The sequence below is a fragment of the Heterodontus francisci genome, chromosome 24 (genome assembly GCF_036365525.1).
Source record: "Heterodontus francisci isolate sHetFra1 chromosome 24, sHetFra1.hap1, whole genome shotgun sequence".
In the NCBI taxonomy this organism is placed as follows: domain Eukaryota; kingdom Metazoa; phylum Chordata; class Chondrichthyes; order Heterodontiformes; family Heterodontidae; genus Heterodontus; species Heterodontus francisci.
The window spans coordinates 5512635-5584723 of record NC_090394.1 but is presented as its reverse complement, the minus strand read 5'-3'; positions in this window follow the sequence as shown (position 1 = coordinate 5584723).

The window sequence follows — 72089 nt, the reverse complement described above, 5'->3', positions numbered from 1 at the left end:
GAAAACTCTTCCCCCAACACTGAAACACATCCCCACACACAGAAACCCCTTCCCCACGGACTGAAACACCTTCCCCATACACTGAAACACCTTCCCAACACACGGAAACCCCTTCCGCACACACTGAAACACCTTCCCCACACACTGAAGCACATCCCCACACACGGAAACCCCTTCCCCACACAATGAAACCCCTTCCGCACAAACTGAAACACCTTCCCCACACACTGAAACCCCTTCCCCACACACTGAAACACATCCCCACACACTGAAACCCCTTCCCCACACACTGAAACCTCTTCCGCACACACTGAAACACCTTCCGCACACACTGAAACCCCTTCCCCACACACTTAAACCCCTTCTGCACACACTGAAACCCCTTCCGCACACACTGATACTCCTCCCCCACACACTGAAACCCCTTCCCCACACACTGAAACCCCTTCCACACACACTGAAACACCTTCCCCACACACTGAGACCCCTTCCCCACAAACCGAAACCCCTTCCGCATACAGTGAAACCCATCCCCACACACTGAAACACCTTTCCTACACACTGAAAATCAACCCCACATACTGAAAACCCTTCCGCACACACTAAAACACCTCCCCACACACTGAAACCCCATCCCCACGCCGAGAAACACCTTCCCCACAAACTGAAACACCTTCCCCACACACTGAAACCCCTTGCCCACACAGTGATACCCCTTCCCCACACACTGAAACGCCTTCCGCACACACTGAAACCCCTTCCACACACACTGAAACCCCTACCACACACACTGAAACACCTTCCCCACACACAGAATTCCCTTCCCCAAAGACTGAAACCCCTTCCGCACACACTGAAACACCTTCCCCACACACTGAAACCCCTTCCGCACACAGTGAAACCCATCCCCACACACTGAAACACCTTTCCTACACACTGAAACACAACCCCACATACTGAAAACCCTTCTGCGCACACTGAAACACATCCCCACACACTGAAACCCCATCCCCACACACTAAAACACCTTCCCCACACAATGAAACCCCTTGCCCACACAGTGAAACCCCTTCCCCACATACAAAAACGCCATCCGCACACACTGAAACCCCTTCCGCACAAACTGAAACACGTTCCCCACAAACTGAAACCCGTTCCCCACACACTGAAACCCCTAACGCACATACTGAAACACCTTCCCCATACACTGAAAACCCTTCCCCACACACTGAAACCCCTTCCGCACACAGTGAAACCCTTCCCCACACACTGAAACTCCTTCCCCATAGACTAAAACACATCCCACACACTGAAACCCCTTCCCCCAACACTGAAACACATCCCCACACACAGAAACCCCTTCCCCACAGACTGAAACACCTTCACCGCATACTGAAACCCCTTGCCCACAAAGTGAAACACCTTCCCAACATACAAAAACGCCTTCCGCACACAATGAATCCCTTTCAACACAAACTGAAATACCTTCCCTACAAACTGAAACCCTTTCCCCACACACTGATACCCCTTCCGCACATACTGAAACACCTTCCCCATACACTGAAACCCCTGCCCCACACACTGAAATCCCTTCCGCACACAGTGAAACCCTTCCCCACATACTGAAACACCTTCCCCATAGACTGAAAAACATCCCCACACACTGAAAACTCTTCCCCCAACACTGAAACACATCCCCACACACAGAAACCCCTTCCCCACGGACTGAAACACCTTCCCCATACACTGAAACACCTTCCCAACACACGGAAACCCCTTCCGCACACACTGAAACACCTTCCCCACACACTGAAGCACATCCCCACACACGGAAACCCCTTCCCCACACAATGAAACCCCTTCCGCACAAACTGAAACACCTTCCCCACACACTGAAACCCCTTCCCCACACACTGAAACACATCCCCACACACTGAAACCCCTTCCCCACACACTGAAACCTCTTCCGCACACACTGAAACACCTTCCGCACACACTGAAACCCCTTCCCCACACACTTAAACCCCTTCTGCACACACAGAAACCCCTTCCGCACACACTGATACTCCTCCCCCACACACTGAAACCCCTTCCCCACACACTGAAACCCCTTCCACACACACTGAAACACCTTCCCCACACACTGAGACCCCTTCCCCACAAACCGAAACCCCTTCCGCACACAGTTAAACAATTCCCCACACACTGCAACACCTTCCCCACACACTGAAACCCCTTCCTCACACACTGAAACTCATCCCCACACACTGAAACACCTTCCCCACATACTGAAACACCGTCCCCACAATGAAAACACCACCCCCCGCATGGAAACCCTTCCCCACACTCTGAAACCCCTTCCCCACGCACTGAAACACCTTCCCCACACACTGAAACCCTTACCCACACTCTGAAACCCCATCCCCACACAGTGAAACACCTTCCCCACACACTGAACCCCCTTTCCCACAAACTGAAAAACCTTCCCCACACACTGAAACACCTTCCCCACACACTGAAACCCCTTCCGCACACACTGAAACCCATCCCCACACAGTGAAACCCATCCACACACAATGAAACCCCTTCCCCCCACACATTTAAATCCCTTCCCCACACACTGAAACACATCCCCACACACGGAAACACATTCCCCACACACTGAAACCCCTTCCGCACACACTGAAACCCATCCCCACACACTGAAACTGAATCCCACACCCTGAAACCCATCCCCACATATTGAAACAGCTTTCCCACACACTGAAAACCTTCCCCACACACTGAAACAGATCCCCATACACTGAACCACATCCCCACACACTGAAACACCTTCCCCACACACTGAAACCCCTTCCCCACACACTGAAATACCTTCCCCACACACTGAAACCCATCCCAACACACTGAAACTCATTCCCCACACACTAAAACCTTTCCCCATACACTGAAACACATCCCCACACACTGAAGCACATCCCACGCACTGAAACACCTTCCCCACACACTGAGACCCCATCCCCACACACTGACACACCTTCCCCACACTCTGAGATCCCTCCCCCACACTCTGAAACACCTTCCCCACACACAGAAACACATTCCCCACACACTGAAACCGTTCTCCGCACAGTGAAACCCCTGCCCCACACACCTAAACCCTTCCCCAAAACTGAAACCCCTTCCCCACACCCTTAAACACCTTCACCGCACACTGAAACACCTTCCCCACACACTGAAACCCCTTCCCCACACACTGAAACACCTTCCCCACACACCGAAACACCTTCCGCACACACTGAAAACCTTCCGCCCACACTGAAACACCTTCCCCACACACTGAAACTGCTTCCCCACACATTGAAACCCCTTCTCCACACAGTGAAACACCTTCCCCACACACGGAAACACCTTCCCCACTCAATGAAACACCTTCCCCACACACTGAAACCCCTTCCGCACACAGTGAAACACCTTCCCCACACACTGAAACCCTTAGCCACACACTGAAACCCCTTCCCCACACACTGAAACCCTTCCCCACACACTGAAACCCCTTCCCCTCACACTGAAACACCTTCCCCACACACTGAAACACCTTCCCCACACACTGAAACCCCTTCCGCACACACTGAAACACCTTCCCCACACACTGCAACACATCCCCACACACTGAAACTCATTCCCCACACACTGAAACCCCTTCCCCACACACTGAAACACCTTCCCCACTCACTGAGAACAATTCCCCCCACACGGAAACCCTTCCCCACACTCTGAAACCCCTTTCCCACACACTCAAACCCCTTCCCCACACACTGAATCACCTTCCCCACACACTGAAACCCCTTCCACACACACTGAAACCCATCCCCACACACTGAAACCCATCCCCACACACTGAAACCCCTTCCCCACACACTGAAATCCCTTCCCCACACACTGAAACACATCCCCAAACACATAAACACCTTCCCCACACACTGAAAGACCTTCCACACACACTGAAACCCATCCCCACACACTGAAACTGATCCCCACACCTTGAAACCCATCCCCACACAATGCAACACATCCCCACACACTGAAACACATACCCACACACTGCGACCCCATCGCCACACACTGAAACACCTTCCCCACACACTGAAATCCCATCCACAAACACTGACACACTTCCCCACACTCTGAGACCCCTTCCCCACACACTGAAACACCTTCCCCACACACTGAAACACCTTCCCCACACAGTGAAACACCTTCTCCACACACTGAAACACTTTCCCCACACACTGAAACCCCTTCCGACACACTGAAACACATTCCCCACACACTGAAACCCTTCTCCAAAGACTGAAACCCCTTCCCCACACACCTAAACACTTCCCCACACACTGAAACCGCTTCCCCTCACCCCGAAACACCTTCACCACAAACTGAAACACCTTCCCCTCACACCGAAACAACTTCCCCACATACTGAAACACCTTCTCCACACAGTGAAACACCTTCCCCACACAGTGAAACACATCCGCACACACTGAAGCACATCCCCACGCACTGAAACACCATCCCCACACACTGAAATCCCATCCCCACACACTGAAACACCTACCCCACCCAGTGAAACACTTTCCCCACACACTGAAACCCCTTACCCACGCACTGACACACCTTCCCCACACACTGAAACCGTTCTCCCCACACTGAATCCCCTTCCCCACAGACCTAAACACTTTCCCAAACACTGAAACCCCTTCCCAAAAACCTGAAACACCATCACCACACAATGAAATCCCTTCCCCACACACTGAAACACATCCCAACACACTGAAACTCATTCCCCACACACTAAAACCCTTCCCCAAACACTGAAACACATCCCCACACACTGAAGCCCATCCCCACGCACTCAAACACCTTCCCCACACACTGAGATCCCAACCCCACACACTGAAACACCTTCCCCACACACTGAAATCCCATTCCCACACACTGACACACTTCCCCACACTCTGAGACCCCTTCCCCACTCTATGAAACACCTTCCCCACACACTGAAACACCTTCCCCACACACTGAAATCCCATTCCCACACACTGACACACTTCCCCACACTCTGAGACCCCTTCCCCACTCTATGAAACACCTTCCCCACACACTGAAACACCTTCCCCACATTGTGAAACACTTTCCCCACACACTGAAACCCCTTCCCCACACACTGAAACACCTTCAGCAAGCACTGAAACACCTTCCCCACACACAGAAACCCTTCCGCACACACTGAAACTGCTTCCCCACACACTGAAACCCCTTCTCGACACAGTGAAACACCTTCCCCACACACTGAAACACCTTCCCCACACAAAGAAACACCTTCCCCACAAACTGAAACCCCTTCCGCACACGGTGAAATGCCTTTGCCACACACTGAAACCCTTACCCACACACAGAAACCCCTTCCCCACACATTGAAACCCTTCCCCACACACTGAAACCCCTTCCCCACACAATGAAACACCTTCCCCACACACTGAAACACACCTTCCCCACACACTGAAACCCCTTCCACACACACTGAAACACCTTCCCCACACACTGCAACACATCCCCACACAATGAAACTCATCCCCACACACTGAAACCCCTTCCCCAAACACTGAAACACCTTCACCACACACCTAACACCTTCCCCACGCACTGAAACCCCTTCGCCACACATTGAAACACCTACCCCACACACCGAAACAACTTCTCACATACTGAAACCCCTTCCGCACATACTGAAACACCTTCCGCACACACAGAAACAGCTTCCCCACACACTGAAACCCCTTCCGCACACACTGAAACCCCTTCCCCACACACTGAAACGCCATCCGCACACACTGAAACCCCTTCCGCACACACTGAATCACCTTCCCCACACACTGAAATCCCTTCCCCACACACAGAAACAACTTCCGCACAGAGAGAATCAACCTTCCCCAAACACTGAAACCCCTTCTGCAAACACTGAAACCCTTCTCCACACACTGAAACCCCTTCCCCACACACCTAAACCCTTCCCCACACACTGAAACCCCTTCCCCACACCCTGAAACACCTTCACTACACACTGAGACACCTTCCCCACACAATGAAACCCCTTCCCCACTCACTGAAACCCATTCCCCACACACCGAAACACAATCCCCACACACTGAAACCCCTTCCACACACACTGAAAAACCTTCCCCACACACTGAAACTGCTTCCCCACACACTGAAACCCCTTCTCCACACAGTGAAACACCTTCCCACACACTGAAACACCTTACCCACACAATGAAACACGTTCCCCACACACTGAAACACTTATCCACACACTGAAACCCATTTTCCACACACTGAAACCCTTCCCCACACACTGATACCACTTCCCCACAAACTGAAACACCTTCCCCACTCATTGAAACACCTTCCCCACACACTGAAACCCCTTCCCACACACTGAAACCACTTCCCCACACACTGAAACGCCTTCAGCACACACTGAAACCCCTTCCGCACACACTGAATCACCTTCCCCACACACTGAAAACCCTTCCCCACACACTGAAACCCCTTCCGCACAGACAGAAACACCTTCCCCAAACACTGAAACCCCTTCCGCAAATACTGAAACCCTTCTCCACACACTGAAACACCTTCCCCACACACCTAAACCCTTCCCCACACACTGAAACCCCTTCCCCACACCCTGAAACACCTTCACTACACACTGAAACACCTTCCCCACACAATGAAACCACTTCCCCACTCACTGAAGCACCTTCCCCACACACCGAAACACATTCCCCACACACTGAAACCCCTTCCGCACACGCTGAAAAACCTTCCCCACACACTGAAACTGCTTCCCCACACACTGAAACCCCTTCTCCACACAGTGAAACACCTTCCCCACACACTGAAACACCTTACCCACACAATGAAACACCTTCCCCACACACTGAAACCCTTACCCACACACTGAAACCCATTCCCCACACATTGAAACCCTTCCCCACAAACTGATAGCCCTTCCCCACAAACTGAAACACCTTCCCCACTCATTGAAACACCTTCCCCACACACTGACACACCTTCCCCACACACTGAAACACCTTCCGCACACACTGAAACCCATCCCCACACACTGAAATTGATCCCCAAACCCTGAAACCCATCTCCACATACTGAAACACCTCCCCACACACTGAAACCATTCCCCACACACTGCAACACATCCGGACACACTGAAACACATTCCCACAAACTGCGACCCCATCCACACACACGGAAACACCTTCCCCACACACTGAAATCCCATCCGCACACACTGACACACTTCCCCACACTCTGAGACCCCTTCCCCACACACTGAAACACCTTCCCCACACACTGAAACACATTTCCCACACACTGAAACAACTTCCCCACACACTGAAACACTTTCCCCACACACTGAAACCCCTTCCCCACACACTGAAACACCTTCCCCACACACTGAAACCCTTCTCCACACACTGGAACGCCTTCCCCACACACCTAAACACTTCCCCACACACTGAAACCGCTTCCCCACACCCTGAGGCACCTTCACCACAAACTGAAACACCTTCACCACACACTGAAACCCCTTCGCCACACACTGAAACACCTTCCCCACACACCGAAACACCTTCCCCACACACTGAAACACCTTCCTCACACACTGAAACACCTTCCCCACATACTGAACCTGCTTTCCCACACAGTGAAACCCCTTCTCCACACAATGAAACACCTTCCCCTCACATTGAAACCCCTTCCGCACACACTGAAACACATTCCCCACACATGGAACCCTTACCCACACACTGATACCCGTTTCCCACACACAAAAATCATTCCCCACACACTGAAACCCCTTCCCACACACTGAAACCACTTCCCCACACACTGAAACGCCTTCCGCACACACTGAAACCCCTTCCACACACACTGAATCACCTTCCCCACACACTGAAACCCCTTCCCCACTCACTGAAACCCCTTCCGCACAGACAGAAACACCTTCCCCAAACACTGAAACCCCTTCCACAAACACTGAAACCCTTCTCCACACACTGAAACACCTTCCCCACACACCAAAACCCTTCCCCACACACTGAAACCCCTTCCCCACACCCTGAAACACCTTCACTACGCACTGAAACACCTTCCCCACACAATGAAACCACTTCCCCACTCACTGAAGCACCTTCCCAACACACCGAAACACATTCCCCACACACTGAAACCCCTTCCGCACACGCTGAAAAACCTTCCCCACACACTGAAACTGCTTCACCACACACTGAAACCCCTTCTCCACACAGTGAAACACCTTCCCCACACACTGAAACACCTTACCCACACAATGAAACACCTTCCCCACACAATGAAACCCTTACCCACACACTGAAACCCATTCCCCACACACTGAAACCCTTCCCCACAAACTGATAGCCCTTCCCCACAAACTGAAACACCTTCCACAATCATTGAAACACCTTCCCCACACACTGACACACCTTCCACACACACTGAAACACCTTCCCCACACACTGCAACACATCCCCATACACTGAAACACCTTCCCCACACACTGAAACCCCTTCCCCACACAGTGAAACCCCTTCTGCACATACTGAAACACCTTCCCCACGCACAGAAACCCCTTCCCCACACACTGAAACCCCTTCCGCACACAGTGAAACCCTTCCCCACACACTGATACACCTTCCCCACACACTGAAACACATCCCCACACACTGAAACCCCTTCCCCACACACTGAAACACATCCCCACACACTGAAACCCCTTCCCCACACTCTGAAACACCTTCCCCACATACCGAAACACCTTCCCCACACGCTGAAACCCTTTCCGCACACAGTGAAACTCTTCCCCACACACTGAAACCCCTTCCCCACACACTGAAACCCATTCCGCACACAATGAAACACCTTCCCCACACACTGAAACCCCTTCCCTACACACTGAAACCAATTCTGCAAACACTGAAACCCCTTTCGCACACACTGTAACACCTTCCCCACACCCTGAAACGCCTTCGTCACACACTGACACAGCTTCCACACACACTGAAACACCTTCCCCACACACTGAAATCCCATCCACACAAACTGAAACCCTTCCCCTAACACTGAAAACCCTTCCCCACACACTGAAACCCTTCCCCACACACTGAAACCCCTTCCCCACGCAAAGAAACACTTCCCAACACACTGAAACCCCTTCCCGACACACTGAAACACCTTCACCACACACCTAAACACCTTCCCCACCCACTGAAACCCCTTCGCCACACATTGAAACACCCACCTCACACACTGAAACAACTTCCCCACACACTGAAACCCCTTCCGCACACATTGAAACACCTTCCCCACACACAGAAACAGCTTCCCCACACACAGAAACCCCTTCCGCACACACTGAACCCCCTTCCCCACACACTGAAACGCCTTCCGCACACACTGAAACCACTTCCGCACACACTGAATCACCTTCCCCACACACTGAAATCCCTTCCCCACACACAGAAACCCCTTCCGCACAGACAGAATCACCTTCCCCAAACACTGAAACCCCTTCTGCAAACACTGAAACCCTTCTCCACACACTGAAACCCCTTCCCCACACTCCTAAACCCTTCCCCACACACTGAAACCCCTTCCCCACACCCTGAAACACCTTCACTACACACTGAAACACCTTCCCCACACAATGAAACCCCTTCCCCACTCACTGAAACCCATTCCCCACACACCGAAACACAATCCCCACACACTGAAACCCCTTCCACACACACTGAAAAACCTTCCCCACACACTGAAACTGCTTCCCCACACACTGAAACCCCTTCTCCACACAGTGAAACACCTTCCCACACACTGAAACACCTTACCCATACAATGAAACACCTTCCCCACACACTGAAACCCTTATCCACACACTGAAACCCATTCCCCACACACTGAAACCCTTCCCCACACACTAATACCACTTCCCCACAAACTGAAACACCTTCCCCACTCATTGAAACACCTTCCCCACACACTGAAACCCCTTCCCACACACTGAAACCACTGCCCCACACACTGAAACGCCTTCCGCACACACTGAAACCCCTTCCGCACACACTGAATCACCTTCCCCACACACTGAAACCCCTTCCCCACACACTGATACCCCTTCCGCACAGACAGAAACACCTTCCCCAAACACTGAAACCCCTTCCGCAAACACTGAAACCCTTTTCCACACACTGAAACACCTTCCCCACACAACTAAACCCTTCCCCACACACTGAAACCCCTTCCCCACACCCTGAAACACCTTCACTACACACTGAAACACCTTCCCCACACAATGAAACCACTTCCCCACTAACTGAAGCACCTTCCCCACACACCGAAACACATTCCCCACACACTGAAACCCCTTCCGCACACGCTGAAAAACCTTCCCCACACACTGAAACTGCTTCCCCACACACTGAAACCCCTTCTCCACACAGTGAAACACATTCCCCACACACTGAAACACCTTACCCACACAATGAAACACCTTCCCCACACACTGAAACCCTTACCCACACACTGAAACCCATTCCCCACACATTGAAACCCTTCCCCACAAACTGAAACACATTCCACACACACTGAAACACCTTCCCCACACACTGAAACCCCTTCCCCACACACTGAAACCAATTCTGCAAACACTGAAACCCCTTTCGCACACAATGAAACACCTTCCCCACACCCTGAAACCCCTTCGTCACACACTGAAACAGCTTCCACACACACTGAAACACCTTCCCCACACACTGAAATCCCATCCACTCAAACTGAAACCCTTCCCCTAACACTGAAACCCCTTCCCCACACACTGAAACCCTTCCCCACACACTGAAACCCCTTCCGCACACACTGAAACACTTCCCCACACACTGAAACCCCTTCCCCACACACTGAAACACCTTCACCACACACTGAAACACCTTCCCCACGCACTGAAACCCCTTCCGCACACACTGAAACACCTTCCCCACACACAGAAACAGCTTCCCCACACACTGAAACCCCTTCCGCACACACTGAAACCCCTTCCCCACACACTGAAACCCCTTCCCCACACACTGACACACTTCCCCACACTCTGAGACCCCTTCCCCACACACTGAAACACCTTCCCCACACACTGAAACACATTCCCCACACACTGAAACAACTTCCCCACACACTGAAACACTTTCCCCACACACTGAAACCCCTTCCCCACACACTGAAACACCATCCCCACACACTGAAACCCTTCTCCACACACTGGAACGCCTTCCCCACACACCTAAACACTTCCCCATACACTGAAACCGCTTCCCCACACCCTGAGGCACCTTCACCACAAACTGAAACACCTTCACCACACACTGAAACCCTTCCCCACACACTGAAACACCTTCCCCACACACCGAAACACCTTCCCCACACACTGAAACACCTTCCCCACATACTTAACCTGCTTTGCCACACAGTGAAACCCCTTCTCCACACAATGAAACACCTTCCTCTCACATTGAAACCCCTTCGGCACACACTGAAACACATTCCCCACACATGGAACCCTTACCCACACACTGAAACCCGTTTCCCACACACTAAAATCATTCCCCACACACTGAAACCCCTTCCCACACACTGAAACCGCTTCCCCACACACTGAAACACCTTCCGCACACACTGAAACCCCTTCCGCACACACTGAATCACCTTCCCCACACACTGAAACCCCTTCCCCACACACTGAAACCCCTTCCGCACAGACAGAAACACCTTCCCCAAACACTGAAACCCCTTCCGCAAACACTGAAACCCTTCTCCACACACTGAAACACCTTCCCCACACACCTAAACCCTTCCCCACACACTGAAACCCCTTCCCCACACCCTGAAACACCTTCACTACGCACTGAAACACCTTCCCCACACAATGAAACCACTTCCCCACTCACTGAAGCACCTTCCCCACACAACGAAACACATTCCCCACACACTGAAACCCCTTCCGCACACGCTGAAAAACCTTCCCCACACACTGAAACTGCTTCCCCACACACTGAAACCCCTTCTCCACTCAGTGAAACACCTTCCCCACACACTGAAACACCTTACCCACACAATGAAACACCTTCCCCACACAATGAAACCCTTACCCACACACTGAAACCCATTCCCCACACACAGAAACCCTTCCCCACAAACTGATAGCCCTTCCCCACAAACTGAAACACCTTCCACACTCATTGAAACACCTTCCCCACACACTGACACACCTTCCGCACAAACTGAAACACCTTCCCCACACACTGCAACACATCCCCACACACTGAAAAACCTTCCCCACACACTGAAACCCCTTTCCCACACAGTGAAACCCCTTCTGCACATACTGAAACAACTTCCCCACGCACAGAAACCCCATCCCCACACTCTGAAACCCCTTCCGCACACAGTGAAACACCTTCCCCACACACTGATACACATCCCCACACACTGAAACACATCCCCACACACTGAAACCCCTTCCCCACACACTGACACACATCCCCACACACTGAAACCCCTACCCCACACTCTTAAACACCTTCCCCACATACCGAAACACCTTCCCCACACGCTGAAACCCATTCCGCACACAGTGAAACTCTTCCCCACACACTGAAACCCCTTCCCCACACACTGAAACCCATTCCGCATACACTGAAACACCTTCCCCACACACTGAAACCCCTTCCCCACACACTGAAACCAATTCTGCAAACACTGAAACCCCTTTCGCACACACTGAAACACCTTCCCCACACCCTGAAACCCCTTCGTCACACACTGAAACAGCTTCCACACACACTGAAACACCTTCCCCACACACTGAAATCCCATCCACACAAACTGAAACCCTTCCCCTAACACTGAAACCCCTTCCCCACACACTGAAACCCTTCCCCACACACTGAAACCCCTTCCCCACACACTGAAACGCCGTCCGCACACACTGAAACCCCTTCCGCACACACTGAACCACCTTCCCCACACACTGAAATCCCTTCCCCACACACAGAAACCCCTTCCGCACAGACAGAATCACCGTCCCCAAACACTGAAACCCCTTCTGCAAACACTGAAACCCTTCTCCACACACTGAAACCCCTTCCCCACCCACCTAAACCCTTCCCCACACACTGAAACCCCTTCCCCACACCCTGAAACACCTTCACTACGCACTGAAACACCTTCAGCACACAGTGAAACACCTTCCCCACACACTGATACACCTTCCCCACACACTGAAACACATCCCCACACACTGAAACCCCTTCCCCACACACTGAAACACATCCCCACACACTGAAACCCCGACCCCACACTCTTAAACACCTTCCCCACATACCGAAACACCTTCCCCACACGCTGAAACCCATTCCGCACACAGTGAAACTCTACCCCACACACTGAAAGCCCTTCCCCACACACTGAAACCCATTCCGCACACACTGAAACACCTTCCCCACACACTGAAACCCCTTCCCCACACACTGAAACCAATTCTGCAAACACTGAAACCCCTTTCGCACACACTGAAACACCTTCCCCACACCCTGAAACCCCTTCGTCACACACTGAAACAGCTTCCACACACACTGAAACACCTTCCCCACACACTGAAATCCCATCCACACAAACTGAAACCCTTCCCCTAACACTGAAACCCCTTCCCCACACACTGAAACCCTTCCCCACACACTGAAACCCCTTCCCCACACACTGAAACGCCGTCCGCACACACTGAAACCCCTTCCGCACACACTGAACCACCTTCCCCACACACTGAAATCCCTTCCCCACACACAGAAACCCCTTCCGCACAGACAGAATCACCGTCCCCAAACACTGAAAGCCCTTCTGCAAACACTGAAACCCTTCTCCACACACTGAAACCCCTTCCCCACCCACCTAAACCCTTCCCCACACACTGAAACCCCTTCCCCACACCCTGAAACACCTTCACTACGCACTGAAACACCTTCCGCACACAGTGAAACACCTTCCCCACACACTGATACACCTTCCCCACACACTGAAACACATCCCCACACACTGAAACCCCTTCCCCACACACTGAAACACATCCCCACACACTGAAACCCCTTCCCCACACTCGTAAACACCTTCCCCACATACCGAAACACCTTCCCCACACGCTGAAACCCTTTCCGCACACAGTGAAACTCTTCCCCACACACTGAAACCCCTTCCCCACACACTGAAACCCATTCCGCACACACTGAAACACCTTCCCCACACACTGAAACCCCTTCCCCACACATTGAAACCAATTCTGCAAACACTGAAACCCCTTTCGCACACACTGAAACACCTTCCCCACACCCTGAAACCCCTTCGTCATACACTGAAACAGCTTCCACACACACTGAAACACCTTCCCCACACACTGAAATCCCATCCACACAAACTGAAAACCTTCCCCTAACACTGAAACCCCTTCCCCACACACTGAAACCCTTCCCCACACACGGAAACCCCTTCCCCACACAATGAAACACTTCCCCACACACTGAAACTCCTTCCCCACACACTGAAACACCTTCACCACACACCGAAACACCTTCCCCACGCACTGAAACCCCTTCGCCACACATTGAAACACCTACCCCACACACCGAAACAACTTCCCACATACTGAAACCCCTTCCGCACACACTGAAACACCTTCCCCACACACAGAAACAGCTTCCCCACACACTGAAACCCCTTCCGCACACACTGAAACCCCTTCCCCACACACTGAAATGCCGTCCGCACACACTGAAACCCCTTCCGCACACACTGAATCACCTTCCCCACACACTGAAATCCCTTCCCCACACACAGAAACCCCTTCCGCACAGACAGAATCACCGTCCCCAAACACTGAAACCCCTTCTGCAAACACTGAAACCCTTCTCCACACACAGAAACCCCTTCCCCACACACCTAAACCCTTCCCCACATACTGAAACCCCTTCCCCACACCCTGAAACACCTTCACTACACACTGAAACACCTTCCCCACACAATGAAACCCCTTCCCCACTCACTGAAACCCATTCCCCACACACCGAAACACAATCCCCACACACTGAAACCCCTTCCACACACACTGAAAAACCTTCCCCACACACTGAAACTGCTTCCCCACACACTGAAACCCCTTCTCCACACAGTGAAACAACTTCCCCACACACTGAAATACCTTACCCACACAATGAAACACCTTCCCCACACACTGAAAACCTTATCCACACACTGAAACCCATTCCCCACACAGTGAATCCCTTCCCCACACACTGATACCACTTCCCCACAAACTGAAACACCTTCCCCACTCATTGAAACACCTTCCCCACACACTGAAACCCCTTCCCACACACTGAAACCACTTCCCCACACACTGAAACGCCTTCCGCACACACTGAAACCCCTTCCGCACACACTGAATCACCTTCCCCACACACTGAAAACCCTTCCCCACACACTGAAACCCCTTCCGCACAGACAGAAACACCTTCCCCAAACACTGAAACCCCTTCCGCAAACACTGAAACCCTACTCCACACACTGAAACACCTTCCCCACACACCTAAACCCTTCCCCACACACTGAAACCCCTTCCCCACACCCTGAAACACCTTCACTACACACTGAAACACCTTCCCCACACAATGAAACCACTTCCCCACTCACTGAAGCACCTTCCCCACACACCGAAACACATTCCCCACACACTGAAACCCCTTCCGCACACGCTGAAAAACCTTCCCCACACACTGAAACTGCTTCCCCACACACTGAAACCCCTTCTCCACACAGTGAAACACCTTCCCCACACACTGAAACACCTTACCCACACAATGAAACACCTTCCCCACACACTGAAACCCTTACCCACACACTGAAACCCATTCCCCACACATTGAAACCCTTCCCCACAAACTGATAGCCCTTCCCCACAAAATGAAACACCTTCCCCACTCATTGAAACACCTTCCCCACACACTGACACACCTTCCCCACACACTGAAACACCTTCCGCACACACTGAAACCCATCCCCACACACTGAAATTGATCCCCAAACCCTGAAACCCATCTCCACATACTGAAACACCTCCCCACACACTGAAACCATTCCCCACACACTGCAACACATCCGGACACACTGAAACACATTCCCACAAACTGCGACCCCATCCACACACATAGAAACACCTTGCCCACACACTGAAATCCCATCCGCACACACTGACACACTTCCCCACACTCTGAGACCCCTTCCCCACACACTGAAACACCTTCCCCACACACTGAAACACATTTCCCACACACTGAAACAACTTCCCCACACACTGAAACACTTTCCCCACACACTGAAACCCCTTCCCCACACACTGAAACACCTTCCCCACACACTGAAACCCTTCTCCACACACTGGAACGCCTTCCCCACACACCTGAACACTTCCCCACACACTGAAACCGCTTCCCCACACCCTGAGGCACCTTCACCACAAACTGAAACACCTTCACCACACACTGAAACCCCTTCGCCACACACTGAAACACCTTCCCCACACACCGAAACACCTTCCCCACACACTGAAACACCTTCCTCACACACTGAAACACCTTCCCCACATACTGAACCTGCTTTCCCACACAGTGAAACCCCTTCTCCACACAATGAAACATCTTCCCCTCACATTGAAACCCCTTCCGCACACACTGAAACACATTCCCCACACATGGAACCCTTACCCACACACTGATACCCGTTTCCCACACACAAAAATCATTCCCCACACACTGAAACCCCTTCCCACACACTGAAACCACTTCCCCACACACTGAAACGCCTTCCGCACACACTGAAACCCCTTCCGCACACACTGAATCACCTTCCCCACACACTGAAACCCCTTCCCCACTCACTGAAACCCCTTCCGCACAGACAGAAACACCTTCCCCAAACACTGAAACCCCTTCCGCAAACACTGAAACCCTTCTCCACACACTGAAACATCTTCCCCACACACCTAAACCCTTCCCCACACACTGAAACCCCTTCCCCACACCCTGAAACACCTTCACTACGCACTGAAACACCTTCCCCACACAATGAAACCACTTCCCCACTCACTGAAGCACCTTCCCCACACACCGAAACACATTCCCCACACACTGAAACCCCTTCCGCACACGCTGAAAAACCTTCCCCACACACTGAAACTGCTTCCCCACACACTGAAACCCCTTCTCCACACAGTGAAACACCTTCCCCACACACTGAAACACCTTACCCACACAATGAAACACCTTCCCCACACAATGAAACCCTTACCCACACACTGAAACCCATTCCCCACACACTGAAACCCTTCCCCACAAACTGATAGCCCTTCCCCACAAACTGAAACATCTTCCACACTCATTGAAACACCTTCCCCACACACTGACACACCTTCCGCACACACTGAAACACCTTCCCCACACACTGCAACACATCCCCATACACTGAAACACGTTCACCACACACTGAAACCCCTTCCCCACACAGTGAAACCCCTTCTGAACATACTGAAACACCTTCCCCACGCACGGAAACCCCTTCCCCACACACTGAAACCCCTCCGCACACAGTGAAACCCTTCCCCACACACTGATACACCTTCCCCACACACTGAAACACATCCCCACACACTGAAACCCCTTCCCCACACACTTAAACACATCCCCACACACTGAAACCCCTTCCCCACACTCTGAAACACCTTCCCCACATACGGAAACACCTTCCCCACACGCTGAAACCCTTTCCGCACACAGTGAAACTCTTCCCCACACACTGAAACCCCTTCCCCACACACTGAAACCCATTCCGCACACAATGAAACACCTTCCCCGCACAATGAAACCCCTTCCCCACACACTGAAACCAATTCTGCAAACACTGAAACCCCTTTCGCCCACACTGAAACACCTTCCCCACACCCTGAAACCCCTTCGTCACACACTGAAACAGCTTCCACACACACTGAAACACCTTCCCCACACACTGAAATCCCATCCACAGAAACTGAAACCCTTCCCCTAACACTGAAACCCCTTCCCCACACACTGAAATCCTTCCCCACAGACTGAAACCCCTTCCCCACACAATGAAACACTTCCCCACACACTGAAACACCTTCCCCACACACTGAAACACCTTCACCACACACCGAAACACCTTCCCCACGCACTGAAACCCCTTTGCCACACATTGAAACCCCTACCCCACACACCGAAACAACTTCCCCCATACTGAAACCCCTTCCGCACACACTGAAACACCTTCCCCACACACAGAAACAGCTTCCCCACACACTGAAACCCCTTCCGCACACACTGAAACCCCTTCCCCACACACTGAAACGCCGTCCGCACAAACTGAAACCCCATCCGCACACACTGAATCACCTTCCCCACACACTGAAATCCCTTCCCCACACACAGAAACCCCTTCCGCACAGACAGAATCACCGTCCCCAAACACTGAAACCCCTTCTGCAAACACTGAAACCCTTCTCCACACACTGAAACCCCTTCCCCACACACCTAAACCTTTCCCCACACCCTGAAACCCCTTCCCCACACCCTGAAACACCTTCACTACACACTGAATCACCTTCCCCACACAATGAAACCCCTTCCCCACTCACTGAAACCCATTCCCCACACACCGAAACACAATCCCCACACACTGAAACCCCTTCCACACACACTGAAAAACCTTCCCCACACACTGAAACTGCTTCCCCACACACTGAAACCCCTTCCACACACACTGAAAAACCTTCCCCACACACTGAAACTGCTTCCCCACACACTGAAACCCCTTCTCCACACAGTGAAACACCTTCCCACACACTGAAACACCTTACCCCACACACTGAAACCCTTCCCCACACACTGATACCACTTCCCCACAAACTGAAACACCTTCCCCACTCATTGAAACACCTTCCCCACACACTGAAACCCCTTCCCACACACTGAAACCACTTCCCCACACACTGAAACGCCTTCCGCACACACTGAAACCCCTTCCGCACACACTGAATCACCTTCCCCACACACTGAAAACCCTTCCCCACACACTGAAACCCCTTCCGCACAGACAGAAACACCTTCCCCAAACACTGAAACCCCTTCCGCAAACACTGAAACCCTTCTCCACACACTGAAACACCTTCCCCACACACCTAAACCCTTCCCCACACACTGAAACCCCTCCCCCACACCCTGAAACACCTTCACTACACACTGAAAGACCTTCCCCACACAATGAAACCACTTCCCCACTCACTGAAGCACCTTCCCCACACACCGAAACACATTCCCCACACACTGAAACCCCTTCTCCACCAGTGAAACACCTTCCCCACACACTGAAACACCTTACCCACACAATGAAACACCTTCCCCACACACTGAAACCCTTACCCACACACTGAAACCCATTCCCCACACATTGAAACCCTTCCCCACAAACTGATAGCCCTTCCCCACAAACTGAAACACCTTCCCCACTCATTGAAACACCTTCCCCACACACTGACACACCTTCCCCACACACTGAAACACCTTCCGCACACACTGAAACCCATCCCCACACACTGAAATTGATCCCCAAACCCTGAAACCCATCTCCACATACTGAAACACCTCCCCACACACTGAAACCATTCCCCACACACTGCAACACATCCGGACACACTGAAACACATTCCCACAAACTGCGACCCCATCCACACACACGGAAACACCTTCCCCACACACTGAAATCCCATCCGCACACACTGACACACTTCCCCACACTCTGAGACCCCTTCCCCACACACTGAAACACCTTCCCCACACACTGAAACACATTTCCCACACACTGAAACAACTTCCCCACACACTGAAACACTTTCCCCACACACTGAAACCCCTTCCCCACACACTGAAACACCTTCCCCACACACTGAAACCCTTCTCCACACACTGGAACGCCTTCCCCACACACCTAAACACTTCCCCACACACTGAAACCGCTTCCCCACACCCTGAGGCACCTTCACCACAAACTGAAACACCTTCACCACACAATGAAACCCCTTCGCCACACACTGAAACACCTTCCCCACACACTGAAACACCTTCCCCACACACTGCAACACATCCCCATACACTGAAACACGTTCACCACACACTGAAACCCCTTCCCCACACAGTGAAACCCCTTCTGAACATACTGAAACACCTTCCCCACGCACGGAAACCCCTTCCCCACACACTGAAACCCCTTCCGCACACAGTGAAACCCTTCCCCACACACTGATACACCTTCCCCACACACTGAAACACATCCCTACACACTGAAACCCCTTCCCCACACACTGAAACACATCCCCACACACTGAAACCCCTTCCCCACACTCTGAAACACCTTCCCCACATACGGAAACACCTTCCCCACACGCTGAAACCCTTTCCGCACACAGTGAAACTCTTCCCCACACACTGAAACCCCTTCCCCACACACTGAAACCCATTCCGCACACAATGAAACACCTTCCCCGCACAATGAAACCCCTTCCCCACACACTGAAACCAATTCTGCAAACACTGAAACCCCTTTCGCCCACACTGAAACACCTTCCCCACACCCTGAAACCCCTTCGTCACACACTGAAACAGCTTCCACACACACTGAAACACCTTCCCCACACACTGAAATCCCATCCACAGAAACTGAAACCCTTCCCCTAACACTGAAACCCCTTCCCCACACACTGAAATCCTTCCCCACAGACTGAAACCCCTTCCCCACACAATGAAACACTTCCCCACACACTGAAACACCTTCCCCACACACTGAAACACCTTCACCACACACCGAAACACCTTCCCCACGCACTGAAACCCCTTTGCCACACATTGAAACCCCTACCCCACACACCGAAACAACTTCCCCCATACTGAAACCCCTTCCGCACACACTGAAACACCTTCCCCACACACAGAAACAGCTTCCCCACACACTGAAACCCCTTCCGCACACACTGAAACCCCTTCCCCACACACTGAAACGCCGTCCGCACACACTGAAACCCCATCCGCACACACTGAATCACCTTCCCCACACACTGAAATCCCTTCCCCACACACAGAAACCCCTTCCGCACAGACAGAATCACCGTCCCCAAACACTGAAACCCCTTCTGCAAACACTGAAACCCTTCTCCACACACTGAAACCCCTTCCCCACACACCTAAACCTTTCCCCACACACTGAAACCCCTTCCCCACACCCTGAAACACCTTCACTACACACTGAATCACCTTCCCCACACAATGAAACCCCTTCCCCACTCACTGAAACCCATTCCCCACACACCGAAACACAATCCCCACACACTGAAACCCCTTCCACACACACTGAAAAACCTTCCCCACACACTGAAACTGCTTCCCCACACACTGAAACCCCTTCCACACACACTGAAAAACCTTCCCCACACACTGAAACTGCTTCCCCACACACTGAAACCCCTTCTCCACACAGTGAAACACCTTCCCACACACTGAAACACCTTACCCCACACACTGAAACCCTTCCCCACACACTGATACCACTTCCCCACAAACTGAAACACCTTCCCCACTCATTGAAACACCTTCCCCACACACTGAAACCCCTTCCCACACACTGAAACCACTTCCCCACACACTGAAACGCCTTCCGCACACACTGAAACCCCTTCCGCACACACTGAATCACCTTCCCCACACACTGAAAACCCTTCCCCACACACTGAAACCCCTTCCGCACAGACAGAAAAACCTTCCCCAAACACTGAAACCCCTTCCGCAAACACTGAAACCCTTCTCCACACACTGAAACACCTTCCCCACACACCTAAACCCTTCCCCACACACTGAAACCCCTCCCCCACACCCTGAAACACCTTCACTACACACTGAAAGACCTTCCCCACACAATGAAACCACTTCCCCACTCACTGAAGCACCTTCCCCACACACCGAAACACATTCCCCACACACTGAAACCCCTTCCGCACACGCTGAAAAACCTTCCCCACACACTGAAACTGCTTCCCCACACACTGAAACCCCTTCTCCACACAGTGAAACACCTTCCCCACACACTGAAACACCTTACCCACACAATGAAACACCTTCCCCACACACTGAAACCCTTACCCACACACTGAAACCCATTCCCCACACATTGAAACCCTTCCCCACAAACTGATAGCCCTTCCCCACAAAATGAAACACCTTCCCCACTCATTGAAACACCTTCCCCACACACTGACACACCTTCCCCACACACTGAAACACCTTCCGCACACACTGAAACCCATCCCCACACACTGAAATTGATCCCCAAACCCTGAAACCCATCTCCACATACTGAAACACCTCCCCACACACTGAAACCATTCCCCACACACTGCAACACATCCGGACACACTGAAACACATTCCCACAAACTGCGACCCCATCCACACACACGGAAACACCTTCCCCACACACTGAAATCCCATCCGCACACACTGACACACTTCCCCACACTCTGAGACCCCTTCCCCACACACTGAAACACCTTCCCCACACACTGAAACACATTTCCCACACACTGAAACAACTTCCCCACACACTGAAACACTTTCCCCACACACTGAAACCCCTTCCCCACACACTGAAACACCTTCCCCACACACCGAAACACCTTCCCCACACACTGAAACACCTTCCCCACATACTGAACCTGCTTTCCCACACAGTGAAACCCCTTCTCCACACAATGAAACACCTTCCCCTCACATTGAAACCCCTTCCGCACACACTGAAACACATTCCCCACACATGGAACCCCTACCCACACACTGATACCCGATTCCCACACACAAAAATCATTCCCCACACACTGAAACCCCTTCCCACACACTGAAACCACTTCCCCACACACTGAAACGCCTTCCGCACACACTGAAACCCCTTCCGCACACACTGAATCACCTTCCCCACACACTGAAACCCCTTCCCCACACACTGAAACCCCTTCCGCACAGACAGAAACACCTTCCCCAAACACTGAAACCCCTTCCGCAAACACTGAAACCCTTCTCCACACACTGAAACACCTTCCCCACACACCTAAACCCTTCCCCACACACTGAAACCCCTTCCCCACACCCTGAAACACCTTCACTACGCACTGAAACACCTTCCCCACACAATGAAACCACTTCCCCATTCACTGAAGCACCTTCCCCACACACCGAAACACATTCCCCACACACTGAAACCCCTTCCGCACACGCTGAAAAACCTTCCCCACACACTGAAACTGCTTCCCCACACACTGAAACCCCTTCTCCACACAGTGAAACACCTTCCCCACACACTGAAACACCTTACCCACACAATGAAACACCTTCCCCACACAATGAAACCCTTACCCACACACTGAAACCCATTCCCCACACACTGAAACCTTCCCCACAAACTGATAGCCCTTCCCCACAAACTGAAACACCTTCCACACTCATTGAAACACCTTCGCCACACACTGACACACCTTCCGCACACACTGAAACACCTTCCCCACACACTGCAACACATCCCCATACACTGAAACCCCTTCCCCACACAGTGAAACCCCTTCTGCATATACTGAAACACCTTCCCCACGCACAGAAACCCCTTCCCCACACACTGAAACCCCTTCCGCACACAGTGAAACCCTTCCCCACACACTGATACACCTTCCCCACACACGGAAACACATCCCCACACACTGAAACCCCTTCCCCACACACTGAAACACATCCCCACACTGAAACCCCTTCCCCACACTCTGAAACACCTTCCCCACATACCGAAACACCTTCCCCACACGCTGAAACCCTTTCCGCACACAGTGAAACTCTTCCCCACACACTGAAACCCCTTCCCCACACACTGAAACCCATTCCGCACACAATGAAACACCTTCCCCACACACTGAAACCCCTTCCCCACACTGAAACCAATTCTGCAAACACTGAAACCCCTTTCGCACACACTGAAACACCTTCCCCACACCCTGAAACGCCTTCGTCACACACTGAAACAGCATCCACACACACTGAAACACCTTCCCCACACACTGAAATCCCATCCACACAAACTGAAACCCTTCCCCTAACACTGAAACCCCTTCCCCACACACTGAAACCCTTCCCCACACACTGAAACCCCTTCCCCACGCAATGAAACACTTCCCCACACACTGAAACCCCTTCCCAACACACTGAAACACCTTCACCACACACCTAAACACCTTCCCCACCCACTGAAACCCCTTCGCCACACATTGAAACACCTACCCCACACACCGAAACAACTTCCCCACACACTGAAACCCCTTCCGCACACATTGAAACACCTTCCCCACACACAGAAACAGCTTCCCCACACACTGAAACCCCTTCCGCACACACTGAACCCCCTTCCCCACACACTGAAACGCCTTCCGCACACACTGAAACCCCTTCCGCACACACTGAATCACCTTCCCCACACACTGAAATCCCTTCCCCACACACAGAAACCCCTTCCGCACAGACAGAATCACCTTCCCCAAACACTGAAACCCCTTCTGCAAACACTGAAACCCTTCTCCACACACTGAAACCCCTTCCCCACACACCTTAACCCTTCCCCACACACTGAAACCCCTTCCCCACACCCTGAAACACCTTCACTACACACTGAAACACCTTCCCCACACAATGAAACCCCTTCCCCACTCACTGAAACCCATTCCCCACACACCGAAACACAATCCCCACACACTGAAACCCCTTCCACACACACTGAAAAACCTTCCCAACACACTGAAACTGCTTCCCCACACACTGAAACCCCTTCCCCACACACTGACACACCTTCACCACACACCGAAACACCTTCCCCACGCACTGAAACCCCTTCCGCACACAGTGAAACCCTTCCCCACACACTGAAACACCTTCCCCACACACTGAAACACATCCCCACACACTGAAACCCCTTCCGCACACACTGAAACACCTTCCCCACACACTGAAACCCTTCCCCACACACTGAAACCCCTTCACCACGCACTGAAACACCTTCCCCACACAATGGAACCCTTACCCACACTCTGAAACCCCTTTCCCACACACTGTAACCCCTTCCACACACTGAAACGCCTTTTCCACACACTGAAACCCCTTCCGCACACACTGAAACCCATCGCCACACACTGAAAACCATCCCCACACACTGAAACCCCTTCCCCACATTCTGAAACCCCTTCCGCACACACTGAAACCCATCCCCACACACTGAAACTGATTCCCACACCCTCAAACCCATCCCCACATACTAAAACAACTTTCCCACACACTGAATCCCTTCCCCACACACTGAAACACATCCACACACACTGAAACAAATCCCGACACACTGAAACACATTCCCCACTCACTGAAACCCCTTCCCCACACACTGAAACCTCTTCCTCACACACTGAAACCCATCCCCACACTCTGAAACCCCTTCCCCACGCTCTGGAACACCTTCCCCACACACTGAAAGCCTTACCCACACTCTGAAACCCCTTCCCCACACACTGAAACACCTTCCCCACACACTGTAACCCCTTTCCCACACACTGAAACCCCTTCCACACACACTGAAACACCTTCCCCACACACCGAAACCCCTTCCGCACAAACTGAAACCCATTGCCACACACTGAAACCCCTTCCCCACACCCTGAAACCCCTTCCACACACACCGAAACACATTCCCCCACAAACTGAAACACCTTCCCCAGACACTGACACCCCTTCCACACACACTGAAACCCTTCCCGAAACACTGAAACCCATTCACCACACACTAAAACACATTCCCCACACACTGAAACCCTTCCAAACACACTGAAACACATTCCGCACACACTGAAACGCCTTCCGCACACACTGAAACCTCTTCCGCACACACTGAAACACCTTCCCCAGACACTGGAAACCCTTCCCCACACACTGAAACCCCTTCCGCAGATATTGAAACACCTTCGCTACACACTGAAACCCCTTTCCCAAACACTGAAACTCCTTCCGCACACAGTGAACCCCTTCCCCACACACTGAAACGCCTTCCCCACACACTGAAACACATCCCCACACACTGAAACCCCTTCCGCACACACTGAAACACCTTCCCCACACACTGAAACCCCTTCCACACACACTGAAACCCCTTCTGCACAGACGGAAACCCCTTCCGCACACACTGAAACACCTTCCCCACACACTGAAACCCTTTCCCCACACACTGAAACACCTTCCCCACACACTGAAACCGCTTCCGCACACAGTGAAACCCTTCCCCACACACTGCAACCCCTTCCCCACACACTGAAACCCATTCCTCACACACTGAAACACATCCCCACACACTGAAAATCATTCCCCACACACTGAAAACACTTCCCCCCACACGGAAACCCTTCCCCTCACTCTGAAACCCCTTCCCCACGCACTGGAACACCATCCCCACACACTGAAACCCTTACCCACACTCTGAAACCCCTTCCCCACACTCTGAAACCCCTTCCCCACAAACTGAAACACCTTCCGCACATACTAAAGCACCTTCCCCACAAACTGAAACCCTTACCCACACACTGAAACCCTTACCCACACTCTGAAACCCCTTCTCCATACACTGAAACACCTTCTCCAAACACTGTAACCCCTTTCCCACACACTGTAACCCCTTCCACACCCTGAAACGCTTTTTCCACACACTGAAACCCCTTCTGCACACGCTAAAACCCATCGCCACACACTGAAACCCATCCCCACACACTGAAACCCCTTCCCCACATACTGAAATCCCTTCCCCACACACTGAAACACATCCCCACTCACAGAAACACCTTCCCCACACACTGAAAGCCCTTCCGCACAAACTGAAACCCATTGCCACACACTGAAACCCCTTCCCCACACCCTGAAACCCCTTCCGCACACACCGAAACACATTCCCCAGACACTGACAACCCTTCCACACACACTGAAACCCTTCCCGAAACACTGAAACCCATTCACCACACACTGAAACACATTCCCCACACACTGAAACCCTTCCAAACACACTGAAACACATTCCCCACACACTGAAACGCCTTCCGCATACACTGAAACCCCTTCCGCACACACTGAAACACCTTCCCCAGACACTGGAAACCCTTCCCCACACACTGAAACCCCTTCCGCAGATATTGAAACACCTTCGCTACACACTGAAACCCCTTCCCCAAACACTGAAACTCCTTCTGCACACAGTGAAACCCTTCCCCACACACTGAAACACCTTCCCCACACACTGAAACACATCCCCACACACTGAAACCCCTTCCGCACACACTGAAACACCTTCCCCACACACTGAAACCCTTCCCCATACACTGAAACACATCCCCACACACTGAAACCCCTTCCCCACACACTGAAACCCCTTCCGCACACACTGAAACACCTTCCCCACACACTGAAACCCCTTCCCCACACACTGAAACCCCTTCTGCACACACTGAAACACCTTCCCCACACACTGAAACCCCTTCCCCACACACTGAAACCCCTTCTGCAGACACTGAAACACCTTCCCCACACACTGAAACACCTTCCCCACACACTGAAACCGCTTCCGCACACAGTGAAACCCTTCCCCACACACTGAAACCCCTTCCCCACACACTGAAACCCATTCCTCACACACTGAAACACATCCCCACACACTGAAACCCATTCCCCACACACTGAATACACTTCCCCCCACACGGAACCCCTTCCCCTCACTCAGAAACCCCTTCCCCACGCACTGAAACACCTTCCCCACACACTGAAACCCTTACCCACACTCTGAAACCCCTTCCCCACACTCTGAAACCCCTTCAACACGCACTGAAACACCTTCCCCACACACTGGAACCCTTACCCACACTCTGAAACCCCTTTCCCACACACTGTAACCCCTTCCACACACTGAAACGCTTTTCCACACACTGAAACCCCTTCCGCACACACTGAAACCCATCGCCACACACTGAAAACCATCCCCACACACTGAAACCCCTTCCCCACATACTGAAACCCCTTCCGCACACACTGAAACACATCCCCACACACTGAAACTGATCCCCACACCCTCAAACCCATCCCCACATACGAAAACAACTTTCCCACACACTGAATCCCTTCCCCACACACTGAAACACATCCACAAACACTGAAACAAATCCCGACACACTGAAACACATTCCCCACTCACTGAAACCCCTTCCCCACACACTGAAACCTCTTCCTCACACACTGAAACCCATCCCCACACACTGAAACCCCTTCCCCCCACATGGAAACCCTTCCCCACACTCTGAAACCCCTTCCCCACGCTCTGGAACACCTTCCCCACACACTGAAAGATTTACCCACACTCTGAAACCCCTTCCCCGCACACTGAAACACCTTCCCCACACACTGAAACCCCTTTCCCACACACTGAAACCCCTTCCACACACACTGAAACACCTTCCCCACACAGTGAAACCCCTTCCGCACAAACTGAAACCCATTGCTACACACTGAAACCCCTTCCCCACACCCTGAAACCCCTTCCGCACACAGCGAAACACATTCCCCCACAAACTGAAACACCTTCCCCAGACACTGACACCCCTTCCACACACACTGAAACCCTTCCCGAAACACTGAAACCCATTCACCACACACTGAAACACATTCCCCACACACTGAAACCCTTCCAAACACACTGAAACACATTCCGCACACACTGAAACGCCTTCCGCACACACTGAAACCTCTTCCGCACACACTGAAACCCCTTCCGCAGATATTGAAACACCTTCGCTACACACTGAAACCCCTTCCGCACACAGTGAAACCCTTACCCACACTCTGAAACCCCTTTCCCACACACTGTAACCCCTTCCACACACTGAAACGCTTTTCCACACACTGAAACCCCTTCCGCACACACTGAAACCCATCGCCACACACTGAAAACCATCCCCACACACTGAAACCCCTTCCCCACATACTGAAACCCCTTCCGCACACACTGAAACACATCCCCACACACTGAAACTGATCCCCACACCCTCAAACCCATCCCCACATACGAAAACAACTTTCCCACACACTGAATCCCTTCCCCACACACTGAAACACATCCACAAACACTGAAACAAATCCCGACACACTGAAACACATTCCCCACTCACTGAAACCCCTTCCCCACACACTGAAACCTCTTCCTCACACACTGAAACCCATCCCCACACACTGAAACCCCTTCCCCCCACATGGAAACCCTTCCCCACACTCTGAAACCCCTTCCCCACGCTCTGGAACACCTTCCCCACACACTGAAAGATTTACCCACACTCTGAAACCCCTTCCCCGCACACTGAAACACCTTCCCCACACACTGAAACCCCTTTCCCACACACTGAAACCCCTACCACACACACTGAAACACCTTCCCCACACAGTGAAACCCCTTCCGCACAAACTGAAACCCATTGCTACACACTGAAACCCCTTCCCCACACCCTGAAACCCCTTCCGCACACAGCGAAACACATTCCCCCACAAACTGAAACACCTTCCCCAGACACTGACACCCCTTCCACACACACTGAAACCCTTCCCGAAACACTGAAACCCATTCACCACACACTGAAACACATTCCCCACACACTGAAACCCTTCCAAACACACTGAAACACATTCCGCACACACTGAAACGCCTTCCGCACACACTGAAACCTCTTCCGCACACACTGAAACCCCTTCCGCAGATATTGAAACACCTTCGCTACACACTGAAACCCCTTCCGCACACAGTGAAACCCTTCCCCACACACTGAAACACCTTCCCCACACACTGAAACACATCCCCACACACTGAAACCCCTTCCGCACACACTGAAACACCTTCCCCACACACTGAAACCCCTTCCACACACACTGAAACCCCTTCTGCACACACTGAAACCCCTTCCGCACACACTGAAACACCTTCCCCACACACTGAAACCCCTTCCCCACACACTGAAACACCTTCCCCACACACTGAAACCGCTTCCACACACAGTGAAACCCTTCCCCACACTCTGCAACCCCTTCCCCACACACTGAAACCCATTCCTCACACACTGAAACACATCCCCACACACTGAAACCCATTCCCCACACACTGAAAACACTTCCCCCCACACGGAAACACTTCCCCTCACTCTGAAACCCCTTCCGCACGCACTGAAACACCATCCCCGCACACTGAAACCCTTCCCCACACTCTGAAACCCCTTCCCCACAAACTGAAACACCTTCCGCACATACTGAAGCACCTTCCCCACAAACTGAAACCCTTACCCACACACTGAAACCCTTACCCACACTCTGAAACCCCTTCTCCATACACTGAAACACCTTCTCCAAACACTGAAACCCCTTCCGCACACGCTAAAACCCATCGCCACACACTGAAACCCATCCCCACACACTGAAACCCCTTCCCCACATACTGAAATCCCTTCCCCACACACTGAAACACATCCCCACTCACAGAAACACCTTCCCCACACACTGAAACCCCTTCCGCACACACTGAAACGCATCCCCACACACTGAAACTGATCCCCACACCCTGAAACCCATCCCCACATACTAAAACAACTTTCCCACACACTGAAACCCTTCCTCATACACTGAAACTCATCCCCACACACTGAAACAAATCCCGACACACTGAAACACATTCCCCACACACTGAAACCCCTTCCCCACACACTGAAACCTCTTCCTCACACACTGAAACCCATCCCCACACACTGAAACCCCTTCCCCCCACACGGAAACACTTCCCCACAATCTGAAACACCTTCCCCACGCAGTGAAACACCTTCCCCACACAATAAAAGCCTTACCCACACTCTGAAACCCCTTCCCCACAAACTGAAACATCTTCCCCACACACTGAAACCCCTTTCCCACACACTGAAACCCCTTCCGCACACACTGAAACACCTTCCCCACACACTGAAACCCCTTCCCCACACACTGAAACCCTTTCTGCACACACTGAAACCCCTTCCGCACACACTGAAACACCTTCCCCACACACTGAAACCCCTTCCCCACACACTGAAACCCCTTCCGCACACACTGAAACACCTTCCCCACACACTGAAACACCTTCCGCACACACTGAAACCACTTCCGCACACAGTGAAACCCTTCCCCACACACTGCAACCCCTTCCCCACACACTGAAACCCATTCCTCACACACTGAAACACATCCCCACACACTGAAACCCATTCCCCACACACTGAATACACTTCCCCCCACACGGAACCACTTCCCCACACTCTGAAACCCCTTCCCCACGCACTGAAACACCTTCCCCACACACTGAAACCCTTACCCACACTCTGAAACCCCTTCCCCACACTCTGAAACCCCTTGACCACGCACTGAAACACCTTCCCCACACACTGAAACCAATACCCACACTCTGAAACCCCTTTCCCACACACTGTAACCCCTTCCACACACTGAAACGCCTTTTCCACATACTGAAATCCCTTCCGCACACACTGAAACCCATCGCCACACACTGAAACCCATCCCCACACACTGAAACCCCTTCCCCACATACTGAAATCCCTTCCCCACACACTGAAACACATCCCCACACACAGAAACACCTTCCCCACACACTGAAACCCCTTCCGCACACACTGAAACCCATCCCCACACACTGAAACTTATCCCCACACCCTGAAACCCATCCCCGCATACTAAAACAACTTTCCCACACGCTGAATCCCTTCCCCACACACTGAAACACATCCCCACACACTGAAACAAATCCCGACACACTGAAACACATTCCCCACACACTGAAACCCCTTCCCCACACACTGAAACCTCTTCCTCACACACTGAAACCCATCCCCACACACTGAAACCCCTTCCCCCCACACAGAAACCCTTCCCCACACTCTGAAACCCCTTCCCCACGCACTGGAACACCTTCCCCACACACTGAAAGCCTTACCCACACTCTGAAACCCCTTCCCCACACACTGAAACACCTTCCCCACACACTGAAACCCCTTTCCCACACACTGAAACCCCTTCCACAAACACTGAAACACCTTCCCCACACACTGAAACCCCTTCCGCACAAACCGAAACCCATTGCCACACACTGAAACACCTTCCCCAGACACTGACACCCCTTCCACACACACAGAAACCCTTCCCGAAACACTGAAACCCATTCACCACACACTGAAACACATTCCCCACACACTGAAACCCTTCCAAACACACTGAAACACATTCCCCACACACTGAAACGGCTTCCGCACACACTGAAACCCATTCCGCACACACTGAAACACCTTCCCCAGACACTGGAAACCCTTCCCCACACACTGAAACCCCTTCCGCAGATATTGAAACACCTTCGCTACAAACTGAAACCCCTTCCCCAAACAATGAAACTCCTTCCGCACACAGTGAAACCCTTCCCCACACACTGAAACACCTTCCCCATCACTGAAACACATCCCCACACACTGAAACCCCTTCCGCACACACTGAAACACCTTCCCCACACACTGAAACCCCTTCCCCACACACTGAAACCCCTTCTGCACTCTCTGAAACCCCTTCCGCACACACTGAAACACCTTCCCCACACACTGACACCCCTTCCCCACACACTGAAACCCCTTCCGCACACACTGAAACACCTTCCCCACACACTGAAACACCTTCCCCACACACTGAAAACACTTCCCCCACACGGAAACCCTTCCCCACACTCTGAAACCTATTCCCCACGAACTGAAACACCTTCCCCACACACTGAAACCCTTACCCACACTCTGAAACCCCCTCCCCACACTCTGAAAACCCTTCCCCACAAACTGAAACACCTTCCGCACATACTGAAGCACCTTCCCCACAAACTGAAACCCTTACCCACTCACTGAAACCCTTACCCACACTCTGAAACCCCTTCCCCACACACTGAAACACCTTCCCCAAACACTGAAACCCCTTTCCCACACACTGTAACCTCTTCCACACACTGAAAAGCCTGTTCCACACACTTAAACCCCTTCTGCACACGCTGAAACCCATCGCCACACACTGAAACCCATCCCCACACACTGAAACCCCTTCCCCACATACTGAAATCCCTTCCCCACACACTGAAACACATCACCACACACAGAAACACCTTCCCCACACACTGAAATCCCTTCCGCACACACTGAAACACCTTCCCCACACATTGAAACTGATCCCCACACCCTGAAACCCATCCCCACATATGAAAACAACTTTCCCACACACTGAAACCCTTCCCCACACACTCAAACTCATCCCCACACACTGAAACACATTCCCCACAAACTGAAACCCCTTCCCCACACACTGAAACCTCTTCCTCACACACTGAAACCCATCCCCACACACTGAAACCCCTTCCCCCCACACGGAAATCCTTCCCCACACTCTGAAACACCTTCCCCACGCACTGAAACACCTTCCCCACACAATGAAAGCCTTACCCACACTCTGAAACACCTTCCCCACAAACTGAAACATCTTCCCCACACACTGAAACCCCTTTCCCACACACTGAAACCCCTTCCCCACACACTGAAACACCTTCCCCACACACTGAAACCCCTTCCGCACAAACTGAAACCCATTGACACACACTGAAACCCCTTCCCCACACCCTGAAACCCCTTCCCCACACAATGAAATCCCTTCCCCACACACTGAAACACATCCCCACACACAGAAACACCTTCCCCACACACTGAAGCCCCTTCCGCGCACACTGAAACCCATCCCCACACACTGAAACTGATCCCCACACCTTGAAACCCATCCCCACATACTGAAACACCATCCCCACACACTGAAACCCGTCCCCAAACACTGAAATACATACCCACACTCTGAAACCCCTTCCCCACAAACTGAAACATCTTCCCCACACACTGAAACCCCTTTCCCACACACTGAAACCCCTTCCGCACACACTGAAACACCTTCCCCACACACTGAAACCCCTTCCCCACACACTGAAACCCTTTCTGCACACACTGAAACCCCTTCCGCACACACTGAAACACCTTCCCCACACACTGAAACCCCTTCCCCACACACTGAAACCCCTTCCGCACACACTGAAACACCTTCCCCACACACTGAAACACCTTCCGCACACACTGAAACCACTTCCGCACACAGTGAAACCCTTCCCCACACACTGCAACCCCTTCCCCACACACTGAAACCCATTCCTCACACACTGAAACACATCCCCACACACTGAAACCCATTCCCCACACACTGAATACACTTCCCCCCACATGGAACCACTTCCCCACACTCTGAAACCCCTTCCCCACGCACTGAAACACCTTCCCCACACACTGAAACCCTTACCCACACTCTGAAACCCCTTCCCCACACTCTGAAACCCCTTGACCACGCACTGAAACACCTTCCCCACACACTGAAACCAATACCCACACTCTGAAACCCCTTTCCAACACACTGTAACCCCTTCCACACACTGAAACGCCTTTTCCACATACTGAAATCCCTTCCGCACACACTGAAACCCATCGCCACACACTGAAACCCATCCCCACACACTGAAACCCCTTCCCCACATACTGAAATCCCTTCCCCACACACTGAAACACATCCCCACACACAGAAACACCTTCCCCACACACTGAAACCCCTTCCGCACACACTGAAACCCATCCCCACACACTGAAACTTATCCCCACACCCTGAAACCCATCCCCGCATACTAAAACAACTTTCCCACACGCTGAATCCCTTCCCCACACACTGAAACACATCCCCACACACTGAAACAAATCCCGACACACTGAAACACATTCCCCACACACTGAAACCCCTTCCCCACACACTGAAACCTCTTCCTCACACACTGAAACCCATCCCCACACACTGAAACCCCTTCCCCCCACACAGAAACCCTTCCCCACACTCTGAAACCCCTTCCCCACGCACTGGAACACCTTCCCCACACACTGAAAGCCTTACCCACACTCTGAAACCCCTTCCCCACACACTGAAACACCTTCCCCACACACTGAAACCCCTTTCCCACACACTGAAACCCCTTCCACACACACTGAAACACCTTCCCCACACACTGAAACCCCTTCCGCACAAACCGAAACCCATTGCCACACACTGAAACACCTTCCCCAGACACTGACACCCCTTCCACACACACAGAAACCCTTCCCGAAACACTGAAACCCATTCACCACACACTGAAACACATTCCCCACACACTGAAACCCTTCCAAACACACTGAAACACATTCCCCACACACTGAAACGGCTTCCGCACACACTGAAACCCATTCCGCACACACTGAAACACCTTCCCCAGACACTGGAAACCCTTCCCCACACACTGAAACCCCTTCCGCAGATATTGAAACACCTTCGCTACAAACTGAAACCCCTTCCCCAAACAATGAAACTCCTTCCGCACACAGTGAAACCCTTCCCCACACACTGAAACACCTTCCCCATCACTGAAACACATCCCCACACACTGAAACCCCTTCCGCACACACTGAAACACCTTCCCCACACACTGAAACCCCTTCCCCACACACTGAAACCCCTTCTGCACTCTCTGAAACCCCTTCCGCACACACTGAAACACCTTCCCCACACACTGACACCCCTTCCCCACACACTGAAACCCCTTCCGCACACACTGAAACACCTTCCCCACACACTGAAACACCTTCCCCACACACTGAAAACACTTCCCCCACACGGAAACCCTTCCCCACACTCTGAAACCAATTCCCCACGAACTGAAACACCTTCCCCACACACTGAAACCCTTACCCACACTCTGAAACCCCCTCCCCACACTCTGAAAACCCTTCCCCACAAACTGAAACACCTTCCGCACATACTGAAGCACCTTCCCCACAAACTGAAACCCTTACCCACTCACTGAAACCCTTACCCACACTCTGAAACCCCTTCCCCACACACTGAAACACCTTCGCCAAACACTGAAACCCCTTTCCCACACACTGTAACCTCTTCCACACACTGAAAAGCCTGTTCCACACACTTAAACCCCTTCTGCACACGCTGAAACCCATCGCCACACACTGAAACCCATCCCCACACACTGAAACCCCTTCCCCACATACTGAAATCCCTTCCCCACACACTGAAACACATCACCACACACAGAAACACCTTCCCCACACACTGAAATCCCTTCCGCACACACTGAAACACCTTCCCCACACATTGAAACTGATCCCCACACCCTGAAACCCATCCCCACATATGAAAACAACTTTCCCACACACTGAAACCCTTCCCCACACACTCAAACTCATCCCCACACACTGAAACACATTCCCCACAAACTGAAACCCCTTCCCCACACACTGAAACCTCTTCCTCACACACTGAAACCCATCCCCACACACTGAAACCCCTTCCCCCCACACGGAAACCCTTCCCCACACTCTGAAACACCTTCCCCACGCACTGAAACACCTTCCCCACACAATGAAAGCCTTACCCACACTCTGAAACACCTTCCCCACAAACTGAAACATCTTCCCCACACACTGAAACCCCTTTCCCACACACTGAAACCCCTTCCCCACACACTGAAACACCTTCCCCACACACTGAAACCCCTTCCGCACAAACTGAAACCCATTGCCACACACTGAAACCCCTTCCCCACACCCTGAAACCCCTTCCCCACACAATGAAATCCCTTCCCCACACACTGAAACACATCCCCACACACAGAAACACCTTCCCCACACACTGAAGCCCCTTCCGCGCACACTGAAACCCATCCCCACACACTGAAACTGATCCCCACACCTTGAAACCCATCCCCACATACTGAAACACCATCCCCACACACTGAAACCCTTCCCCAAACACTGAAATACATACCCACACACTGAAACACATTGCCCACAAACTGAAACACCTTCCCCACACACTGAAACCCCTTCCGCACACACTGAAACACCTTCCCCACACACTGCAACCCATCCCCACGCACTGAAAGACCTTCCCCACAAACTGAGACCCCATCCCCAAATACTGAAACACCTTCCCCACACACTGAAACACCTTCACCACACATTAAAATCCCATCCCCACACACTGACACCCTTCCCCACACTCTGAGACCGCTTCCCCACACACTGAAACACCTTCCCCACACACTGAAACACCTTCCCCACACACTGAAACACTTTCCCCACTCACTGAAACCCCTTCCCCACACACTGAAACCTCTTCCTCACACACTGAAACCCATCCCCACACACTGAAACCCCTTCCCCCCACTGGGAAACCCTTCCCCACACGCTGAAACCCCTTCCCAACGCACTGGAACACCTTCCCCACACACCGAAAGCCTTACCCACACTCTGAACCCCCTTCCCCACACACTGAAACACCTTCCCCACACACTGAAACCTCTTTCCCACACACTGAAACCCCTTCCACACACACTGAAACACCTTCCCCACACACTGAAACCCCTTCCGCACAAAGTGAAACCCATTGCCACACACTGAAACCCCTTCCCCACACCCTGAAACCCCTTCCGCACACACCGAAACACATTCCCCCACAAACTGAAACACCTTCCCCAGACACTGACACCCCTTCCACACACACTGAAACCCTTCCCGAAACACTGAAACCCATTCACCACACACTGAAACACATTCCCCACACACTGAAACCCTTCCAAACACACTGAAACACATTCTCCACACACTGAAACGCCTTCCGCACACACTGAAACCCCTTCCGCACACACTGAAACACCTTCCCCAGACACTGGAAACCCTTCCCCACACACTGAAACCCCTTCCGCAGATATTGAAACACCTTCGCGACACACTGAAACCCCTTCCCCAAACACTGAAACTCCTTCCGCACACAGTGAAACCCTTCCCCACACACTGAAACACCTTCCCCACACACTGAAACACATCCCCATACACTGAAACCCCTTCCGCACACACTGAAACACCTTCCCCACACATTGAAACCCCTTCCCCACACACTGATACCCCTTCTGCACACACTGAAACCCCTTCCGCACACACTGAAACACCTTCCCCACACACTGAAACCCCTTCCCCACACACTGAAACCCCTTCCGCACACACTGAAACACCTTCCCCACACACTGAAACACCTTCCCCACACACTGAAACCGCTTCCGCACACAGTGAAACCCTTCCCCACACACTGCAACCCCTTCCCCACACACTGAAACCCATTCCTCACACACTGAAACACATCCCCACACACTGAAACCCATTCCCCACACACTGAAACCACTTCCCCCCACACGGAAACCCTTCCCCACACTCTGAAACCCCTTCCCCACGCACTGAAACACCTTCCCCACACACTGAAACCTTTACCCACACTCTGAAACCCCTTCCCCACACTCTGAAACCCTTTCCCCACAAACTGAAACACCTTCCGCACATATTGAAGCACCTTCCCCACAAACTGAAACCCTTACCCACACACTGAAACCCTTACCCACACTCTGAAACCGCTTCCCCATACACTGAAACACCTTCCCCAAACACTGAAACCCCTTTCCCACACACTGTAACCCCTTCCACACACTGAAACGCCTTTTCCACACACTGAAACCCCTTCCGCACACACTGAAACACCTTCCCCACACACTGAAACTGATCCCCACACCCTGAAACCCATCCCCACATACTGAAACACCATCCCCACACACTGAAACCCTTCCCCACACACTGAAACACATCCCCACGCACTGAAACACATTGCCCACACACTGAAACACCTTCCCCACACACTGAAACCCCTTCCGCACACACTGAAACACCTTCCCCACACACTGAAACCCATCCCCACACACTGAAACACCTTCCCAACACACTGAAACACTTCCCCACACACTGAAACACACCCCCACTCACTGACGCACATCCCCACGCACTGAAACTCCTACCCCACACACTGAGACCCCATCCCCACATACAGAAACACCTTCCCCACACACTGAAACGCCTTCCCCACAAACTGAGACCCCATCCCCAAATACTGAAACACCTTCCCCACACACTGAAACACCTTCCCCACACATTGAAATCCCATCCCCACACACTGACACCCTTCCCCACACTCTGAGACCGCTTCCCCACACACTGAAACACCTTCCCCACACACTGAAACACCTTCCCCACACACTGAAACACATTCCACACTCACTGAAAGCCCTTCCCCACACACTGAAACCTCTTCCTCACACACTGAAACCCATCCCCACACACTGAAACCCCTTACCCCCACTGGGAAACCCTTCCCCACACTCAGAAACCCCTTCCGAACGCACTGGAACACCTTCCCCACACACTGAAAGCCTTACCCACACTCTGAACCCCCTTCCCCACACTCTGAAACACCTTCCCCACACACTGAAACCTCTTTCCCACACACTGAAACCCCTTCCACACACACTGAAACACCTTCCCCACACACTGAAACCACTTCCGCACAAAGTGAAACCCATTGCCACACACTGAAACCCCTTCCCCACACCCTGAAACCCCTTCCGCACACACCGAAACACATTCCCCCACAAACTGAAACACCTTCCCCAGACACTGACACCCCTTCCACACACACTGAAACCCTTCCCGAAACACTGAAACCCATTCACCACACACTGAAACACATTCCCCACACACTGAAACCCTTCCAAACACACTGAAACACATTCTCCACACAGTGAAACGCCTTCCGCACACACTGAAACCCCTTCCGCACACACTGAAACACCTTCCCCAGACACTGGAAACCCTTCCCCACACACTGAAACCCCTTCCGCAGATATTGAAACACCTTCGCGACACACTGAAACCCCTTCCCCAAACACTGAAACTCCTTCCGCACACAGTGAAAACCTTCCCCACACATTGAAACACCTTCCCCACACACTGAAACACATCCCCACACACTGAAACCCCTTCCGCACACACTGAAACACCTTCCCCACACATTGAAACCCCTTCCCCACACACTGATACCCCTTCTGCACACACTGAAACCCCTTCCGCACACACTGAAACACCTTCCCCACACACTCAAACCCCTTCCCCACACACTGAAACCCCTTTCCGCACACACTGAAACACCTTCCCCACACACTGAAACACCTTCCCCACACACTGAAACCGCTTCCGCACACAGTGAAACCCTTCCCCACACACTGCAACCCCTTCCCCACACACTGAAACCCATTCCTCACACACTGAAACACATCCCCACACACTGAAACCCATTCCCCACACACTGAAACCACTTCCCCCCACACGGAAACCCTTCCCCACACTCTGAAACCCCTTCCCCACGCACTGAAACACCTTCCCCACACACTGAAACCCTTACCCACACTCTGAAACCCCTTCCCCACACTCTGAAACCCCTTCCCCACAAACTGAAACACCTTCCGCACATACTGAAGCACCTTCCCCACAAACTGAAACCCTTACCCACACACTGAAACCCTTACCCACACTCTGAAACCCCTTCCCCATACACTGAAACACCTTCCCCAAACACTGAAACCCCTTTCCCACACACTGTAACCCCTTCCACACACTGAAACGCCTTTTCCACACACTGAAACCCCTTCCGCACACACTGAAACACCTTCCCCACACACTGAAACTGATCCCCACACCCTGAAACCCATCCCCACATACTGAAACACCATCCCCACACACTGAAACCCTTCCCCACACACTGAAACACATCCCCACACACTGAAACACATTGCCCACACACTGAAACACCTTCCCCACACACTGAAACCCCTTCCGCACACACTGAAACACCTTCCCCACACACTGAAACCCATCCCCACACACTAAAACACCTTCCCAACACACTGAAACACTTCCCCACACACTGAAACACACCCCCACTCACTGACGCACATCCCCACGCACTGAAACTCCTACCCCACACACTGAGACCCCATCCCCACATACTGAAACACCTTCCCCACACACTGAAACGCCTTCCCCACAAACTGAGACCCCATCCCCAAATACTGAAACACCTTCCCCACACACTGAAACACCTTCCCCACACATTGAAATCCCATCCCCACACACTGACACCCTTCCCCACACTCTGAGACCGCTTCCCCACACACTGAAACACCTTCCCCACACACTGAAACACCTTCCCCACACACTGAAACACATTCCCCACTCACTGAAAGCTCTTCCCCACACACTGAAACCTCTTCCTCACACACTGAAACCCATCCCCACACACTGAAACCCCTTACCTCCACTGGGAAACCCTTCCCCACACTCAGAAACCCCTTCCGAACGCACTGGAACCTCTTTCCCACACACTGAAACCCCTTCCACACACACTGAAACACCTTCCCCACACACTGAAACCACTTCCGCACAAAGTGAAACCCATTGCCACACACTGAAACCCCTTCCCCACACCCTGAAACCCCTTCCGCACACACCGAAACACATTCCCCCACAAACTGAAACACCTTCCCCAGACACTGACACCCCTTCCACACACACTGAAACCCTTCCCGAAACACTGAAACCCATTCACCACACACTGAAACACATTCCCCACACACTGAAACCCTTCCAAACACACTGAAACACATTCTCCACACAGTGAAACGCCTTCCGCACACACTGAAACCTCTTCCGCACACACTGAAACACCTTCCCCAGACACTGGAAACCCTTCCCCACACACTGAAACCCCTTCCGCAGATATTGAAACACCTTCGCGACACACTGAAACCCCTTCCCCAAACACTGAAACTCCTTCCGCACACAGTGAAAACCTTCCCCACACATTGAAACACCTTCCCCACACACTGAAACACATCCCCACACACTGAAACCCCTTCCGCACACACTGAAACACCTTCCCCACACATTGAAACCCCTTCACCACACACTGATACCCCTTCTGCACACACTGAAACCCCTTCCGCACACACAGAAACACCTTCCCCACACAGTGAAATCCCTTCCCCACACACTGAAACCCCTTCCGCACACACTGAAACACCTTCCCCACACACTGAAACACCTTCCCCACACACTGAAACCGCTTCTGCACACAGTGAAACCCTTCCCCACACACTGCAACCCCTTCCCCACACACTGAAACCCATTCCTCACACACTGAAACACATCCCCACACACTGAAACCCATTCCCCACACACTGAAACCACATCCCCCCACACGGAAACCCTTCCCCACACTCTGAAACCCCTTCCCCACGCACTGAAACACCTTCCCCACACACTGAAACCCTTACCCACACTCTGAAACCCCTTCCCCACACTCTGAAACCCCTTCCCCACAAACTGAAACACCTTCCGCACATAATGAAGCACCTTCCCCACAAACTGAAACCCTTACCCACACACTGAAACCCTTACCCACACTCTGAAACCCCTTCCCCATACACTGAAACACCTTCCCCAAACACTGAAACCCCTTTCCCATACACTGTTACCCCTTCCACACACTGAAACGCCTTTTCCACACACTGAAACCCCTTCCGCACACGCTGAAACCCATCGCCACACACTGAAACCCATCCCCACACACTGAAAACCCTTCCCCACATACTGAAATCCCTTCCCCACACACTGAAACACATCCCCACACACAGAAACCCCTTCCCCACACACTGAAACCCCTTCTGCACACACTGCAACCCATCCCCACACACTGAAACTGATCCCCACACCCTGAAACCCATCCCCACATACTAAAACAACTTTCCCACACACTGAAACCCTTCCCCACACACTGAAACACATCCGCACACACTGAAACACATCCCCACACACAGAAACACCTTCCCCACACACTGAAGCCCCTTCCGCACACACTGAAACCCATCCCCACACACTGAAACTGATCCCCACACCCTGGAACCCATCCCCACATACTGAAACAACTTTCCCACACACTGAAACCCTTCCCCACGCACTGAAACACCTTACCCACACACTGAAAGCCTTACCCACACTCTGAAACCCCTTCCCCACACACTGAAACACCTTCCCCACACACTGAAACCCATTCCACACACACTGAAAAACCTTCCCCACACACTGAAACACCATCCCCGCACAATCAAACACCTTCCCCACACACTGAAACGCCTTCCGCACACACTGAAGCACCTTCCCCACACACTGAAACCCTTACCCACACTTTGAAACGCTTTCCACACACACTGAAACCTTTCCCCACACACTGAAATCCATTCCCCACACACTGAAAAAGCTTCCCCACACACTGAAACATCTTCCCCACACACTGAAACCCCTTCCGCAAACACTTAAACACCTTCACCACACACTGCAACACATCCCTACACACTGAAACACCTTCCCCACACACTGACCCCCCGTCCCCACACACTGAAACCCTTCCCCAAACACTGAAACCCATTCACCACACACTGAAACACATTCCCCTCACACTGAAACACTTCCAAACACACTGAAACACATTCCCCACACACAGAAACCCCTTCCGCACACACTGCAATCCCATCCACACACACTGAAACCCTTCCCCACACTCTGAGACCCCTTCCACACACACAGAAACACCTACCCCACACACTGAAACACCTTCCCCACACCCTGAAACACCTTCCCCAAACTCTGAAACACCTTCCCCACACACTGAAACCCTTCCCCACACACTGAAACCCCTTCCCCACACACTGAAACATCTTCACCACACACTGAAACACCTTCCCCACACACTGAAACCCCTTCCCCATACACTGAAACACCTTCCCCACACATTGAAATCCCATCCCCACACACTGACACCCTTCCCCACACTCTGAGACCGCTTCCCCACACTCTGAAACACCTTCCCCACACACTGAAACACCTTCCCCACATACTGAAACACTTTCCCCACTCACTGAAACCCCTTCCCCACACACTGAAAAACCTTCCTCACGCTCTGAAACCCTTCCGCACACACTGAAACCCCTTCCCCACACACCCAAACACTTCCCCACATACTGAAACCCCTTCCCCATACCCTGAAACACCTTCACAGCTCTCTGAAACACCTTCCCACACACTGAAACACCTTCCCCACGCACTGAAACACCTTCCCCAAACACCGAAACACCTTCCCCACACACTGAAACTCCTTCCGCACACACTGAAACACCTTCCGCACACACTGAAACAGCTTTCCCACACACTGAAACCCCTTCTCCACACAGTGAAACACCTTACCCACACACTGAAACACCTTCCACACACAATGAAACACCTTCCCCACAAAATGAAACCCTTACCCACACTTTGAAACCCGTTCCCCACACACTGAAACCCCTCCCCACACACTGAAATCCCCTCCCCACACACTGAAACAGCTTCCCCACACACTGAAACCCCTTCCGCACACACCAAAACCCCTTCCACACACACTGAAACACCTTCCCCACACACTGCAACACATCCCCACACACTGAAACACCTTCCCCACACACTGACCCCCCTTCCCCACACACTGAAACCCTTCCCCAAAAACTGAAACCCATTCACCACACACTGAAACACATTCCCCACACACTGAAACCCTTCCAAACACACTGAAACACATTGCCCACACACTGAAACCCCTTCCCCACACACTGAAATCTCATCCTCACACACTGAAACCCTTCCCCACACTCTGAGACCCCTTCCACACACACAGAAACACCTTCCCCACACACTGAAACACCTTCCCCACACAATGAAACACCTTCCAACAAACACTGAAACAGCTTCCACACACACTGAAAACCTTCCCCACACACTGAAACACCTTCCTCACACACTAAAACCCTTCCCCACACACCGATACCCCTTCCCCACACACTGAAGCTCCTTCACAACACACTGAAACACCTTCCCCACACACTGAAACACCTTCCCCACACGCTGAAACACCTTCCCCACACACCAAAACACCTTCCCCACACACTGAAACCCCTTCCGCACACACTGAAACACCTTCCCCACACACAGAAACAGCTTCCCCACACACTGAAACCCCTTCCTCACACACTGAAACACCTTCCCCACACACTGAAACATCTTCCCCACACAATGAAACACCTTCCCCACACACTGAAACACATTCCACAAACACTGAAAAACCTTACCCACACACTGAAACATCTTCCCCGCACAATCAAACACCTTCCCCACACACTGAAACGCCTTCTGCACACACTGAAGCACCTTCCCCACACTCTGAAACCCTTACCCACACTTTGAAACCCTTTCCACACACACTGAAATCCCTTCCCCACACACTGAAACTGCATCCCCACTCACTGACACACCTTCCCCACACACTGAAACCCCTTCCGCTCACACTTAAACACCTTCACCACACACTGCAACACATCCCCACACACTGAAACACCTTCCCCACACACTGACCCCCCGTCCCAACACACTGAAACCCTTCCCCAAACACTGAAACCCATTCACCACACACTGAAACACATTCCCCTCACACTGAAACACTTCCAAACACACTGAAACACATTCCCCACACACAGAAACCCCTTTCCCACACATTGAAATCCCATCCACACACACTCAAACCCTTCCCCACACTCTGAGACCCCTTCCACACACAGAGTAACACCTACCCCACACACTGAAACACCTTCCCCACACACTGAAACCCTTCCCCACACTCTGAGACCCCTTCCACACACACAGAAACACCTACCCCACACACTGAAACACCTTCCCCACACCCTGAAACACCTTCCCCAAACTCTGAAACACCTTCCCCACACACTGAAACCCTTCCCCACACACTGAAACCCCTTCCCCACACACTGAAACATCTTCACCACACACTGAAACACCTTCCCCACACACTGAAACCCCTTCCCCATACACTGAAACACCTTCCCCACACATTGAAATCCCATCCCCACACACTGACACCCTTCCCCACACTCTGAGACCGCTTCCCCACACTCTGAAACACCTTCCCCACACACTGAAACACCTTCCCCACATACTGAAACACTTTCCCCACTCACTGAAACCCCTTCCCCACACACTGAAAAACCTTCCTCACGCTCTGAAACCCTTCCGCACACACTGAAACCCCTTCCCCACACACCCAAACACTTCCCCACATACTGAAACCCCTTCCCCATACCCTGAAACACCTTCACAGCTCTCTGAAACACCTTCCCACACACTGAAACACCTTCCCCACGCACTGAAACACCTTCCCCAAACACCGAAACACCTTCCCCACACACTGAAACTCCTTCCGCACACACTGAAACACCTTCCGCACACACTGAAACAGCTTTCCCACACACTGAAACCCCTTCTCCACACAGTGAAACACCTTACCCACACACTGAAACACCTTCCACACACAATGAAACACCTTCCCCACAAAATGAAACCCTTACCCACACTTTGAAACCCGTTCCCCACACACTGAAACCCCTCCCCACACACTGAAATCCCCTCCCCACACACTGAAACAGCTTCCCCACACACTGAAACCCCTTCCGCACACACCAAAACCCCTTCCACACACACTGAAACACCTTCCCCACACACTGCAACACATCCCCACACACTGAAACACCTTCCCCACACACTGACCCCCCTTCCCCACACACTGAAACCCTTCCCCAAAAACTGAAACCCATTCACCACACACTGAAACACATTCCCCACACACTGAAACCCTTCCAAACACACTGAAACACATTGCCCACACACTGAAACCCCTTCCCCACACACTGAAATCTCATCCTCACACACTGAAACCCTTCCCCACACTCTGAGACCCCTTCCACACACACAGAAACACCTTCCCCACACACTGAAACACCTTCCCCACACAATGAAACACCTTCCAACAAACACTGAAACAGCTTCCACACACACTGAAAACCTTCCCCACACACTGAAACACCTTCCTCACACACTAAAACCCTTCCCCACACACCGATACCCCTTCCCCACACACTGAAGCTCCTTCACAACACACTGAAACACCTTCCCCACACACTGAAACACCTTCCCCACACGCTGAAACACCTTCCCCACACACCAAAACACCTTCCCCACACACTGAAACCCCTTCCGCACACACTGAAACACCTTCCCCACACACAGAAACAGCTTCCCCACACACTGAAACCCCTTCCTCACACACTGAAACACCTTCCCCACACACTGAAACATCTTCCCCACACAATGAAACACCTTCCCCACACACTGAAACACATTCCACAAACACTGAAAAACCTTACCCACACACTGAAACATCTTCCCCGCACAATCAAACACCTTCCCCACACACTGAAACGCCTTCTGCACACACTGAAGCACCTTCCCCACACTCTGAAACCCTTACCCACACTTTGAAACCCTTTCCACACACACTGAAATCCCTTCCCCACACACTGAAACTGCATCCCCACTCACTGACACACCTTCCCCACACACTGAAACCCCTTCCGCTCACACTTAAACACCTTCACCACACACTGCAACACATCCCCACACACTGAAACACCTTCCCCACACACTGACCCCCCGTCCCAACACACTGAAACCCTTCCCCAAACACTGAAACCCATTCACCACACACTGAAACACATTCCCCTCACACTGAAACACTTCCAAACACACTGAAACACATTCCCCACACACAGAAACCCCTTTCCCACACATTGAAATCCCATCCACACACACTCAGACCCTTCCCCACACTCTGAGACCCCTTCCACACACAGAGTAACACCTACCCCACACACTGAAACACCTTCCCCACACACTGAAACACCTTCCCCAAACACTGAAACACCTTCCCCACACACTGAAACCCTTCCCCACACACTGAAACCCCTTCCCCACACACTGAAACCCTTCGCCACACACTGAAACCCCTTCCCCACACACTGAAACATCTTCACCACACACTGAAACACCTTCCCCACACACTGAAACCCCTTCCCCACACACTGAAACACCTTTGCCACACACCGAAACAGCTTCCCCACACACTGAAACCCCTTCCGCACACACTGAAACACCTTCCATACACACTGAAACAGCTTCCCCACTCAATGAATCCCCTTCCCCACACTCTGAAACACCTTCCCCACACACTGAAACACCTTCCCCACACAATGAAACACCTTCCCCACACACTGAAACCCATTCCGCACACACTGAAAAACCTTCCCCACACACTGAAACCATTGCCAACCCACTGAAACCCCTTCCCCACACATTGAAACCCTTCCCCACACACTGAAACCCCTTCCCCACACACTGAAACACCTTCCCCACACACTGAAACACCTTCCCCACACACTGAAACCCCTTCCGCACACACTGAAACACATTCCCCACACAATGAAACACCTTCCCCAAACACTGACACCCCTTCCACACACACTGCAATCCTTCCCCACACACTGAAACACATCCCCACACACTGAAACCCCTTCCCCACACACTGAAACACATCCCCACACACTGAAACCCCTTCCCCACACACCGAAACACCTTCCTCACACACTGAAACCCATTCCGCACACACTGAAACACCTTCCCCACACACTGAAACCCCTTCCCCACACACTGAAACCAATTCTGCAAACACTGAAACCCCTTTCGCACACACTGAAACACCTTCCCCACACACTGAAACCCCTTCGTCACACACTGAAACAGCTTCCACACACACTGAAACACCTTCCCCTCACACTGAAATCCCATCCACACAAACTGAAACCCTTCCCCACACTCTGAAACCCCTTCCCCACGCACTGAAACACCTTTCCCACACACTGAAAGCCTTACCCACACTCTGAAACCCCTTCCCCACACACTGAAACACCTTCCCCACACACTGAAACCCCTTTCCCACACACTGAAACCCCTTCCCCACACACTAAAACACCTTCCCCACACACTGAAACCCCTTCCGCACAAACTGAAATCCATTGCCACACACTGAAACCCCTTCCCCACACACTGAAACACCTTCCCAACACAATGAAATCCCTTCCCCACACACTGAAACACATCCCCACACACAGAAACACCTTCCCCACACACTGAAGCCCCTTCCGCACACACTGAAACCCATCCCCACACACTGAAACTGATCCCCACACCTTGAAACCCATCCCCACATACTGAAACACCATCCCCACACACTGAAACCCTTCCCCACACACTGAAACACATCCCCACACACTGAAACACATTGCCCACACACTGAAAAACCTACCCCACACACTGAAACCCCTTCTGCACACACTGAAACACCTTCACCACACACTGAAACCCATCCCCACACACTGAAATACCTTCGCCACACACCGAAACACCTTCCCCACACACTGAAACACCTTCCGCACACACTGAAACACCTTCCCCACACACTGCAACCCATCCCCACACACTGAAACACCTTCCCAACACACTGAAACACTTCCCCACACACTGAAACACCCCCCCCACACACTGACGCACATCCCCACGCACTGAAACACCTTCCCCACACACTGAGACCCCATCCCCACATACTGAAACACCTTCCTCACACACTGAAACACCTTCCCCACACATTGAAATCCCATCCCCACACACTGACACCCTTCCCCACACTCTGAGACCGCTTCCCCACACACTGAAACACCTTCCCCACACTCTGAAACACCTTCCCCACACACTGAAACACTTTCCACACTCACTGAAACCCCTTCCCCACACACTGAAACCTCTTCCTCACACACTGAAACCCATCCCCACACAATGAAACCCCTTCCCCACACACTGAAACCAATTCTGCAAACACTGAAACCCCTTTCGCACACACTGAAACACCTTCCCCACACACTGAAACCCCTTCGTCACACACTGAAACAGCTTCCACACACACTGAAACACCTTCCCCTCACACTGAAATCCCATCCACACAAACTGAAACCCTTCCCCACACTCTGAAACCCCTTCCCCACGCACTGAAACACCTTCCCCACACACTGAAAGCCTTACCCACACTCTGAAACCCCTTCCACACACACTGAAACACCTTCCCCACACACTGAAACCCCTTTCCCACACACTGAAACCCCTTCCCCACACACTAAAACACCTTCCCCACACACTGAAACCCCTTCCGCACAAACTGAAATCCATTGCCACACACTGAAACCCCTTCCCCACACACTGAAACACCTTCCCAACACAATGAAATCCCTTCCCCACACACTGAAACACATCCCCACACACAGAAACACCTTCCCCACACACTGAAGCCCCTTCCGCACACACTGAAACCCATCCCCACACACTGAAACTGATCCCCACACCCTGAAACCCATCCCCACATACTGAAACACCATCCCCACACACTGAAACACATTGCCCACACACTGAAAAACCTACCCCACACACTGAAACCCCTTCTGCACACACTGAAACACCTTCCCCACACACTGAAACCCATCCCCACACACTGAAATACCTTCGCCACACACCGAAACACCTTCCCCACACACTGAAACACCTTCCGCACACACTGAAACACCTTCCCCACACACTGCAACCCATCCCCACACACTGAAACACCTTCCCAACACACTGAAACACTTCCCCACACACTGAAACACCCCCCCCCCCACATACTGACGCACATCCCCACGCACTGAAACACCTTCCCCACACACTGAGACCCCATCCCCACATACTGAAACACCTTCCTCACACACTGAAACACCTTCCCCACACATTGAAATCCCATCCCCACACACTGACACCCTTCCCCACACTCTGAGACCGCTTCCCCACACACTGAAACACCTTCCCCACACTCTGAAACACCTTCCCCACACACTGAAACACTTTCCACACTCACTGAAACCCCTTCCCCACACACTGAAACCTCTTCCTCACACACTGAAACCCATCCCCACACACTGAAACCCCTTCCCCCCACTGGGAAACCCTTCCCTACACTCTGAAACCCCTTCCCAACTCTCTTGAACACCTTCCCCACACACTGAAAGCCTTAACCACACACTGAACCCCCTTCCCCACACACTGAAACACCTTCCCCACACCCTGAAACCCCTTTCCCACTCACTGAAACCCCTTCCACACACACTGAAACACCTTCCCCACACACTGAAACCCCTTCCGCACAAACTGAAACCCATTGCCACACACTGAAACCCCTTCCCCACACCCTGAAACCCCTTCCACACACACCGAAACACATTCCCCCACAAACTGAAACACCTTCCCCAGACACTGACACCCCTTCCACACACACTGAAACCCTTCCCGAAACACTGAAACCCATTCACCACACACTGAAACACATTCGCCACACACTGAAACCCTTCCAAACACACTGAAACACATTCTCCACACACTGAAACGCCTTCCGCACACACTGAAACCCCTTCCGCAAACACTGAAACACCTTCCCCAGACACTGGAAACCCTTCCCCACACGCTGAAACCCCTTCCGCAGATATTGAAACACATTCGCTACACACTGAAACCGCTTCCCCAAACACTGAAACTCCTTCCGCACACAGTGAAACCCTTCCCCACACACTGAAACACCTTCCCCACACACTGAAACACATCCCCACACACTGAAACCCCTTCCGCACACACTGAAACACCTTCCCCACACACTGAAACCCCTTCCCCACACACTGATACCCCTTCTGCACACACTGAAACCCCTTCCGCACACACTGAAACACCTTCCCCACACACTGAAACCCCTTCCCCACACACTGAAACCCCTTCCGCACACACTGAAACACCTTCCCCACACACTGAAACACCTTCCCCACACAGTGAAACCCCTTCCACACACAGTGAAACCCTTCCCCACACACTGCAACCCCTTCCCCACACACTGAAACCCATTCCTCAAACACTGAAACACTTCCAAACACACTGAAACACATTCCCCACACACAGAAACCCCTTCCCCACACACTGAAATCCCATCCACACACACTGAAACCCTTCCCCACACTCTGAGACCCCTTCCACACACACACAGAAACACCTACCCCACACACTGAAACAGCTTCCCCAAACACTGAAACACCTTCCCCAAACATTGAAACACCTTCCCCACACACTGAAACCCTTGCCCACACACTGAAACCCCTTCCCCACACACTGAAACACTTCGCCACACACTGAAACCCCTTCCCCACACACTGAAACATCTTCAGCACACACTGAAACACCTTCCCCACACACTGAAACCCCTTCCCCACACACTGAAACACCTTCCCCACACATTGAAATCCCATCCCCGCACACTGACACCCTTCCCCACACTCTGAGACCGCTTCCCTACACACTGAAACACCTTCCCCACACACTGAAACACCTTCCCCACACACTGAAACACTTTCCCCACTCACTGAAACCCCTTCCCCACACACTGAAACACCTTCCTCACACACTGAAACCCTTCCGCACACACTGAAACCCCTTCCCCACACACCGAAACCCTTCCCCAGATACTGAAACCACTTCCCCATACCCTGAAACACCTTCACAGCTCACTGAAACACCTTCCCCACACACTGAAACCCCTTCCCCACACACTGAAACACCTTCCCCAAACACCGAAACACCTTCCCCACACACTGAAACTCCTTCCGCACACACTGAAACACCTTCAACACACACTGAAACAGCTTCCCCACACACTGAAACCCCTTCTCCACACAGTGAAACACCTTACCCACACACTGAAACACCTTCCACACACAATGAAACACCTTCCCCACAAAATGAAACCCTTACCCACTCTTTGAAACCCGTTCCCCACACACTGAAACCCTTCCCCACACACTGAAATCCCCTCCCCACACACTGAAACAGCTTCCCCACACACTGAAACCCCTTCCGCACACACCGAAACCCCTTCCGCACACACTGAAACACCTTCCCCAGACACGGCAACACATCCCCACAAACTGAAACACCTTCCCCACACACTGACCACCCTTCCGAACACACTGAAACCCTTCCCCAAACACTGAAACCCATTCACCACACACTGAAACACATTCCCCACACACTGAACCCTTCCAAACACACTGAAACACATTGCCCACACACTGAAACACCTTCCCCACACACTGAAATCTCATCCACACACACTGAAACCCTTCCCCACACTCTGAGACCCCTTCCACACACACAGAAACACCTTCCACACACACTGAAATCTCATCCACACACACTGAATCCATTCCCCACACTCTGAGACCCCTTCCACACACACAGAAACACCTTCCCCACACACTGAAACACCTTTCCCAGACACTGAAACACCTTCCAACAAACACTGAAACAACTTCCCCACACACTGAAACCCTTCCCCACACACTGAAACCCCTCCCCCACTCACTAAAACCCTTCCCCACACACTGATACCCCTTCCCCACACACTGAAACTCCTTCACCACACACTGAAACAACTTCCCCACACACTGAAACACCTTCCCCACACGCTGAAACACCTTCCCCACACACCAAAACACCTTCCCCACACACTGAAACCCCTTCCGCACACACTGAAACACCTTCCTCACACACTGAAACATCTTCCCCGCACAATGAAACACCTTCCCCACACACTGAAACCCATTCCACACACACTGAAAAACCTTCCCCATACACTGAAACACCTTCCCCGGACAATCAAACACCTTCCCCACACACTGAAACGCCTTCCGCACACACTGAAGCACCATCCCCACTCACTGAAACCCTTACCCACACTTTGAAACCCTTTCCACACACACTGAAACCTTTCCCCACACACTGAAATCCCTTCCCCACACACTGAAACAGCTTCCCCACACACTGAAACACCTTCCCACACACTGAAACCCCTGCCGCACACACTTAAACACCTTCACCACACACTGCAACACATCCCCACACACTGAAACACCTTCCCCACACACTGACCCCCCGTCCTCACACACTGAAACCCCTTCCCCAAACACTGAAACCCATTCACCACACACTGAAACACATTCCCCTCCCACTGAAACACTTCCAAACACACTGAAACACATTCCCCACACACAGAAACCCCTTCCCCACACACTGAAATCCCATCCACACACACTGAAACCCTTCCACACACACAGAAACACCTACCCCACACACTGAAACACCTTCCCCACACACTGAAACACCTTCCCCAAACATTGAAACAACTTCCCCACACACTGAAACCCTTCCCCACACACTGAAACCCCTTCCCCACACACTGAAACACTTCGCCACACACTGAAACCCCTTCCCCACACACTGAAACATCTTCACCACACACTGAAACACCTTCCCCACACACTGAAACCCCTTCCCCACACACTGAAACACCTTCCCCACACATTGAAATCCCATCCCCACACACTGACACCCTTCCCCACACTCTGAGACCGCTTCCCCACACACTGAAACACCTTCCCCACACACTGAAACACCTTCCCCACACACTGAAACACTTTCCCCAATCACTGAAACCCCTTCCCCACACACTGAAACACCTTCCTCACACACTGAATCCCTTCCGCACACACTGAAACCCCATCTCCACACACCTAAACCCTTCCCCACATACTGAAACCCCTTCCCCATACCCTGAAACACCTTCACAGCTCACATAAAAACCTTCCCCACACACTGAAACCCCTTCCCCACACACTGAAACACCTTCCCCAAACACCAAAACACCTTCCCCACACACTGAAACTCCTTCCGCACACACTGAAACACCTTCCGCACACACTGAAACAGCTTCCCCACACACTGAAACCCCTTCTCCACACAGTGAAACACCTTACCCACAAACTGAAACACCTTCCACACACAATGAAACACCTTCCCCACAAAATGAAACCCTTACCCACACTTTGAAACCCGTTCCCCACACACTGAAACCCTTCCCCACACACTGAAATCCCCTCCCCACACACTGAAACAGCTTCCCCACACACTGAAACCCCTTCCGCACACACCGAAACCCCTTCCACACACACTGAAACACCTTCCCCACACACTGCAACACATCCCCACACACTGAAACACCTTCCCCACACACTGACCACCCTTCCCCACACACTGAAACCCTTCCCCAAACACTGAAACCCATTCACCACACACTGAAACACATTCCCCACACACTGAAACCCTTCCAAACACACTGAAACACATTGCCCACACACTGAAACGCCTTCCGCACACACTGAAACCCCTTCCGCACACACTGAAACACCTTCCCCAGACACTGGAAACCCTTCCCCACACACTGAAACCCCTTCCGCAGATATTGAAACACCTTCCCTACACACTGAAACCCCTTCCCCAAACACTGAAACTCCTTCCGCACACAGTGAAACCCTTCCCCACACACTGCAACCCCTTCCCCACACACTGAAACCCATTCCTCACACACTGACACACATCCCCACACACTGAAACCCATTCCCCACACACTTAAAACACTTCCCCCCACACGGAAACCCTTCCCCACACTCTGAAACCCCTTCCCCACGCACTGAAACACCATCCCCACACACTGAAACCCTTACCCACACTCTGAAACCCCTTCCCCACACTCTGAAACCCCTTCCCCACGCACTGAAACACCTTCCCCACACACTTAAACCCTTACCCACACTCTGAAACCGCTTTTCCACACACTGTAACCCCTTCCACACACATTGAAACAAATCCCCAAACACTGAAACGCCTTCCGTACACACTGAAACCCCTTCCCCACACACTGAAACCTCTTCCTCACACACTGAAACCCATCCCCACACACTGAAGCCCCTTCCGCACACACTGAACCCCATCCCCACACACTGAAACTGATCCCCACACCCTGAAACCCATCCCCACATACTGAAACACCATCCCCAACCACTGAAACCCTTCCCCACACACTGAAACACATTCCCACATACTGAAACACATTGCCCACACACTGAAACACCTTCCCCACACACTGAAACCCCTTCCGCACACACTGAAACCCTTCCCCACACACTGAAACACATCCCCACATACTGAAACACATTGCCCACACACTGAAACACCTTCCCCACACACTGAAACACATTCCCCACACACTGAAACCCATCCCCACACACTGAAACACCTTCCCATCACACTGAAACACTTCCCCACACACTGAAACACATCCCCACATACTGACGCACATCCCCACGCACTGAAACACCGTCCCCACACACTGAGACGCCATCCCCACATACTGAAACACCTTCACCACTCACTAAAACACCTTCCCCACACACTGAAATCCCATCCCCACACACTGACACCCTTCCGGACACTCTGAGACCGCTTCCCCACACACTGAAACACCTTCCCAACACACAGAAACACTTTCCCCACTCACTGAAACCCCTTCCCCACACACTGAAACACCTTCCTCACACACTGAAACCCTTCCCCACACACTGAAACCCCTTCCCCACACACCTAAACTCTTCCCCACACACTGAAACCCCTTGCCCATACCCTGAAACACCTTTACAGCTCACTGAAACACCTTCCCCACACACTGAAACCCCTTCCCCACACACCGAAACACCTTCCCCAAACACCGAAACACCTTCCCCACACACTGAAACTCCTTCCGCACACACTGAAACACCTTCCCCACACACTGAAACAGCTTCCCCACACACTGAAACACCTTCCCCACACACTGAAACACTTTCCCCACTCACTGAAACCCCTTCCCCACACACTGAAACACCTTCCTCACACACTGAATCCCTTCCGCACACACTGAAACCCCTTCCCCACACACCGAAACCCTTCCCCAGATACTGAAACCACTTCCCCATACCCTGAAACACCTTCACAGCTCACTGAAACACCTTCCCCACACACTGAAACCCCTTCCCCACACACTGAAACACCTTCCCCAAACACCGAAACACCTTCCCCACACACTGAAACTCCTTCCGCACACACTGAAACACCTTCAGCACACACTGAAACAGCTTCCCCACACACTGAAACCCCTTCTCCACACAGTGAAACACCTTACCCACACACTGAAACACCTTCCACACACAATGAAACACCTTCCCCACAAAATGAAACCCTTACCCACTCTTTGAAACCCGTTCCCCACACACTGAAACCCTTCCCCACACACTGAAATCCCCTCCCCACACACTGAAACAGCTTCCCCACACACTGAAACCCCTTCCGCACACACCGAAACCCCTTCCGCACACACTGAAACACCTTCCCCAGACACTGCAACACATCCCCACAAACTGAAACACCTTCCCCACACACTGACCACCCTTCCGAACACACTGAAACCCTTCCCCAAACACTGAAACCCATTCACCACACACTGAAACACATTCCCCACACACTGAACCCTTCCAAACACACTGAAACACATTGCCCACACACTGAAACACCTTCCCCACACACTGAAATCTCATCCACACACACTGAAACCCTTCCCCACACTCTGAGACCCCTTCCACACACACAGAAACACCTTCCCCACACACTGAAATCTCATCCACACACACTGAATCCCTTCCCCACACTCTGAGACCCCTTCCACACACACAGAAACACCTTCCCCACACACTGAAACACCTTTCCCAGACACTGAAACACCTTCCAACAAACACTGAAACAACTTCCCCACACACTAAAACCCTTCCCCACACACTGATACCCCTTCCCCACACACTGAAACTCCTTCACCACACACTGAAACAACTTCCCCACACACTGAAACACCTTCCCCACACGCTGAAACACCTTCCCCACACACCAAAACACCTTCCCCACACACTGAAACCCCTTCCGCACACACTGAAACACCTTCCTCACACACTGAAACGTCTTCCCCGCACAATGAAACACCTTCCCCACACACTGAAACCCATTCCACACACACTGAAAAACCTTCCCCATACACTGAAACACCTTCCCCGCACAATCAAACACCTTCCCCACACACTGAAACGCCTTCCGCACACACTGAAGCACCATCCCCACTCACTGAAACCCTTACCCACACTTTGAAACCCTTTCCACACACACTGAAACCTTTCCCCACACACTGAAATCCCTTCCCCACACACTGAAACAGCTTCCCCACACACTGAAACACCTTCCCACACACTGAAACCCCTGCCGCACACACTTAAACACCTTCACCACACACTGCAACACATCCCCACACACTGAAACACCTTCCCCACACACTGACCCCCCGTCCTCACACACTGAAACCCTTCCCCAAACACTGAAACCCATTCACCACACACTGAAACACATTCCCCTCCCACTGAAACACTTCCAAACAAACTGAAACACATTCCCCACACACAGAAACCCCTTCCCCACACACTGAAATCCCATCCACACACACTGAAACCCTTCCACACACACAGAAACACCTACCCCACACACTGAAACACCTTCCACACACACTGAAACACCTTCCACAAACATTGAAACAACTTCCCCACACACTGAAACCCTTCCCCACACACTGAAACCCCTTCCCCACACACTGAAACACTTCGCCACACACTGAAACCCCTTCCCCACACACTGAAACATCTTCACCACACACTGAAACACCTTCCCCACACACTGAAACCCCTTCCCCACACACTGAAACACCTTCCCCACACATTGAAATCCCATCCCCACACACTGACACCCTTCCCCACACTATGAGACCGCTTCCCCACACACTGAAACACCTTCCCCACACACTGAAACACCTTCCCCACACACTGAAACACTTTCCCCACTCACTGAAACCCCTTCCCCACACACTGAAACACCTTCCTCACACACTGAAACCCTTACGCACACACTGAAACCCCATCCCCACACACCTAAACCCTTCCCCACATACTGAAACCCCTTCCCCATACCCTGAAACACCTTCACAGCTCACATAAAAACCTTCCCCACACACTGAAACCCCTTCCCCACACACTGAAACACCTTCCCCAAACACCAAAACACCTTCCCCACACACTGAAACTCCTTCCGCACACACTGAAACACCTTCCGCACACACTGAAACAGCTTCCCCACACACTGAAACCCCTTCTCCACACAGTGAAACACCTTACCCACACACTGAAACACCTTCCACACACAATGAAACACCTTCCCCACAAAATGAAACCCTTACCCACACTTTGAAACCCGTTCCCCACACACTGAAACCCTTCCCCACACACTGAAATCCCCTCCCCACACACTGAAACAGCTTCCCCACACACTGAAACCCCTTCCGCACACACCGAAACCCCTTCCACACACACTGAAACACCTTCCCCACACACTGCAACACATCCCCACACACTGAAACACCTTCCCCACACACTGACCACCCTTCCCCACACACTGAAACCCTTCCCCAAACACTGAAACCCATTCACCACACACTGAAACACATTCCCCACACACTGAAACCCTTCCAAACACACTGAAACACATTGCCCACACACTGAAACGCCTTCCGCACACACTGTAACCCCTTCCCCACATACTGAAACCCATTCCTCACACACTGAAACACATCCCCACACACTGAAACCCATTCCCCACACACTTAAAACACATCCCCCCACACGGAAACCCTTCCCCACACTCTGAAACCCCTTCCCCACGCACTGAAACACCATCCCCACACACTGAAACCCTTACCCACACTCTGAAACCCCTTTCCCACACTCTGAAACCCCTTCCCCACGCACTGAAACACCTTCCCCACACACTGAAACCCTTACCCACACTCTGAAACCCCTTTTCCACACACTGTAACCCCTTCCACACACTGTAACGCCTTTTCCACACACTGAAACCCATCCCACCACACTGAAACACCTTCCCCACACACTGAAACCTCTTCCTCACACAGTGAAACCCATCCCCACACACTGAAACCCCTTCCCCCCACACGGAAACCCTTCCCCTCACTCTGAAACCCCTTCCCCACGCACTGAAACACCTTCCCCACACACTGAAACACATTCCCCACACTCTGAAACCCTTCCAAACACACTGAAACACATTCCCCAAACACTGAAACGCCTTCCGTACACACTGAAACCCCTTCCGCACACACTGAAACACCTTCCCCAGACACTGGAAACCCTTCCCCACACACTGAAACCCCTTCCGCAGATATTGAAACACCTTCCCTACACACTGAAACCCCTTCCCCAAACACTGAAACTCCTTCCGCACACACTGAAACCCTTCCCCACACACTGAAACACATCCCCACATACTGAAACACATTGCCCACACACTGAAACACCTTCCACACACAATGAAACACCTTCCCCACAAAATGAAACCCTTACCCACACTTTGAAACCCGTTCCCCACACACTGAAACCCTTCCCCACACACTGAAATCCCCTCCCCACACACTGAAACAGCTTCCCCACACACTGAAACCCCTTCCGCACACACCGAAACCCCTTCCACACACACTGAAACACCTTCCCCACACACTGCAACACATCCCCACACACTGAAACACCTTCCCCACACACTGACCACCCTTCCCCACACACTGAAACCCTTCCCCAAACACTGAAACCCATTCACCACACACTGAAACACATTCCCCACACACTGAAACCCTTCCAAACACACTGAAACACATTGCCCACACACTGAAACGCCTTCCGCACACACTGAAACCCCTTCCGCACACACTGAAACACCTTCCCCAGACACTGGAAACCCTTCCCCACACACTGAAACTCCTTCCGCAGATATTGAAACACCTTCCCTACACACTGAAACCCCTTCCCCAAACACTGAAACTCCTTCCGCACACAGTGAAACCCTTCCCCACACACTGCAACCCCTTCCCCACACACTGAAACCCATTCCTCACACACTGACACACATCCCCACACACTGAAACCCATTCCCCACACACTTAAAACACTTCCCCCCACATGGAAACCCTTCCCCACACTCTGAAACCCCTTCCCCACGCACTGAAACACCATCCCCACACACTGAAACCCTTACCCACACTCTGAAACCCCTTCCCCACACTCTGAAACCCCTTCCCCACGCACTGAAACACCTTCCCCACACACTTAAACCCTTACCCACACTCTGAAACCGCTTTTCCACACACTGTAACCCCTTCCACACACATTGAAACAAATCCCCAAACACTGAAACGCCTTCCGTACACACTTAAACCCCTTCCCCACACACTGAAACCTCTTCCTCACACACTGAAACCCATCCCCACACACTGAAGCCCCTTCCGCACACACTGAACCCCATCCCCACACACTGAAACTGATCCCCACACCCTGAAACCCATCCCCACATACTGAAACACCATCCCCAACCACTGAAACCCTTCCCCACACACTGAAACACATCCCCACATACTGAAACACATTGCCCACACACTGAAACACCTTCCCCACACACTGAAACCCCTTCCGCACACACTGAAACCCTTCCCCACACACTGAAACACATCCCCACATACTGAAACACATTGCCCACACACTGAAACACCTTCCCCACACACTGAAACACATTCCCCACACACTGAAACCCATCCCCACACACTGAAACACCTTCCCATCACACTGAAACACTTCCCCACACACTGAAACACATCCCCACATACTGACGCACATCCCCACGCACTGAAACACCGTCCCCACACACTGAGACCCCATCCCCACATACTGAAACACCTTCACCACTCACAAAAACACCTTCCCCACACACTGAAATCCCATCCCCACACACTGACACCCTTCCGGACACTCTGAGACCGCTTCCCCACACACTGAAACACCTTCCTCACACACTGAAACCCTTCCCCACACACTGAAACCCCTTCCCCACACACCTAAACTCTTCCCCACACACTGAAACCCCTTCCCCATACCCTGAAACACCTTTACAGCTCACTGAAACACCTTCCCCACACACTGAAACCCCTTCCCCACACACTGAAACACCTTCCCCAAACACCGAAACACCTTCCCCACACACTGAAACTCCTTCCGCACACACTGAAACACCTTCCCCACACACTGAAACAGCTTCCCCACAGACTGAAACCCCTTCTCCACACAGTGAAACACCTTACCCACACACTGAAACACCTTCCCCACACAATGAAACACCTTCCCCACAAACTGAAACCCCTTCCGCACACACGGAAGCAACTTCCCCACAAACTGAAACCCTCACCCACACACTGAAACCCTTACCCACACTCTGAAACCCCTTCCCCACACACTGAAACACCTTCCTGAAACACTGAAACACCTTTCCCACACACTGTAACACCTTCCACACATTGAAACGCCTTTTCCCCACACTGAAACCCCGTCCGCACACGCTGAAACCCATCGCCACACACTGACACCCATCCCCACACACTGAAACCCCTTCCCCACACATTGAAACACCTTCCCCACACACCGAAACAACTTCCCCACACACTGAAACCCCTTCCGCACACACTGAAACACCTTCCCCACACACAGAAAACGCTTCCCCACACACTGAAACCCCTTCCCCACACACTGAAACACCTTCACCACGCACTGAAACACTTACCCCACACAATGAAACACCTTCCCCACACACTGAAACCCATTCCACACACACAGAAACACCTTCCCCACACACTGAAACCCTTACCCACCCACTGAAACCCCTTCCCCACACACTGAAACACTTCCCCACACACTGAAACCCCTTCCCCACACACTGAAACACCTTCCCCATACACTGAAACCCCTTCCGCATACACCGAAACACATACCCCCACAAACTGAAACACCTTCCCCAGACACTGACACCCCTTCCGCACACACTGAAACCCTTTCCGAAACACTGAAACCCATTCACCACACACTGAAACACATTCCCCACACTCTGAAACCCTTCCAAACACACTGAAACACATTCCCCAAACACTGAAACGCCTTCCGTACACACTGAAACCCCTTCCGCACACACTGAAACACCTTCCCCAGACACTGGAAACCCTTCCCCACATACTGAAACCCCTTCCGCAGATATTGAAACACCTTCCATACACACTGAAACCCCTTCCCCAAACACTGAAACTCCTTCCGCACACAGTGAAACCCTTCCCCACACACTGCAACCCCTTCCCCACATACTGAAACCCATTCCTCACACACTGAAACACATCCCCACACACTGAAACCCATTCCCCACACACTTAAAACACATCCCCCCACACGGAAACCCTTCCCCACACTCTGAAACCCCTTCCCAACGCACTGAAACACCAGCCCCACACACTGAAACCCTTACCCACACTCTGAAACCCCTTTCCCACACTCTGAAACCCCTTCCCCACGCACTGAAACACCTTCCCCATACACTGAAACCCTTACCCACACTCTGAAACCCCTTTTCCACACACTGTAACCCCTTCCACACACTGTAACGCCTTTTCCACACACTGAAACCCATCCCACCACACTGAAACACCTTCCCCACACACTGAAACCTCTTCCTCACACACTGAAACACATCCCCACACACTGAAACCCCTTCCCCCCACACGGAAACCCTTCCCCTCACTCTGAAACCCCTTCCCCACGCACTGAAACACCTTCCCCACACACTGAAACACATTCCCCACACTCTGAAACCCTTCCAAACACACTGAAACACATTCCCCAAACACTGAAACGCCTTCCGTACACACTGAAACCCCTTCCGCACACACTGAAACACCTTCCCCAGACACTGGAAACCCTTCCCCACACACTGAAACCCCTTCCGCAGATATTGAAACACCTTCCCTACACACTGAAACCCCTTCCCCAAACACTGAAACTCCTTCCGCACACAGTGAAACCCTTCCCCACACACTGCAACCCCTTCCCAACACACTGAAACCCATTCCTCACACACTGAAACACATCCCCACACACTGAAACCCATTCCCCACACACTTAAAACACTTCCCCCCACACGGAAACCCTTCCCCACACTCTGAAACCCCTTCCCCACGCACTGAAACACCATCCCCACACACTGAAACCCTTACCCACACTCTGAAACCCCTTCCCCACACTCTGAAACCCCTTCCCCACGCACTGAAACACCTTCCCCACACACTGAAACCCTTACCCACACTCTGAAACCCCTTTTCCACACACTGTAACCCTTTCCACACAATGTAACGCCTTTTCCACACACTGAAACCCATCCCCACACACTGAAACACCTTCCCCACACACTGAAACCTCTTCCTCACACACTGAAACCCATCCCCACACACTGAAACCCCTTCCCCCCACACGGAATCCCTTCCCCTCACTCTGAAACCCCTTCCCCACGCACTGAAACACCTTCCCCACACACTGAAAGACTTACCCACACTCTGAAACCCCTTCCCCACACACTGAAACACCTTCCCCAAAGACTGAAACCCCTTTCCCACACACTGGAACCCCTTCCCCAGACACTGAAACACCTTCCCCACACACTGAAACCCCTTCCGCACAAACTGAAACCCATTGCCACACACTGAAACCCCTTACCCACACACTGAAACCCCTTCCCCACACAATGAAATCCCTTCCCCACACACTGAAACACATCCCCACACACAGAAACACCTTCCCCACACACTGAAGCCCCTTCCGCACACACTGAAACCTATCCCCACACACTGAAACTGATCCCCACACCCTGAAACCCATCCCCACATACTGAAACACCATCCCCACACACTGAAACCCTACCCCACACACTGAAACACATCCCCACATACTGAAACACATTGCCCACCCACTGAAACACCTTCCCCACACACTGTAACCCCTTCCGCACACACTGAAACCCTTCCCCACACACTGAAACACATCCCCACATACTGAAACATATTGCCCACACACTGGAACACCTTCCCCACACACTGAAACACCTTCCCCACACACTGAAACCCATCCCCACACACTGAAACACCTTCCCATCACACTGAAACACTTCCCCACACACTGAAACACATCCCCACACAATGACGCACATCCCCACGCACTGAAACACCGTCCCCACACACTGAGACCCCATCCCCACATACTGAAACACCTTCCCCACTCACTGAAACACCTTCCCCACACACTGAAATCCCATCCCCACACACTGACACCCTTCCGCACACTCTGAGACCGCTTCCCCACACACTGAAACACCTTCCCCACACACAGAAACACTTTCCCCACTCACTGAAACCCCTTCCCCACTCACTGAAACACCTTTCTCACAAACTGAAACCCTTCCCCACACACTGAAACCCCTTCCCCACACACCTAAACCCTTCCCCACAAACTGAAACCCCTTCCCCATACCCTGAAACACCTTCACAGCTCACTGAAACACCTTCTCCACACACTGAAACCCCTTCCCCACACACTGAAACACCTGCCCCAAACACCGAAACACCTTCCCCACACACTGAAACTCCTTCTGCACACACTGAAACACCTTCCCCACACACGGAAACAGCTTCCCCACAGACTGAAACCCCTTCTCTACATAGTGAAACACCTTACCCACACACTGAAACACCTTCCCCACACAATGAAACACCTTCCCCACAAACTGAAACCCCTTCCGCACATACGGAAGCACCTTCCCCACAAACCGAAACCCTCACCCACACACTGAAACACTTACCCACACTCTGAAACCCCTTCCCCACACACTGAAACACCTTCCTGAAACACTGAAACCCCTTTCCCACACACTGTAACCCCTTCCACACATTGAAACGCCTTTTCCACACACTGAAACCCCGTCCGCACACGCGGAAACCCATCCCCACACACTGACACCCATCCCCACACACTGACACCCCTTCCCCACATACTGAAATCCCTTCCCCACACACTGAAACACATCCCCACACCCTGAGACCCATCCCCACATACTAAAACAACTTTCCCACACACTGAAACCCTTCCCCACACACTGAAACACATCCCCAACCACTGAAACAAATCCCGACACACTGAAACACATTCCCCACACACTGAAACCCCTTCCCCACACACTGAAACCTCTTCCGCACACACTGAAACCCATCCCCACACACTGAAACCCCTTCCCCCCACACGGAAACCCTTCCCCACAATCTGAAAGCCCTTCCTCACACACTGAAACCCTTCCCCACACACTGAAACCCCTTCCCCACACTCCTAAACCCATCCCCACACACTGAAACCCCTTCCCCATACCCTGAAACACCTTCACAGCTCACTGAAACACCTTCCCCACACACTGAAACCCCTTCCCCACACACTGAAACACCTTCCCCAAACACCGAAATACCTTCCCCACACACTGAAACTCCTTCCGCGCACACTGAAACACCTTCCGCACACACTGAAACAGCTTCCCCACACACTGAAACCCCTTCTCCACGCAGTGAAACACCTTACCCACACACTGAATCATCTTCCCCATACAATGAAACACATTCCCCACAAACTGAAACCCTTACCCACACTTTGAAACCTGTTCCCCACACACTGAAACCCTTCCCCACACACTGAAACAGCTTCCCCACACACTGAAACCCCTTCCTCACACACCGAAACCCCTTCCGCACACACTGAAACACCTTCCCCACACACTGCAACACATCCCCACACACTGAAACACCTTCCCCACACACTGCCCCCCTTCCCCACACACTGAAACCCTTCCCCAAACACTGAAACCCATTCACCACACACTGAAACACATTCCCCACACACTGAAACACTTCCAAACACACTGAAACCCCTTCCGCACACACTGAAACCCTTCCCCAAACACTGAAACCCATTCACCACACACTGAAACACATTGCCCTCAAACTGAAACCCATTCCCCACAAACTGAAATCTCATCCACACTCACTGAAACCCTTCCCCACACTCTGAGATCCCTTCCACACACACAGAAACACCTTCCCCACACACTGAAACACCTTCCCCACACACTGAAACACCATCCCCAAACACTGAAACAGCTTCCCCACACTCTGAAACCCTTCCAGACACACTGAAACCCCTTCCCCACACACTAAAACCCTTCCCCACACACTGATACCCCTTCCCCACACACTGAAACTCCTTCACCACACACTGAAACACCTTCCCCACACACAGAAACCCCTTCCCCACACACTGAAACACCTTCCCCACACATCAAAACACCATCCCCACACACTGAAACCCCTTCCGCACACACTGAAACACCTTCCCCACACACTGAAACAGCTTCCCCACACACTGAAACCCCTTCCCCACACACTGAAACGCCTTCCACACACACTGAAACATCTTCCCCACACAATGAAACACCTTCCCCACACACTGAAACCCATTCCGCACACACTGAAAAACCTTCCCCACACACTGAAACACCTTCCCAGCACAATCAAACACCTTCCCCACACACTGAAACCCCTTCCGCACACACTGAAGCACCTTCCCCACACACTGAAACCCTTACCCACACTTTCAAACCCTTTCCACACACACTAAGACCTTTCCCCACAAACTGAAATCCCTTCCCCACACACTGAAACAGCTTCCCCACACACTGAAACTCCTTCCCCACACACTGAAACCCCTTCCGCACTCACTGAAACACCTTCACCACACACTGCAACACATCCCCACACACTGAAACACCTTCCCCACACACTGACCCCCCTTCCCCACACACTGAAACCCTTCCCCAAACACTGAAACGCTTCCCCAAACACTGAAACCCATTCACCACACACGGAAACACATTCCCCTCACACTGAAACACATCCAAACACACTGAAACACATTCCCCACACACAGACACCCCTTTCCCACACACTGAAATCCAATCCACACAGACTGAAGCCCTTCCCCACACTCTGAGACCCCTTCCACACACACAGAAACACCTACCCCACACACTGAAACACCTTCCCCACACACTGAAACCCCGTCCGCACACACTGAAACACCTTCCATACACACTGAAACAGCTTCCTCACTCACTGAAACCCCTTCCCCACACACTGAAACACCTTCCCCACACACTGAAACACCTTCCCCGCACACTGAAACACCTTCCCCACACACTGAAGCCCCTTCTGCACACACTGAAACACATTCCCCACACACTGAAACAGCTTCCCCAAACACTGACACCCCTTCCACACACACTTACAATCCTTCCCGAAACACTGAAACCCATTCACCACACACTGAAACACATTCTGCACGCACTGAAACCCTTCCAAACACACTGAAACACATACCCCACACACTGAAACCACTTCCCCACACACTGAAACCCCTTCCCCACTCACTGAAACACCTTCCGCACACACTGAAACACCTTCCCCACACACTGAAACCCCTTCCCCACACACTGAAACACCTTCTGCAGATACTGAAACACTTTCTGCACACTGTGAAACCCTTCCCCACACACCGAAACACCTTCCCCACACACTGAAACTCCTTTCGCACACACTGAAACACCTTCCCAACACACTGAAACAGCTTCCCCACACACTGAAACCCCTTCTCCAAACAGTCAAACACCTTACCCACACACTGAAACATCTTCCCCACACAACGAAACACCTTCCCCACAAATTGAAACCCTTACCCACACTTTGAAACCCGTTCCCCACACACTGAAACCCTTCCCCACACACTGAAATCCCTTCCCCACACACTGAAACAGCTTTCCCACACAGTGAAACCCCTTCCTCACACACTGAAACCCCTTCCGCACAGACTGAAACACCTTCCCCACACACTGCAACCCATCCCCACACACTGAAACACCTTCCCCACACACAGACCCCCCTTCCCCACACACTGAAACCCTTCCCCAAACACTGAAACCCATTCACCACACACTGAAACACATTCCCCACACACTGAAACCCTTCCAAACACTCTGAAACACATTGCCCACAAACTGAAACACCTTCCCCACAAACTGAAATCTCATCCACACACACTGAAACAGCTTCCCCACACACTGAAACCCCTTCCCCACACACTGAAACGCCTTCCCCACACACTGAAACATCTTCCCCACACAATGAAACACCTTCCCCACACACTGAAACCCATTCCGCACACACTGAAAAACATTCCCCACACACTGAAACACATTCCCAGCACAATCAAACACCTTCCCCAAACACTGAAACACCTTCCCCACTCACTGAAACCCTTCCCCACACACTGAAACCCCTTCCCCACACACTGAAACCCTTCGCCACACACTGAAACCCCTTCCCCACAAACTGAAACCTCTTCCACCACACACAGAAACACCTTCCCCACACACTGAAACCCCTTCACCACACACTGAAACCCCGTCCGCACACACTGAAACACCTTCCATACAGACTGAAACAGCTTCCTCACTCACTGAAACCCCTTCCCCACACAATGAAACACCTTCCCCACACACTGAAACACCTTCCCCGCACACTGAAACACCTTCCCCACACACTGAAGCCCCTTCCGCACACACTGAAACACATTCCCCACACACTGAAACAGCTTCCCCAAACACTGACACCCCTTCCACACACACTTACAATCCTTCCCGAAACACTGAAACCCATTCACCACACACTGAAACACATTCTGCACGCACTGAAACCACTTCCCCACACACTGAAACCCCTTCCCCACACACTGAAACACCTTCCGCACACACTGAAACACCTTCCCCACACACTGAAACCCCTTCCCCACACACTGAAACACCTTCTGCAGATACTGAAACACTTTCTGCACACAGTTAAACCCTTCCCCACACACCGAAACACCTTCCCCACACACTGAAACTCCTTCCGCACACACTGATACACCTTCCAACACACTGAAACAGCTTCCCCACACACTGAAACCCCTTCTCCAAACAGTCAAACACCTTACCCACACACTGAAACATCTTCCCCTCACAACGAAACACCTTCCCCACAAACTGAAACCCTTACCCACACTTTGAAACCCGTTCCCCACACACTGAAACCCTTCCCCACACACTGAAATCCCTTCCCCACACACTGAAACAGCTTCCCCACACACTGAAACCCCTTCCTCACACACTGAAACCCCTTCCGCACACACTGAAGCACCTTCCCCAAACACTGCAACACATCCCCACACACTGAAACACCTTCCCCACACACTGACCCCCCTTCACCACACACTGAAACCCATTCACCACACACTGAAACACATTCCCCACACACTGAAACCCTTCCAAACACTCTGAAACACATTGCCCACAAACTGAAACCCCTTCCCCACAAACTGAAATCTCATCCACACACACTGAAACAGCATCCCCACACACTGAAACCCCTTCCCCACATACTGAAACGCCTTCCCCACACACTGAAACATCTTCCCCACATAATGAAACACCTTCCCCACACACTGAAACCAATTCCGCACACACTGAAAAACCTTCCCCACACACTGAAACACATTTCCAGCACAATCAAACACCTTCCCCACACACTGAAACCCCTTCCGCACACACTGAAGCACCTTCCCCACACACTGAAACCCTTACCCACACTTTGAAACCCTTTCCACACACACTGAAACCTTTCCCCACACACTGAAATCCCTTCCCCACACAGTGAAACAGCTTCCCCACACACTGAAACACCTTCCCCACACACTAAAACCCCTTCCGCACACACTAAAACACCTTCACCACACATTGCAACACATCCCCACACACAGAAACACCTTCCCCACACACTGACCCCCCTTCCCCACACACTGAAACCCTTCCCCAAACACTGAAACCCATTCACCACACACGGAAACACATTCCCCACACACTGAAACACTTCCAAACACACTGAAATGTAAACCACACACACTGAAACCCTTCCCCACACTCTGAGACCCCTTCCACACACACAGAAACACCTACCCCACACACTGAAACACCTTACCCACACACTGAAACACCTTCCCCAAACACTGAAACACCTTCCCCACACACTGAAACCCTTCCCCACACACTGAAACCCCTTCCCCACACACTGAAACCCTTCGCCACACACTGAAACCCCTTCCCCACACACTGAAACCTCTTCACCACACACTGAAACACCTTCCCCACACACAGAAACCCCTTCCCTACACACTGAAACACCTTCCCCACACACCAAAACACCTTCCCCACACACTGAAACCCCTTCCGCACACACTGAAACACCTTCCATACACACTGAAACAGCTTCCCCACTCACTGAAACCCCTTCCCCACACACTGAAACACCTTCCCCACACACTGAAACACCTTCCCCACACAATGAA